Source organism: Olea europaea, unplaced genomic scaffold, assembly GCF_002742605.1.
Source record: "Olea europaea var. sylvestris unplaced genomic scaffold, O_europaea_v1 scaffold1861, whole genome shotgun sequence".
Lineage (NCBI taxonomy): Eukaryota > Viridiplantae > Streptophyta > Magnoliopsida > Lamiales > Oleaceae > Olea > Olea europaea.
The window spans coordinates 1-68,938 of NW_019236397.1; the positions used below are offsets into that span (position 1 = coordinate 1).

General features: G+C 32.6%; 1 protein-coding gene, 1 long non-coding RNA gene and 1 pseudogene across 3 annotated transcripts; 1 reads left to right on the top strand and 2 right to left on the bottom strand.

Moving 5' to 3' along the window:
• Positions 1-29,447: 29,447 nt before the first annotated feature.
• LOC111378730 lies at positions 29,448-30,708 on the bottom strand. Its single transcript, XR_002699905.1, has 2 exons — positions 30,546-30,708; positions 29,448-29,862 (listed from the first exon to the last, which is right to left on the bottom strand). It is a non-coding gene; the product is annotated as an uncharacterized LOC111378730 (long non-coding RNA).
• Positions 29,871-32,277, top strand: LOC111378729 (annotated as a pseudogene).
• Positions 32,278-38,481: 6,204 nt separating this feature from the next.
• LOC111378731 (putative late blight resistance protein homolog R1A-3) lies at positions 38,482-42,625 on the bottom strand. Of its 2 annotated transcripts, XM_023001964.1 has the most exons (3): positions 40,435-42,625; positions 39,247-40,280; positions 38,482-38,704 (listed from the first exon to the last, which is right to left on the bottom strand). In XM_023001964.1, the coding sequence occupies exons 1-2, from the start codon at positions 42,606-42,608 to the stop codon at positions 39,272-39,274; spliced, it is 3,183 nt and encodes a 1,060-aa protein (XP_022857732.1). In that variant the 5' UTR covers positions 42,609-42,625; the 3' UTR covers positions 38,482-38,704; positions 39,247-39,271. The 2 variants fall into 2 exon arrangements, with proteins under 2 accessions (XP_022857732.1, XP_022857731.1); XM_023001963.1 differs by lacking the exon at positions 38,482-38,704 and having other exon boundaries at positions 39,145-40,280.
• Positions 42,626-68,938: the final 26,313 nt, after the last annotated feature.

Sequence of the window (68,938 nt, forward strand, 5' to 3'; positions counted from 1 at the left end):
ATGAGTATCGAGTTTGGCGGGTTTTTTGTTCGTTCAAATGCAACGACTAAACACTCTTGATGTAGTGACTTTTTACTTGACAACGTTCACTCTTGATGTAGTGACTTTTTACTTGACAATGTTCACTCTTGATGTAGTGACTGTTCTTTTAAAAGGTACCTTATGCAGGCTACTAGTGAAATTGGTCCAATTCGCAACAAGTAGTTGGACCCTTTAAGATACCACTTTGGTTAAAATATTGGATCACATGGTGATCTAGGGGAACATAAAAGGGGGGATTTTGGTCTTGATAAAAGACTAATTCCTTAACATGGAATCACTATTTCGTCCTAATCATGGAGCCATGTTTGGAAATTGAACTAATTCAATTCTTGGTGACAAGTATATTGCATTGTTGTACAATGTAGGTTCATCCTTTGAATATAATTTTCCATCCACAAAACTTTAGAGTTGTAGCCATTGCATGAGGTTTCTGCATCCGGTTACAAAGGTTATTTGAGGAACACATAATACACACGAATGTCGAAAGATTTTGATGGCTATGCCACCAATATCATGTGTTATATATCTATATATGACTTTGAGGCTATTGTGCCAATACCTAACATTAACATACTAAAGTTCGTTAGATTGCAATACATAATGGGATGTAATTTCTTTAAAAATGAAATGAAAGTGACTTTTCATTTATACATTTTGTGAGTTGGTAAGTTGTAAATATAAAAGTGCATGGACTTTCACTAGACATTATCATTCCCGATCATTTTATACGTTTGATGAAATGGATACTGTCTTATCTAGTAGATAGACTTAATTCAATTCTAGAACCAAAATTTAAAATAGTCGATGAACTCTAAGTTGATTCTAACCCAAGAGTTGTGGAAATAATGTTATTATTTGCAGATGCATTCCTAATTGAGGAATTGTGGGGTAGCCTATTTTCAAGTTACATTCTTTATACTTTATAAGTCATAGAAATTTTTTCTATAAAGATGAAAAGGTAGAACATCCTTATACTAATTCTAGAAGAGTGGGATGGTTCACATAGGATGATTCACAGGGGTAAAGTGCCCTAAATAAAAAATGGATAATATGACAAAAATCGATTATTGTTTTTGATATGCAATAACAATATTAAAATATGAGTTCATAATGGTTTATCATTAATTCAAAAATCCATTAGTAAATTTATTTTATTGTGACTAGTGTAGTGATATGTTAGAAATCCTCGAAACAAATTGTGAATTGAAATCTGGTATAGTTTTATCATATAGCTTTAGATAAAGCTAGATAGAAGCATGTGGTTTCATATATTTATGGAAGGATTTCTTAGTTGGTAAGTAACTGTCACAATGGTAAGTTTGGACATATACAACTTAAACATACCGTATAGCAGTTGATCTCAGATGGTACATGGATCCACTAAGAAAATGTTCACTAAGAGATCAAGTATATTATATATCGAGGGAAATGTGCTTAAAAGCCTACTACGTAAAGATCATAGTAATGGGAACCCAATTACTAGCACAATTGCTTGTGATTAACAAGTTACTAAACTTAAATCTACGAACTCTAATTAATTTAATTTGTTAGAATAATAATTCAATAAAATAATAGACCTATCATAAATAAAATATATTAATCATATTAAAATTGTTTACACCCAAAATCTATTGAATTTAGAGCATCACACTTACAAGAAGAATGTGATGTTAGGTGATTCCTTCATGATACCAACACTTACAAAATCGATTTGAATATTTATATAAATTCGAATATACTTTTTATCTCTAAATATATAATTAGTGTTCGGTTAAGATAAAAATTAGATTTTAAGTAAATTTTGATAAAAGTTGAGGAGTGTGGTAGAAAAGTTATGGATCCTTTGAAATGGGTGGTAAAAGTTAATTTTAAATTTTAAATTAAATTTTTAATCTACATTTTTTTTAACCAAACAATGATGTATTGAGTAACTCATTTGAAGTAAGGAAAACAAATTATTTTTCTAAAATTTATTAAGCCCCGATTTGATTTAGAAAGATTTTTAGTGATTTTTAGTGGATTTTTATAAAAATTGATAAAACGTGTGGTTGAAAAGTTATGGATACCGTGAAATATGTAATTAAAATAAATTGTTAACTATAACTTAAGATTTTTAATTTGATTTTAATTTCTTTCAAATGAGGGCTAAGTAAATAATTTTGGAGGAGTCAAAGCCTAACCTTCATTTATCACCTCTTAGATGAAAAAATAAAATAAAATCATTTATCATCTCTTTTTCTCAATAAGGTGAAAGCAATGTTATTTTAATTTTTCTTCTGATATGTGTCAAAATCATGATTTCCCTAAAGATCTCGTACTCTAACCACTTCCATACCAGATCTAAAGAATGAAGCCTCATTCGACACAAGATCTCAAGACCTCCATCCCTTGCAATAGTAAAGCTCCTACTACTAGTTTTCTACACCACCAAAGCTGTATCATTTGCTTAAATGGTATTTCAATTTTTCGAAGAATCCAACCAGTACACCTGTGTCCTTGGTCAATCGATTTACGGTAGACCACGCTATTCCTACTTATTTTTTTAGACGATTTTTGATCTATGACCAACCGATTTTGTGTCAATTCGAGATTTGTTAGACTGAATTGGTCGATTCGATCTGATTTTCAGAACATTAGTTATTAAACACTAAATATGTAATCAAAATAAATATTATAATTGTTCATGCGAAATCCACAAGCGTATGAGATCGTTGACAAGCAATATATTTAGTGAGTTAACAGTATCGTCCCATGATGAATAAAACTTAATTTAGTACACTAGTATTTAATTAGATTCAAAGTAAACAAAATAAGAGTTTTTGTGATTCTTAATTAATCAAATGCGAATTTAATACGTGTATGGGAAGAGTGTATTGGATTACGAGTTCACCTATTATTATCTATTTCAATTCTTGACTACGTAGCTAATTTCGTTCTTACATTTTTGGCAATCGATAATTTGATTGTAATTAATTTTCTTTCCCAAGACAAATTAAATCTATCATATTCATGACTCGAATCTATTCCTAGTCCGAATTTGAATGAATAGAACGCATTCAATTTCACAATTATCTCAAAGACTGCACACACGATAAATTTTATTCCTAAAATTTATTGCACACATTTTAATCAAGCAGTGTTCTACACCTATTGTGAGCCTCCCAGCATTACGACAAGCAACAATATATTTAATTGGTGATCAAACAATCAGATAATAANGATTCTCGGCTCTAGACTCAGCACTGAATAAGAACTGAATCTTCCTAATTTTTTTTATATTGAATAAATCAAATTATTTTAATGTTTTCTAAACAAATTAATTAATTAGGTAATTGATTGTTACTCTATCTCCCATGCCCTAGTCTAGCTAGTTTGACCTAACCCAACTAATTTCTAAATCGAATTTTTTGGCCCAATTGACGATTAAATCAAATGGTTGGTAAGTATTAGTAATACTTAAAAATATTAGTTAATTTATATGTTGGTAAATTAATCTTATTGGACAACTTGTTATTTATATGTTTTAAAATTGAACTTTGTTAATTTGTAAAAGTTATGATTGAATATGTTATTAGTTATATTTATATAGTTTTGTTGTAAAGTAATTATGGTACGGAACCGAACCGAACCGAACTTGAACGGTTCCATAATTATATTTGGAGCATACGGCTCCACTTACTAAATATCCAAAATTTTAGGTTTGGTTCTAAAGAGAATTGAACAGAACTAAACCATACCCAGCTCTATTCTCAACTACCGTTTATTGATGCGTGTGTATATAAATTTGAAGTCCCTACCAGCTGCCGCCTCTCTTTCACTCCAATTCTTTAGAACCAAACCGACCTGGACCATACCCAACTCTATTTTCAACTACCGTTTATTGATGCGTGTGTATATAAATTTGAAGTCCCTACCAGCTGCCGCCTCTCTTTCACTCCAATTTGAAGTCCTCTCTTTTATTTCAGCCCGCCGTCTGTTGTACATATACATAACCCCTTAACCCCAATCAGTTTTTGGTCTAGTTTGGAGTCTAATTCCTTGGATAAATTACAAAAAACTAGAGTCCAGCCCATGTCTCTTTTCTAATCCAGCAATTTGGTTCGATTTATTCCCATTAAAATCCAATTGCTTTTAATTTTCATTCCAGATACAAGTCCAAACTTGATGCCCATGTAATGTATACTTTTCTTCAAATAAGCCCTTCACTTTTCAAAGTATGAAATTTGATCCCCCAAACTTTGCATCAAATAGCTAATTAATCCTCCATCCTTTTCCAAATGCTTCAAATGAGTCCATCACTAAAAGCACAATGATAATTAACCTAAGTTAAATATAAATTAATAAACTGACGACATAAAAGTTTAATAAAATTGTCTAAATAACGCACAAATTGTACCTATTAATAATCAATTATAAAACAAAAAAAAAAGGAAAAAAAAAACTTTTTTTTCACCTTCTGATTAAAAGGAATGGCTAATGTATGACACTATGATTGGCTATAATCATTTATGATACGTTTGAGGAATTGAGGACGAGGTCCCTCTCCTTACTCTATTCATCATTTGGGACGAAAAAAATGTGGTATAGTTGCCATCCCTATATGACACAACCCGAATTTCTTGGCATGACACAGTAAAACGAAGGGCCAACTGTGTTAATTATCAATCATGGGTCTTATCCTTAATGTTAGCCGTGCATATTTTTAATTTCAGATAAGTATAAAACAATCAATATAAAAGTGCAACATAATATTTGGCCCCCCATTTCAGACCAAGCTAATGGAATATTTGAACATAAGCCTTTAAAAGTGACCAAATATGCTAATTAATGGAAAAATTGGAGATGAAAGTGATAAAGAACTTATAGGAACATAAATGCGACAATAAGAAAAATTAGAAGCATGTACTGCAATTAAAAAGTGATGCACTAGAAGAAACACATTCATGGTAATGTAACCATCCTCGTCATAAACCTCAAATAAAATGATTAATTTTTTAAAGTAATTTACCCCATTTTAAGGTGATTGTATTCTATGAAAAGCTTAATACTTATTGCACTTACAAGTAAAATCATGATTTAATCCTATTTTTGCACACTTAATAAATATTCTAACCAATCAATCGAGATAAGGATAAAATTCTAGTTCATTAAATCTATAAACGCTACCATCGCAATGGTTAACATAAATGGCATAATGATGAACTCATAATGTCCGTAACGCATTCTCAATGGTGATAACTGATAACTTGACATTAAATCGCCTTTAGAGTATACATTTGTACCTCTCAGTTGATCAAATAAATCATCTATTTCTAAAAATGGGGCAATTTTTCTTAATAGTAAAGTAATTTAATTTTCTATAATTGATGCATATCATCATTGATTCGTAATTTTTGTTGTCAAAAGGCATTGCACTCCTAAAGGAGACACTATGGTCGAATAAACCTTCTAGTCCAGCAACTCCAACAATTTTATTTTCAACTCCTGCAGCTCTTAGTAGCCATTCTCTATTATGCTTTGGATAGCCATTCTATATGGTGTTTCAGATACCGTTGCACTATGTGGAATAATTAAGTCAATCGAGAACTCCATTTGCCCATTTGCCAGTGCGCCATAGAAATCAGTAAAAGTATGAGTTTATTTTCTAATATAAATAATTGCACGGTCTCATGAAAATAATGGAAAGGAATTGCAAGAAAACTCTCCCCCGTACTAATGAGTCTTAAGATTGGCTATCAGTTTAAACTTACATCTTGGTATTTTTTGTTAATCAAGTTAAGTTACACCTTCGATGACTTTTAAATGATTTATGGGCTAACTTTTAACGATTTCTAGGCTTTAAATACATTCTCCTTTACGTCTCCCTATTCATGCATTTGGTAAGTGAATCCACAATATTATCTCTTAACTTTACATAATCAATCGATATTGTAGGATTTTTGATACCTAATAAATCCCGAGCTATTATGTGAATGTAGGTTAATATATTTCATAGGCATAGGCTGATAAATGAAATAAGTCTAACAAACAAGTCCATAAGCTCCACCAGTCCAATTATATTCCCTCTTGGATGGCTTGAATCTTGGCTTGTTTACCTCTTTCTTGGTCCCATTAAAAGCCTGACCCTAGCATGCTTATAAGGAATAAAACCTAGCTATTCCTAGCATGATTTGTGTGGTTTTGTCTGTAAGAAAAGGAGAATCCCGGCTGTCCGTTGAAGTGTGTGAAAAATGGCCTCTAGAAGTGTCCAAAACGCTTGTTTACTTTATGTAATTGGTGGTTCCTTCATAGCCTATCTTTGTGGTGTTTTCTCCTTGCCTTTGTGGTCACAAATCATCTTCGTTTTTTGCCCTTTGCGGGTAAGAATAAATAGCAACTGAGGTGAATTATATTATTTGTGGATCGAAGCCAGTTGGATTGGTTGTTGGTAGAGAAAGGTACGTTGGACTTAGCCCCGAAAACACTGATTTGAAGATCATTGAAGAGAGTTTCCGCAACATTTGACGTATTAGAGCTTCAAGGTGGTGGTTTGGCTTGTGAAATATACCAGAAAATGACTTAAAAATTGGTAGAAATGCAGCAGAAATCAGATTGAAGAAGATGTCTAGAAAACCGTGCAAAATTCGAACATATTTGTGCAATTTTCGGACAATCCAGAAGGAGTTTGGTGAAATGGAGTCCACTGGTGTGACGTGTAGATGAAGCTCCCTGTAGGTGCATGTTGCGATGCGTGAGGCCCACGTGCAGAGACTTTGGATGGCGGTGTGGGCACATCCTGCATTTTTTACGACGAGGTCTTAAGGTAGTTTGTACCTCACATTTTGGTGTTGATAGTTTTCTATTTTAGGTTGTGCAGTAGAGTTTGGATGGAGCTGTTCTTTGGACGTTCGGGATTCGATCATGGTTTGTTGGTTGCTGCAGTTTCTCGAGACTTTAGGACGAATAGTGATGGTCCTAAAGTGGTAAATTCACGTCTCTCAAATTTATGAACTCAGATTGATCCGCTCTGGTATATTGGCTTATCTCAATTTAAATTTCAACATTAGTGCATCATCGTGTGGGTGACATTAGGTTTGTGGTTACCGTGAAGGGTAACATTGCTTGTGCTAAAAATTTAGGAGTTATTTGCCATATTTGAAGTATTGAGTTTTGATTGCATGTTGGTAGTTGATTTTGTGCTTTAATTGTCATATAGTTATTGTGTGAAACTGTGTTGCATGAAAATTCAAACTTTTGTTTGCATACCTTAGTGTTACATTGATTATCTTGTTAGAACACTCGGACTTTACCCGTTTAAACATTCCCTTGATCTAAGATCGTGAATATTACGAAACTTTGAGAATCTAGAACGGTGAATATTATGATCTTAGGATTACTTTGTGTGACCTATCTGTGCATTGGTTGTTCTATTTTTTTAAAAATGTCTTCACACTTTGAAGTTGAAATTTTTAATGGGAAATGAGATTTTTCAATTCAGTAACAAAAGATAAAGGATATTTTGTTTCAACAAAAAGTTTCAAAAGCCATAGATGGTGAATTTCCTGCAAACTTAATAGAAGCACAAAAAGAAGAGTATGATGAACTTGCATACACTTCAATTATTTACACCTGTCTGAAGCTGTTTTGAGAAAAGTTGAAAAACTCGATTTTACCAAAGAATTTTGGGAAAAGTTGGAAGACTTTATATGCTTAAATCTACTCCTAATAAATTGTACTTGCTTGAACGATTTTTTAGTTTTAAAATGGATCCTTCAAAGGATCTTGACGACAATCTGGATGCATTTAACAAATTAGTTCAAGACATTGTTAATTGTGATGAAAAGTTCTCTGAAACATATAAGACTATTATCATGCTTAATTCCATGCCTGATTCATATAGAGAGGTTAAGAGTGCAATTAAGTATGGTGGGGGCACTTTAATACCCGAAATTGTCATAGACTCACTTAAGAGTAAAGAGATGGAGATTAAGGCTGAAAAAGAGGGTAAGAGGAGTGGCGAGTTACATATGATGAGTAGGATGAAGTTAAACAAATAAATTTGGGTAAAATTTAAGACAGTAGTGATTTGAGTAGTGACTCAAGTGATAAGGGTAGTAAGAAGAAGGGCAAGTGATGGGACAAGTCTAGTGGTAGACGGTGTTACAGTTGTGGTAAGTCTGGACACTTTATTAGGGACTATCTCAAGAAAAAGGGTAAGATAAGAGGTGAGACGAATTTGACTTTAAGGTCGAGTGATAACCCTAGTGAGGTTTATTGAGATTAAACCAAGTAACTAAATGTGCATTTGTGTGTGATCTTTTCTGCACGACTGTGATAGCCTAATTCTTGTTGCATGATTATGTTCTACATTTTAAAGTGTTTGATATGTGCATTTGAATGAATTCGAGGTAATATGATTACTTAGTGTAATTGTTTACATACATAGTGGGTTAAGATGCATCTGCAATATAGTGTATGTCTTTTGGTGAGGTGGAGTATAGATGCTAGAGGTATATTGTGGTTTGTACTGAGGATGTGGAGGTTAACATTTGGATCGCGAGTGAAGATGTGATTAAATGTATGGAATCCTTTATCTGTAAAGAGACACTGATCAGATGGAGTGTGTGAGAGATATTTCTATCACTGCTGTTAGGTAGAGACCCATTATCTAAGTAGGTTAGAAGAAGTATTGTGGTGATAGAGGATTATCCCGTGGATCGAGGATCTATTGTGACCTATCAGTTAGACATGAGTTTCGTGATCAGTCTAGTGAGCATGGTAGGCAATGAGAGGAGATATGTGTTCTCAAGAAGTGAGAAACATGGAATGGGATAGGATAAGTGTGTTGAGATCTTTTCGTGGAGTCATTTATGCATTTATTACATATGTAGTTGATCGTGTGTTTGATTAACTTAGTGTTAATCTGTGGTTCTATATGAACGTGTTTCTGAAAAGATCTATGTGTAATATCCTATAATATATCGTCATCACATGTATATTTGCTCTTGATTGTTTACTGTTGAATATTTGCTTCTATTTCGGTGTTCTGACCTTAGCCCAGGTGAGTACATGGAGCAGGTATGGTACGTGTTTCAGGTTGAAAACACGAGGTAAGGTCTGCAATCCAATTTTATTGACTACATTGATTATGCAAGTGCTAACTATGTGTTTTCATTGCTTGCAGATTTATTGAGCATCAAAGTGAAGATTTGTTAGGCTTTTTATACCCAATAAATCCAGGGATGTGATGTTAAATCTATGGAGGGAATAGTCTATTTCCAAGGAGGACGAGGAGAAAATTGTTCATGGAATAATTAATTAATTTTAACTAAGTATTTTATGTCCAATCATACATTGCAACCATAATTTTTCAACGACACATTTCATATAATGTTATCAATGTATGCTAAAAATCTTATTTTAATTCCCGGGCTATACTTATAAATTGGTATGACACTTCAAAAAAAGTTGCCTAAATTTTTTTAATTTGACATTGAGAAAACTTTAGGAAAAATCTAATCATTATATTTGGAAACTTGAATTAAGAACTGAATATTATTGTGAACTTTCTGAAGGCTTGGCTTTAGGAAACAATTTACATAATTTCAGACTTAGTTCTTACATTGAAATAAAATTACTAAACAGTGTCAAACATTTTTTTATAATTAAAAATTAAATATTCAAAAATAAATTACAATTTTTTGAGATTCATTATACCAGCGTATTCATGGTTTTCGTTTTCCATTCTTTAACCTAAGTTTAGGGGGAAAAAAAATTATTTCGTCACAAATTTGTTTTTGATTATCTTAAAAATAAAGGTATTTATTGTATTGATGACTGAAGTCTGGATCATTTGTTTATGATGAAGAATACGACAAATCTCAAGGGAGTGAAGTGAAGGAGAAGGAAAGAGCTCGAAACCAGAACAAAGTTGAATCGTAAAGATAAAAGACCATTTCGGTTTAATTCAAGGCCAAAATTACATTGATTTCCTTTTATTCTTTTTTCCCCCCCTTTAATCAGAATGATGGGCATTTTTAGGGTAAAGTTTAATTTCTTATAGTATAATGAATAAGAGGATTTTGGACATCTAATTTCCACTTGCCCTTGGTTCTGATTGGACACATTCATTTGTATCGTTTTATTTATTTATTTATTATTTTAAATTCTTTAAGAATGCTTGACATCTGCTTTACAAGTGGTTATATTACATTGGTATATGTTAAAATATTTAACCTAGTTAATTGCATTTTTGGCATATTATAGTTTATTGTAACACACAATCAAAAGTTTTTTTAAGAGTTTAGTAAGAACTATATGTATAATTTTACATCAGATTTTGGGAAGTAACAAATTGCTGTTAGTTTCTTAATGATCTATAATTAAAATACTGAATTTTACCTTATATTGATTATTTCTTTTCTACTGTGTAGTCTATGTTTTGGTTTCATAATTGTACTCCCAACGATGACGATAATCACAAGTAAAATAAATATCAATTTTAATAATTGTGTACACATACATTAATAATTCATTCATTTATTTATTTTGTTTATAAAAGTTTAAGTTAAATTTGAAATATATAGTTTTTTTTGGGAAAATGTTTTCAAAGTATTAATTTATTTTTGTAGCTAGTTATATGTGATCCACGAATTTATAGGCACAGAGTGATGCGAGAGGAAAGAGAGCATGTCAGCATGTATCTTTTCTTGTTTAATCAGAATGACGAGGTTTCTTCACGCATTTCTAGGGTAAAGCCTCTTAGTAATAAAAAGATTGTAATGAATAAAAATGTTTTTGGACGTCAAATTTCCACTTGCCACTTGGTACAGAAGGGACACATTCATTTGTGTGTGTATATAGTTCTTTGAATGCATAACATTAATATAAATGATTTCTTGAAATATAAGTTCTTAACAAGTCGTTAATATTACATTTGTATATGTTGAAATATTTAACATAGCTAATTGCATTTTTGCTTGTTACACTATTTATTGTTCCTGAAGAACGTGATATCATTTTCAATATTCTAAAAGAAGAATATTGATTTTTTGCTTTTGACTAAGCAATAATAAAATATAACATGCTCAAGAAATAGCACATATCCTGAATAATGTATATTTTATTGTGTTCTTCAAGAAACTCAAATTAAACAATTCAATACTAGTTTGTAATTTTAAAGAAAGTTAATTTTCTGTATTATTAAAATTGAAGAAGAATATTAATTTATCGTTCTTGAATAGCATGAACTATAATTTTTAATATTTTCAAAAAATATTGACATATTACTCTTAAAGAAAGACAATATACTTTCGAAGTGGCACATTTTCGAAATATATATCTTTTTGAATTCTTGTTTATCTTTGAAGGAAAACATATAAGTAATTGTATGAGGACATTGATTAGTTTAACTAATTGAATGATATATGATTAAATGAGCTTTAATTGTATTCTTTGAAATTAAATCGAATTATATCTTATATTTAATGAAGAACCAAATGATTCTTCAATTCAATCATCTATGATGGTTTTTCATGAATTTTTTCTTTAACCATCACCAGCTAAAATAGGGATTGAATCCCCTACATTTCTTCAAATTAATTAGGGTGATAAATGGGGGCCTATCATTCTCCACGTTAATCATCTAAATATTAATTGTATCTAATAGATTTGATACATATACTAGATGATTATATGGTGTTCGTAACATAAGATATGCAAAATTACTGCTCAAATTTTAAATTATGAGCATAATTTTCAGATTGTATAATCAAGACTGGGTTTTCGTGTTAATGCTAGTGGGAATAAATCTCAACATTTTAATAAATGTAGTTGGGATGTTGATAAATGGTGTAACACTATTGTTTGTTAAACGTCTCCAATTTATTTAATTGAGAACAAAGTATTTTCATTTTTGTTTAGGGAATTCTATTACATATTATGTCAAAATCATAGTTTTTCCTCTTATAATTAGTTTATAGTCAGAGCCTAATTTTTCCACATAATTATTTTGATAATGCAATATATGTAAAATTGAACCACCACAATGCATTAAGATGGAAAACAAAGAATGCTGAGAATAAATGCGTATTTTGAACCCTTATTCCAAATGGATAATATTTTATAACAGTAGAAAAATAATTGTTAATTTGAATGGGCAATTCTCTCAGCATTACGGGAGGAATTAAGAAGTTGAAAATAATGTAGAAATGTATCATCGTCTAAATCCTCGCAAAATATCGTTTGAACTAGAAGGTCCAAAGATAATTTACTTAGATACATTTACTGATCAAAGAGATAAACAATATCTCATGCATCAGTTTAAAATGTTCCAACATGAATTGATGTTTTATGAAGATAATTTGCTTGTATTATATTTGATATATCTATGACACGTCCGAAACGTGATAATATTCAATTCTAATACAAAAAATCTTCAAACGAAATTGGAGTAATTAGCAAAGATAGTCTCATTAAGGAGGCATATACTCATAATGAGTATTTAGACATAAAAAATTATAAAATTTCATATGATATTTAGTTATCTAAAATAATAAAACTTGAGATATATCTTCATAAATTATATCATTACTATATATTAACCAAATAAAATCGACGCATGTGGTATCATAGACTTAGCGATAATTTGTTGAAAGAAGGCTATATAAATGACGATATTTGCCCATGTGTCTTCATAAAAGAAAATAAGTATTGGTTTTGCAATTGTGGTTGTTTATATCGATGATTAAAATTTAATTAGAACTCTTGAAGAGTTCAACAAACTGCTGATTATTTGAAAAATGAATTTGAAGTGAAAGATTTGGAAAAATCAAATTTCGTCTTGGGTTGCAGATTGAACACTTACTAAGAGGATTATTTATTCATCAACCTATATATAAATAAAAAGTTTTAAAATATTTCTATATGAATAATGCACATTCACTGGTATAACCTATAGCTGTTCGATTACTTGATGTGAAAAAAATCCATTTCGTTTACTTGAAGATAGAGAAAAGGTCATTGGTCCATAAATACCATACCTTAGTGCAATTGGAACATTAACTTATCTTACATAAATTTCAAACATAAACTTAGAATCTCCATCTTTTAGTTGAAAATACAAGCTATAAAGTACCAATTCACTACTTCTCAACTGTATCTATAAATTTCGTGGTTAAAATATATTATTAATTGAATGAAATGACGTCAGGCGATTGATTAACTAAACCTACATATCTGTAAGGGAGAGTCATATTGTATTTGATAGCATTACAAAAGAGAACGAAACTAAAGTCTTTACCTCGCAATGTTCACTAATGTGTACCAAACACATTAGTGCAATTGGTACTTAATAGCTTCCTTGATTTATTCTCACAAACACTAAATATCCAATTAATATCGGTAAATCCTTCTAATATTGTCGAAAACATAGAATATTGAAGACCTAAATCCTTGGTTTTCTTCAAATAACCAAAAACCCTCCCGATAGCCTTCCAATGGTCTTTACTTGGATTGCTAGTAAATTGGCTAAGTTTACTAATTGCAAATACTACGTCGGGTCTTGTGCATTGTACAGTATGCATTAGATTCTCGATGGCACTCTCATACTCAAGTTGTGCTATTACTCTTCCTTCATATTTATGAGTTTCAAACTTGGTTCCAATGTAGTATTAGCCTCTTTAATGTTTTAGTGTTTAAACTTATTAATCACATTTTCAACATAATGTGATTGACTTAATATATAACCCTCACTAGTATTGGTGATTTTCATACCTAGTATGATATCCACTCAACCAAGATCTTTCAATCTAAATGTGGAAGATAGAAACCTCTTTGTTTATTGTATACCTTACATTTGATTGCTTACAATCAACACGTCATCCACGTATGAAAATTTGCACAACATGGTTAACATGGACTTTTGAATATAAGCTTTAAAAACACTGTTATGCTTAAATTCAAAAGACATTATTGCTAAGTTAAACTTTTTGTGCCATTCTTTTGGTGCTTATTTTAATCTACATAAGGATTTTATCAGCTTGCGTACTTTATCTTCATTTTTGATAGAACAGATCATTCTGGTTGTTCCATATAGACTTCCTCATTGAGATCCCCATTTAAGAACGTCGTTTTAACATGCATTTGATGTTTATGCAAATCATATATTGAAGCTAAAGCGGATATAATCCTGATTAATGTTATTCGTACAAATGTGCATACGTGTCAAAGTAATCTTTTCCTTCTTTTTGTCAATATTATTTAGCCACTAACCTAGCTTTAAAAGTATTTAGAGTACCGTCTGCATTGTACTTCCTCCAAAATACCTATTTGCTGCTATAGGCTTTGATCCAAGTGGTACATCAACTAATTTTCAAGTGTTCTTTGACATTATTAACTCAATTTCATCATTTGAACCATCCTTTCAAAAGATGCTATCCCTAGATGACATTGCTTCTTGATAAGTTTTCGAATCAATTTTCACTTGAAAAACATATGGAATAGTTCTTGTGACATTTTTCACGTTTCTCTCAACTAAATAACAAGAAATAAGCTGAGAATCAAATTCATCTGGTCCTAGTACTTTCCCCTTTCAAGGTCTTTTGCTCTAGGAAGTTCACTTATTCCAACATCTTCGGAAGGCATTTCTACTTGTGATCTTGTAGAGCTAGGAATCTCCACTTGAGATTCTCTTAGAGAATTATTATTTGAAGATAACATATTCTCAAATAACGCCGCTTCACTAGATTCGATAATAACATTGGTTTCCAAGTTTAATAAATGATATGCCATATTATTTTGGGCATATCCTACAAAAGTATATTTGAACCCTCTAGGACTCAACTTAATTCTTTTATGATTCATGTTTTTACTATTAGCAAGACACCCCTACACTTTGAAATAAGCAATATTCATTTTTCTCCCTTTCCACAATTTATATGGAGAAACCTTAATCTTTTAGAAAGAATCTTATTAACCATGTGACCTACACTTAATAAAGCTTTACTACATAAGTTAGATGGCAACTTAGCATTTATAAATAGCACTTATCATTTTAACTAGTACCCTATTCTTTCTCTCAGCCAAATTATTTTGTTTGGGTGTTTTAGGTGCACTGCATTCATATTATGCCTTGTTGTTCACAAAAAAGATTAAATTTGCTAGAGAAATATTCGCCTCCCTTGTCGCTTCCATGAATTTTAATCTTTCTATCTAATTTGTTTTCACCTTTGGCTTTGTATATTTTAAATATGTTGAAGGCTTTATCTTTATGTTTTATCAAGTAGATTTAGCAAAATCTAGAATGATTATCTATGAAAGTTATCTATAGCCTCATCTAATTATCATTCCATTAAATTTACATATATCGAAATGAATGAAGTCAAGCAGCACTATGAAAATGTTTCTTAATCATTTAGACTTAACACATAATTCACATTTGTTATATCCTATGTTTTCGCATGAAATCATTTCGATTTTAATAATTCTTTTTAAAGTAGAAATGCTAGCACATCATAGTCTATCATACCATAAAGAAACAAACTCAACAACATAATTTATATTTATAGTTTTATTGATATTATTTTCAATAGTACAGAAATTGACTATTCCATCACTTTCCAACAAATACTCCATTTCAGGAAAGTATAAGTTTGCCTGACTCATATTTCGACTTTATTCTTAATTTTTCCAACAAATCATCATTTACAAGATTTCTATTCATATCCGGTACATGTCATACATTTATTAATGTGATCTTCTTGCTGGATGTAAATTCTAAGTATACGCTTTCTTTGCCAATAATCTTTGATTGAACTTCATTCCTCATTTGAATGTCATCTATTTCTTGATAAATTTTGAAAATGGGATCTCTCATATCACACATGTATGGTGGCACAAGTGTTATACCACCATCCTTGAACCTTTCCTTTGACCAAATTTAAAGTGCTCATGGTAACAATGATGTATCAATGGAGTTTACTTTACCTTCTTGCATTAGTTGTTTGCAATGTCTACAATCCTCAGCATAATGTCCAAATTTTCTACACACATTACACATAATAAGAAATTCTATATTTCTTCTTGTTCTTGTTATCCTTGTTGGGATTTGTGGATTTCATCTTCTTGGAATCTTAATTGTATTTGTTTGGTTGATCCATGGCATGGGCTTTGGAAATGCCCTCATGAGAATGCTCATTTCCATCTCATGCCCTTGACTCTTTCTCAATTTAAAGATGTTTTTGAATTTCTTTCAAAAAATAATAATTAGAATTGTGAAGGATTTTCTTCATGTAACATTTCCATAAAGATGACAATTTTAATTTGACTGCACCAACTTGGAAAGTTTAAGGAAGATCTGTCTTCACGACATTTATTTTATTGACAATGATTTGCAACACATGTACTTGTCCTAACATAGGCAAGTTATCCAAAAACTTGAAATCAAAATACATAGAAATAAAAAACATTTTGTACCTTCCTCCTCGGCCTTGCATTTGGTTTCCAACAATTCACATGTCTCGTTTATCAAGGTCTCTCTACTTATTCCTTTTCACCCTTGTTTCATCGATGTCATTTTGGGTTGGTTCTGATAATGGCGCTAAGTTTTGATCCAAGATATAAAAGACTTGTAAGGTTGTAAGAAGAAACTTCAACTTGTCATTCCATCTTGTGAAGTTTGACCCGTCGAATCTGTCAAGTCTTATAAGGTCTTGATTCATCATCTTTATCATAGCCATCATTGTCTCATTCTCTATACTGAAAATATCATTTGAGATTATTGAACAAAGTTGACGAAGAACATAAATAAAACTAGCAACAAGAAATTGCCAAAATGTAATGTTTGAACACGATTATGAATCGCTGCCCTTAAACGAACAAAATTATAAAAATACTTGGTTTGATCTTAGATTTTGAATGTAATGGAATCAATTTGATGTTTGTGATATGTTTTTATTATGAAAACCACTAATACATACATACATACATACATACATACATACATACATATATATATATATATATATATATATATATATATATATATATGGAATTACAATCACCATGTGTGAAAAAATGCAAAAACCAAGCTAAAATGGTGTAAAACTCTTCAAAACGACACCGGAATGCGAAATTCCAATGGACAAATTTTTGTTCTGGAGGCCCGCCTAGTTCAGCAAAATGACCACTATAACTGCAACACAAGCCATCCATATGTTGGCCATCATTGGTTTTTGTTCTCCTTTTATTTTTACTTGTTTTTCTCATGGTTAATCATTTCCATCACTTCCAAATCACTCATCATTGTTAATTTGAACAATATTCAACAACTATTTAACAAAACCTACCAAACAAGGCTTGCCTGATTTATCCCATTAAAATAGATTATGTGGCATTGTTTAAAAAAAAAATGGAGGCCGTGGCTTGTGGTTTACTATTGAAGATGAAGATCATTTTGGTGAAATATAAAAGCAATTTGAGATTGAGTGGGTCCTTTAGGTGTTGCTTTTTACATAGAAAAGAAGCAAATTAAGGTTTAATTAGGGGTTAAAAGTAATTTATCTTATATAAATGGTTTCTTTTATAAATGTAGTTATTAAAATCAGTCTAGCTCAACCGGGTAGATCAAAAAATCGTTATATCGAGTGCAGTGACAACCCAATTTTCATATTTTGATGGGGAGAAATTAGGTCAACTATTCTTAATAAGTAAAACTTTAGATTAATACTACTAAAATTGAGTAGAACTAAAAATTCCCGTAATTATTACGTCCAAATTGATTTTATCAATTTCTGAAATTTTGCTACTTTTGGAGCTTTTTTTGAGTTTTTGTAACTTTTTTGAATAATCACTTTTTTTTAAATTCTTGTCACTTTTAATTTAATAAATAGTATTTCTTTTCATTTTTTCTTTTTAGGATTAGGATTTAATTATAATGAAGGAATATTAAATGGACATGATATGTTACTTTTATATACTTTTTAGCAGGGATATACCTTTATGGTTTGAACTTCATAAAATTGTCCAATTTTGCTTATATGTAATATAAAGATACGTCATGGAATTGCATATCAGTGACAATGATGCCAACTCAATTTCTTTGTAACAATGTAAACATTCAACTTCTTTAAAAAAGTGACATTTCATAAAAATTGTTGTCAAATTTAGCTTCTATGCAATATGAAAATACGTCATGAAATTGCATATCAATGACAATAATGCCAACTTAATTTCTTTTTAACAGTGTCAAAAGTTTTCTTCTTGAAAAAAGTGACATAATCACGTCACTTTCGTTAAGAGAAAAAAGAATAAAAAGATTGGACATATGGGGCCATTGAGAAGATTACGTAGGCTGCTCAAAGGATAAAAAAGAATGAAAAAACAATAAAACGTAATCCTTACCTTTTCAAATTCTTCTTCATATATTGTTATGTATGTATGTATGTATTTTCTCTAATGGTATCTCTTCCATTGTTGTTTTGGTTTCAGTTGAAGAGGGTATTTTATAATTATTAGGGTTTTATGATTTAGTTGAAGAAGATATTTTATGATTATTAGGATTTTTCAAACTATCCCTCATTTTAAAGGTATTTTTGTAAGTTGCCCAAGGGGAAATTAGGTCAACTATACTGAAATAAGTAAAACTTTAGATTAATACTAATAAAATTGATTAGAACTATAAATTTCTGTAATTATTACGTCCAAATTGATTTTATCAATTTTTGAAATTTTGCTACTTTTGGAGCTTTTTTGAGTTTTTGTAACTTTTTTGAATAATCATTTTTTTTAATTCTTGTCACTTTTAATTAATAAATAGAATTTCTTTTCATTTTTTCTTTTATAGGATTAAGAGTTAATTATAATGAAGGAGTATTGATTTAAATGGACATGATATGTTGCTTTCATATACTTTGTAGCAGGGATATAGCTTTACAATTTGAACTTCATAAAAATTGTTGTCAAATTTAGCTTATATGTAATATAAAGATATGTCATGGAATTGCATATCAGAGACGACGATGCCAACTTAACTTCTTTGTAACATTGTCAAAATTCAACTTCTTAAAAAAAGTGACATTTCATAAAAATTGTTGTCAAATTCAGCTTATATGTAATATAAAAATACGTCATGAAATTGCATATCAATGACAATAATGCCGATTTAATTTTCTTTTAATAGTGTCAAAATTGAACTTCGTGAAAAAAGTGAGATAATCATGTCACTTTTGTTAAGAAGAAAAATGACATTTTCGTTTTACCCAAAGTTGTTGTATGTGCAATATATTGAAAAGACAATTTCAGTCATTTTGTTACTTATAGATTCATTATCTTGTCTCCATAATAAATTTATTCATATTTGCAAAACGAACACAAATGAAATAGTGTGATTTTATTTTAATTTTTTTACAAAAAAAAAAATAATAGTGTATATTCTTTCGATCAAATTCATGACCACCTGGAAAACGGTCGACCTAGCCATCTGGACACGAAGAAGAGTTGGCCTAGCCATCTGGGCAGGCTCTACCCAGTCAGGCCAAATATTTTTTTTGTTATTATTATCTATTTTTTAAAATTCTATCTCATAATGCAAATACGGATTATCGATAGTCCCAATTGGTTACTTTAGTGAATTTGAAGGGAATAAAAATGAATGATGTGCATAAAAATTGAAAAGTGAAAGATGCGGTGTTATTGAAATTGTGATAACATCGAGTGCATTATATGGAGAGATGTACCATGATTTACAGAACAAGCTCGACCTCGATCCTATTCAGTACGCTCTGGAATTAGGATTTCTATTCAACGAGCATATATCCATTTGAATTTTACCTATAAAGTTTACTTCTAAAGTTGAAATGAAGGTTCTAATTGAATTGAACAAAAATCGCACGACTCTAATTTGCATAACTTTAGTAAGGAAGAATATCCTCGAGAGTGAGCACAAAAATTTCAATTGAGAGGATCGTAATGTGAATGATTTTTGGGACACTATGGAAATAGCTCCTGAAGATGATTTGGTTATTCTTGAAATAGTTGTTTCTCACCATGATCTCACAGTTACGTGTAGAATTCCTTAGATAGTTTAAGACAAGGAAGATTTATTTATTTCGTCGGTGACATACGTAGGGTGGGAACTTACAAATTGGATAGAGTGCACGATATCTATATGTTTGCATATGATTCCCAATGAAGAATTACATATCAAGTAGCTATTTGAAAAAAGAAAGATTTGCAAGAAGCTGTACACCGTATTACATTGAAACATAACGTTGAATTTAAAGTAAAGAAATTAAACAAATCGACCTACACAATTATATGCATTGATGATAGTTATCTTTGGCACGAGCGATAAAAATGTACACGAATGAGTTCTTTATAGTTTGCAAGTATGTATGAGAACATATTTACGATGTGTGTATTTATAAAAAATGATCATAGTTTATTGGTCGACAGATAATGTACAAATTTTAGGACCTACAAATGATCTAAGACCTTCAAATATCATTAACGACATGTGCCAAGAGTTCGAGGTGATCATAAGCTACCAGAAGACCTAGAAGGCCAAATAATGCTTATTAAAGGATATAATGGGTTTGACCAATGAGAGTTGGCTAGTTTATTGCAATAATATGGGGATAACTAATCACGCCTCAACATTTTTTATTGAGACGGAGCTTAGGAATCGCTTCAAGTATTTCTTCATGACTTTTGGACAATGTATTCAGGGAGTTCGAAATGCGATGCGATCCCCAATTTATTCGACAATACAACCATGAAATCTAGTTATGAAGGCAAGTTAATTATTATTATTATATGTCATGACACCAACATCTAAATTTACCCTCTTCCATTCGCATAACCTATAGTAAGAAACATAATTAGCCACCTACACAACATCCTACTACAAATTTCAGCTCAAAAACACAATTAGCCACCTTTTTTATTTTTTATTTTCTCTCTGTAAACAAGAATTTGAGGAACCCAGATTAGTCTTACAATCTTGAATGGAAGGATCCAAATCTAAACAACTTCCCAATTCTCTCCTATGTCATGGCCAAGATTCCCATCTTTAAACGCACTTTCTTCACTACTTGGATGTGCTCGGATCACCCTTAGGGTGTGTTTGGATCACGAGACTATTAGATTCATTAACACCGTAAATATTACGGTGTTTGATGAAGGATATGTACTTTTCATGACTTTTCAAAATACCCCCACACGTAAGGGCATTTATGTAAGTACCCCTATTTTAATTGGATACTCAAAAATCAATGGAAGAGGTCGGTTTCAATAAAAATTTGTATGATCAGCTAAACCCAAATTGACCCATCATTCTTTATAAATTTAAAATATAAATTGTATGGTGATACGAAATTGAGATTATGTAATGTAATTTATTGTTTAATACTACTGTTAGGGTTTATATTAATTGGCTATTCTTTAGACAAAATTAAAGCTATAAAAGAGATATAAAAGTCAAAGTGTTATTTGGGGGGTTGCATAAGTCAATTAGGAGTCATTGGGTTTGAGTATGGAACAAGGAGAAAGTGTAACAGGAATAATGCTAGTTGGCCACCCCTTCAACACTTGCGTACCACCTTAGAGAAATCAATAGAACATCTGTCGCCTGCTTGTTACTCGAGCGATGAGCCAATTGGTTCCCTAGCACTCGAGCAATGATGTTATCTGAAGAATTTATATTTCATGATTTAAACAACTTTTTGAGTCCTAAACAACCCCAAACATCTTCCAGGGTATATACTCAAGTACTATTTCATCCATGTTGATGGTTGATCATTATATTCTTTCCAGAGAAGCATTTGGAGATCTTACATCAATTTTATACTTTGAGATCAATCAATCACACTTTGAAAAACATCAATTTCGTATAATCGTTAAGAGTTCTGAAGCTTCAGAAAGGAAACGGGAGTTTTGATAGGACAAGATCAAGGAGTTCTTGTCATCCACGAGAGATAAACGATTCCAGAAGGTTGGGAGCTAGTGCAGGAGCACACATTTAAGGGGGCCCTGGTGATTAAGGAAGTAGGTCAGAGAATAGTAGAAGTTAGTCGAGTTTGGACCGTAATATAAGTTAATTTTCTATAAGAAATTTCACTGGCTCGAGCTCAAAGTTTTTTTTATCCTTTGCGAACGATTTTTCTCCTTAATTAATTATTTGTGTTGTTTACATGTTATCTAGATTAATTATTATTTGTGATTTGCTGCTTATAATAATTGATAAATTTAAATTTCGCATTAATCAACTAGTCACCCATTCTCTAGGTGTTAGTTAGGTCGAACTTTGTTATTTTAATTTGCATCAAAGCTTAAATTTGATCTTAGACTCACTTTATATAGATCAGTCACTGCACATTTCTCCATATTTGGATGGAAGCAATTATGTTTATTGAAAAGTGAGATGGGAGATTTCTTAAAATCTATAGACGAGAGAATTTGGGTTTCTGTAGAAAAGGGATGGACTGCCCAACTACAACTGTTGCAGGTGTAGCTACCCTGCTGAGGTTGCCAATTGGTTTAAAGCTGATCTAGATGAGTATAATTGGCATAGTAAAGGACTTCATGCACTATCCCTCGAAACGTTTAGAAGAGTGTCTATGTATGAGATTGTCAATGAGGTTTGGGATATCTCAAAGGCCATACATAAGAGAACCAAGAATGTTAAGAACTCCAAAATGTAGATGTTGACAATTGGGTTTGAAGAAATTAGAAGGAAGGTTGATGAATCATTTGATGATTTCTATACGAATTTGAACAATATAGTTAACTCTAGCTTCAACCTAGGTGAGAAAATTTTCAAAACTAAGATTGTTTGAAAAGCTTTTAGATCCTTACTTGAGAGGTTTAGACCTAAGACCACTGCTATTGAGGAGACCAAAGACTTAGATGCGATTAAGATGGAGGAACTTGTTGGATCCCTCTAAGCCTATTAACTCACCATATCTCAACCTAAAAAGAATAAGTCTATGGCCTTGAACACTATTAGGGAAGAAGAGTATGATTCTACTGATATTGAGATCATTAATGATAACGATATAGCTTATTTTGTTAGAAATTTTGAAAAAAAAAATTATGAATAAGAAGAAACCTCAAGAGAGATATATAGAGGTGCCGCTAGTGAGCTTAAAAAAGATGATCATGAGAAGACCAATACTAGGATGTTTAGAAAGAAATCTTTGTCTGTTAGATGCCATAAATGTCAAGGTTTTGGCCGTTTTAGGAATGAATGGACCAATGATAAGAAAACCATAGGTAAAGCTATGAATTCTACTTTTACTGATGAAAAGTCTAATTTAGACAATCAAAGAGAGAAGTCCAAATCTGAGAGTTTTGACTATATGACTTTTACTTCTAGGGCTAGGAGTGAATCTGATAAGGAGAGTTAGAAGGTTGATGACATCAAATGATATCAACACTCTAAGGAAGATTACGAAAATAAAGATGATATTCGTAAGGATTATGAACAACTGTTCTACTAGAGTCTTAAGGTGAAGAAAATTGATAGATTCTTCTTTAAGGAGGTTAATGAACTTGAGCTAGAGTGAGAGACTTACATCTGATCTTCAGGAGTCTATTAAATGCCTTAGTAAGTTGAATGCTGCAAATGAATCCTTAAAGACTAAGGTTAAGACCCTTATAAGTGATCTTGAGAAGTCTACCAAAAGCCTTAGTGAGTTAAGATTAGTTAATGAGAACTTAAAGGCTCTAACGAGTGACCTTGAGAAATCGAAACTAAATTTCATTCCTTCTTGAATGGATCTCACAGACTTGATATTTTTTATTTTTTATTTTTTTCTATGCATGTGCTAGTTCACTATGTTCATTTATTTTTGTATGCATCTCATTCTTTGTATATTCTTTTTGATTTGTTTAAAAAAATAAAAAAAATACAAAATAATAAAGGGGAGAATTTTCGAACTACAACACATTATTTGATTTACTTGAACATGCTAGTTGCGATCAAGTATGAGTAAAACTAATGATATGTAGCGTAGTTTCCATTACTTTGCTTAGGTTTTACACAGAGTACATAGTGTAGGTTTATTCCTGTACCATATAAAATGCACACACTAAAATCTTGTGAGTGAGTCTTAACCGTGTGTGTGAGACTTAGGATGACAGTCATCTATATGGTGAAGTAAACTTGAGCATGATTTGACTTTTAACTAGTTGACCTAAACTTTTTTATGTTCCCTAAAAAGAAAAGTTGATTAATCTTATACTATTCTTTGGAGTCTATTTGACTCGAGAAATTAAATCTGAAGGGTTTCTCAAAACCTGAAGCTCTATGGCCATCTGACTTTGAGCTATCAGTCCAAATCTCATTATAAGGATTACTTTAGTTATTTAATGGAGAAAAGTCTGCACATAATATGTGAAAAAAATTACATATGCTTAAACTTAGGGAGAGTAAAGGAAAATCTATAAATGAAAAATGAATTTCATTGTTTAAAAGGTTGTAGTTGTTATGGGTTTGACTTTTACTATTAGAGGAATAAACTCATTCATTAGTGATTTTTCAGCAAATCCTTTCTCACAAATTTGGTTTTGAGTCCTGCTCACAAGGAATTAGTGGCACTTCACGCACATGGATCATTCATATAATTTACTCCATTTAGACTTGAACTAAGTGTGTGGAAAATTTTATAGTTTTAATAGGTTCATTGAAAAAGTGCTAAGAGTCTATTTTTATTTGTTATTATGTTTTTTTTATTTTTTTATTTTGCTAATAACGAGGAGATTGATTATATGGTAAGTTTTCCTGTGTCATTTATGAAACAAATGGGGAGAGAGAGTGTTTTGACTATGTTTTTGAGACATTACATTGGTTTTTCATATCATTTTGGACTCCACATATTTGCTTTGCTATCTTAAGTTTTGATGTCTTGTGAAATTAATGTTGTTGGTGTTTTGACTAACATTGATATTGCATCTTAACCTAGCTAGCATGATCATGATATTATGTCTTAATTGCTATATTTCCTTAATTTTTTTATGTGCTTTTAGACTTGGTATTTAAGTTGTTGATTTCAGGAAATATGTTTAACAAAGAAAGCAACTTACCAAGTTACAGCCGAGTCAGTTGGATTTTAGGTAGATTAGTTTTGTTTACTTTGACATGTAATACTTAGTTTTGTTACATAATGTCAAAGGTGGAGTTTGTTAGATGTTACTGTATTTCTCTATTCTTTAGACAAACTTGAAGTTATAAAAGAGTTATAAAGTCAAAGAGTTATCTAGTGTTGGGAATTTACTTATCATGCACAGCAAAAATAAAAATAGATTTCAATTCCTACTAAGGACCTGCTTTGTGTTTAGATAGAAACTGTGGCAGAATTTGTATCTTTCTTGAATTTTGCAAACTTTTTTGCTATTCTTTCTTTGATTCTACAAATTCCTTTGCTAATTTTGTTGATTTTGCAAACTCCTTTGCTATTATTTCGCTCGAACAATCTTGATTTTTCACCCACAGCTGTCCAATTATCCAGCCTCCAATGAAATTCCATATAGAGAACAAGATTGTAGAGAGAACTAAGGCTTACTTTTCTTGCGTTAGCAAGAGGAATGAAAATTTTCTACAATTTTCTAACACTAACTGCTTATTTAAATAAGTCCAAACAGACTTGGCCTGTCTACTAACTTGACCCAATATTTAATTAACCTATTTAATTAAATTTGATCCATGATCTACTTAATTAATTCGAGCCTATATATAAGCAACCTAATTAACTAATTTACCTAACACTCGTTAAATTAATTAATTGATAAATTACAATATTCTAGTTCTTCTTTTCTGTGTGACCCATCAGGTTCCCAATGAAAATGCCTAACGACGTTAAGTATTGTTTTGATTTAATCAAAATTGATAAATTAAAATACCCTTTTAATTTATCACTAATTCACATTCGCCGTCCCAGATTAATATCTAGTAATGTGTTAGGGCAATATATGTAACGAAAAATGTCACGTGGTATGACAAAACAAAATTCGTTCGTTTACTATGAAACTATAATCCCTTCTCAATATGATTAATTGCGAGATATGAAAGTGTGTCAATCTCGATTATCGATCATATCTTTCATTCCACTATTAAGTCAATATAAGTCAAAAACTCCTTTTTGACTTCTGAGTACACCTTGGCCAAGAATTTCATAATCAACTTAATTGAATAAAATGTAGATCATAATCTCTTACTATCTAAGAGTAACGAAGTCTCTATTGGCCATTCACAACCTTCATATACGATTCTTGATATACTCGAACGATGCCATATTAGCAGCCCTTGGTAGAGCAACATCCAACACCGCGAAAGTATGACTGTCCTCATATAAGGCACTATGATGACCTCAAGTCAAAGGATCAATTCCACTACCGAATGTTAGAGATTAACCACTGACACTCAGATAGTTATCCATGTGGAATCTTCCAGCGGGTCTCCGATGTTTTGTTCTATAATAAAACATCCACGTATTCATTCAAGTGTCACCATACTTCAGCTTGTGAGATCAGCTACTTACTTCACAAGTAAGAAATACCACACATGATGGTCTATTTGTAATAACGTTATCCGTATCTCGTCATTACTTATGATCGCGGATGATTTAATATTCAATCGTATATAATTTATATCTCACAATCACACTCATGATTAACAAATTATCAAGATTTGAATCTACGGAATCTATTATTTAATTTAATTGAATATTAATTAAATAATAGATCTACCATAAAATTGCATCAATTATATGTTAAAAGTATTTATGTTTGGACTTAGGGCATAACACTTACATTTGGGAGGTTGTATAAGTCAACTATTGTCTTTGTGTTCAACTATTGAACAAAGAGAAAAAGTAACTGGAATAATGCTAGTTGCCTGCTCCTTCAGGGCTTGAGCATCACCTTAGAGAAATCAACTAAACATCTGCCGTTAGCCTGCTGCCCACTTTGCCCTTGAGCTAGCAATAATATCTAGGAAAATTATGTTTTGCGATTTAAATAGCTTTTTGAGTCCTAAACAATCCCAAACACCTTCTACTATATATATCCCAGTCCTATTTCATCTATATTGGTAGTTGACCATTATATTCTTCCTAGAGAACACCTTTTAGAGATTCTACATCAATTTTATACTTTGAGATCAATCAATCACACTTTCTAAAACATCAATCCAAATTTTCAAAACACCAAATCACCCATTTCTATATAATCCCTCAAAATTCTGAATATTGAGAAAGAAAATCGGAGTTTCGATAGGACAAGAATAAGGAGTTCTTTGTGATCCATAGGAGATGGACGATTCCAAAAGGTTGGGAGCTAGCACATGAGCACGTAGTCTAAGATAGCCTTAGAGGTTAGTCAAGTCTGGATTGTATTGCAAGTCATTTTGTCTATGGTCAATTTATTGGCTTGGCCTGAAGTTTTTTGATCATTTACGAAGATTTTTTTTTCCATGATCAATTATTGTTTTTTTTTCTTTTATGCAAATTATAAACTTTGGCAATTCAACATATGATAGACTTGCATGTGAATTCATATAGATTAATAAATTTTTGTGAGTTGTTGCTTATAATAATTGGTAAATTTAAATTTCGTATTAATCACCTATTCACCCTTTTCTAGATGTTAGTTGGGTCGAATTTAATCATTTCAACTATTTTACTTGAACTTCTCTTTATTTAAGAAATTAATAAAACAAAATTTCAAACTATAGAATTTTAGTATCACTTATTTTAGGCATTTACAACTTTTACTTAACCTTTGTTTTGTTGAACAAAAAAAAGTTTATTAAGATCTAATCCAAAGTCAACAATTAATGTTAATCATAAGTTTCATGGATGACAAATGATGGAAATGTAAATGATAAGAAAAATGTTTTGTTCGCATGAACGGATGTTGCTCGAATTTTGCTCAGATGGATGTGGAAGAAATATTGACCTTCACCAATTAACGAAAAATTTGTAATATAGTGATCAAAACATATGTAGGATTTTCAAACCCTTAACACATATTTATAGAGTTATAACGAATCGTAATCAAAGAAAAATCCTAATATGTAGATAAATTTAAATAAAACAAAAAAAATGTTAAAATGGCAAGAATATCCTTAAATTGATTTAAAACAGAAAATTACTTGAACAGACCCATACACGATGAAATTTATTCTAAAAGTTTGACAACATCATCTGAAAATTTTGTAGAATTAAAAAATGCTTCGGAATGTAATCCGTCGCATAAATGTGACACCCAAGCTGAATGTTGTGTGTGTTTCGTAGCTCGTTATTTTTCCTCTTCTTTTATTAGTTTAGTATTTTCTCTTCTAATTGGTCCACACTATTTCCTTCCACCTTAGAACAATTCAACCCTAAGTTGTCATCAAGATATGAAGATTATCATTATTTGAAATACACTCATAAAGATCTGCAACATTAAACGTTTTAGAAATCATCATGTGCTTAGTAAGATTAAGGATTTTTTTGCAAAATTTGAAAAGGCCCGTACTTCTTCTAACTTCCATCACGTTCTTTCCTTGCAAACACCATAACCATATTATCCCCCTAAAACATTTTTTGGTGCCTATCTGTATCAATAGTGGCCTTATACATTGGAGCTTCCGACTTTTTCTTCTCCTGTTGAATCACCTCCATATGTTGTTCAGCTAGTTATTCAGTTGTTGCACTCTTTGTCATAGTTGTTCCACCAAGGTCCTTCATATTTTCGGAAAACTTACTGACTAAATTTGTAACAGTCGTAAAATTTTCCCTTCCACTTTAAAAGTTTTCTAGTACGTCCTATCTTTTTATCATTCCATTTTAACATTTAGGTGTTCTCTACACTCAAATGTATGACTCCACATCAAAATGTCATGATTTGCCCAATAGAACATAACATGCATCAATCTCAATAATGTCGCAAATAATTTTCGATTTGTAAAGTTCCCCATGAACAAAGATAACCTAGAAATTCAAATCGTCTTAATAGATAGGCCCTTCTAAATCCAACCAATGTGATAAAATTTTGATGTTGTTCAGTTGCCACCTTTAGATGATCTACTAGCTTCTTTGTGATCACATTCTCACAACTAAACTATCTTTGATCAGACTACCAAAAAAGAAATTAAATTAAAAATCACAAACACACTTGGCCTAAAAGATCTTCCTATGTTGAGTCAACTATTCCTACTTGGGTGAGCATAAGATTTTTTGCACTATATACACAAAATCTCCTTGTTCTTTTTCACATACTTCATCGGAGTATTCTTTCTCTGGCGCGCAGGATGAAAACATGAACAACAACAACAACAACAACAACAACAACAATAATAATAATAATACTCATTCTTATTCATAATACACAAAGAAGTGTTGCTCAAATTTTGTTCGAACGGACGTAGAAATATTGGAATCTACCAATTAACGAAATAAATTATGATATTATTAATCAAAATATTTGTAGGTTGTTCAATCCCTTTAACACAAATTTAAAGAGTTAAAACGAACTCTAATCAATGCAAAATTCTAATTCTGTAGATAAATCTAAATAAAATTAAAAACTATAAAAATGACAAAAATATCCTTAAATTCGCTCAAAACAGAAAATTGCTAAAATGAACTCCTAAATATTGCATGCCATCCACGTGTATGCTATCCACATATATGCTTTTTGTTTGATGACATCCACAATTGCTAAAATGATCCACCATTTGACTCGTTCAAATATTGCATGCCATCTTCGTGTATGCTCTTTGTAGTATCCACTGCCACGAGTAAAATCCATACATCTCCAATCCAATGTATAAAGATACGACCATTGCAATTGAAAGTTAACCTAGAAAAGAAAAGAAAAATGGTGTCAAATCTGAAACCAAAGTATGCATACACACAGTGCGGGTTCTATGATTTTGGAGGCCCGAGGCGAACTTCATAGAGTAGGCCCCCTCCAAAAAAAAAATAATAATTGTGTTATGCATGCATAATAGGTGACTAGGTGAGCAGCTTTTCAATGTTTTCATTGGTTCAAATTCCTAAATAATGCTCTATTGAAGACCTCTCTCTTTGGCCTTTGCTCCCATTCAAACTCTTGTTCACTGTATTTCCAAATAGTTTATTGTTCCATGAAGATTACCTATCAGCATAAAAGGAGAGGAATGAACTCACAACTAAGATTCCTACACATCATAGAGCTCATTACAATGCACAAATTCTAGAAATTTAATTCAACAACCTAGTCGCAATGCTTAAAAATAAATCAAGGAAAAGACAACTTATATNTGTAAAAGGAATCACATTGAAATAAAAGGTAAACAAACATATTCTGTACAAAAAATAGAAGTTTTTGATTTCTTAAATATACACGAATGTTCACTGGCCAATGGAAGGGGGAAAAAACAAACCATATATGCTTGAATTATAAAGACAAATTTCAATTAACAGCCCTATTCAATCTACTTCATCTGAGAAATTCTTCAATGCAAAAAAGAAGAAGGAATACATACGAATCAGATTTTATACCGGTAATAGGCAGGCAGTCGCGTGGAGCGGTGCAGCGGACGGTTGAGAGAGAAGACGGCGTCGCCAAGCGTCAAGGTCAGTGCCGAATCCTTGGTGGTTTTGCCTTTCTCTGGTTGTTTCTCGCCGCTCACAATTGGGACAGAGGGAAGGGAAGATGGGTTACGCGTAGGAAATCGCAATTAGGGATTTGGTATATTTTTAAAAATAAAAATATGAGGCCCTTAAATTTTTGGGCCTGAGGCAAGGGCCTCACTTGCCTCGGCCCAAAACCTGCCCTGCATACACAGTGGTTTATGTTAGAGATGTAGCCAAATTTGTTGCATTTTACGCCAAAGCATTTGGTTATCAAGTGCGCCGCTTAGATCATTCTAACAGGTAAATGACATTGAAATATTATTGCGATCAATGACACTAAAATCACGTGATTATTGTTAAGTTAGAATCTTGAAATCTTAGTACATGTTTAGGAACGCTTGTCCAGTTTTATGAACTGTCAGATGTCATTTTTATCTACACATTTTATATGATTCACGATTTATAATATACTACTATGCTTTTATCATAATTACATGCAAATGAGTCCAGCATCATAGAAGTGGATTGATGTCAAATAGAAAACGCTTTGGACGAGGATGGTCTTGTGGGGTTCTGTGTGATTTGAGCGAATTTAACCCTTCTTTTGTCTAATTGAAATTAGATTTTGGAAATTTTGATAAAAATTGATGAAATGAATGGTAGAGAAATTATGAGTCTAATGAAATGGGTTATTTATTGATTTTAACTCAAAATTCATATCAACTTAAAATTTTATCAAGCTTTCAATCTAAATCAAGCAGGGTATTAAATTCTTTTGACATACAATAAAAAAGAATACTGAGGATATCAACGGCCATGGTTGAATTGGAAGGTGTTTTCTTCTCTTTTTCTAATTTTACGTGGATTAATGCTACTTGGCCTTACTGAGGTTAAATAACACTAATGCAGTTATTAAATGATATCTTAAATAAAAGGTGGAATTATCATTCAACCATTATTTTATCCACATAGACTTGGGTTGTGGCCAAAATTGCATTACTCTTTTGTGGATCTCTCTCGAGATCACTATCAATCTCAATTGGTCTTTTGAAGTCGTGAAACTTTTACTTAAAAATCTACCTTGATTTTGCGGATTGGGTCCATTAAAAAAGAAAATATAACCATATAATCTAATGTTTTGTACGTGAAAATATTTGAATCCTGTTCTAATTTCTTGGGATTTGCATATGTTGAAAGAAAATACCTTTATTAATTTTGTTGATTGGATTGGTGTAGATTGGGTGAGCTAGAGAGTGGGGAGACCACAATAGCATTAACACCTGCGCACCAACACGAGACAGATGATTTGAGTGGCGAGGTTCGATGCCACAATCTAGCCATGAGAGGAACCCTATCGAGGTCTGTTTTGATTATTCAGATGTGGGCTCCGCCTACAAGGTATGGTATAAACCTAACTTCCCTGTGAAGATTTTCTTGCAAGTTTGGCACACTGTGATTTTTTGAGATTGTTATTTGTAGGTGGATCAAAATGCTGTAGAGAACGGTGTCGTACCAGTTAGTGAGCCTAAGGAGAAGGAATGGGGACAAAAAGTAGGGTACGTTCGAGATATTGACGGGATTGTGTTGAGGATGGGGAGCTACATGAATTCGTCCAAAGCCCATCACTGAACATCGCCATGTATTCTAGATTTATCTTGTCTCATGGCTTTCATTCCCTTCCTTAATGTTTGTACCAATTAAAGATCATTTACTTTTGGACGTCTCAACGTATGAATTGTAGATTTATTATAGTTAGAGAATCTCGTACATATGGAGTTGTCTCAATTGATCATGTAAAAGTTAAGATAATTTTGCCGTTTCACTTATACAACATGAGCATTACTTAATGAACACCTTGATCAATCAATTATAATTTTTATTGATGACATTTCGGTATCCTCAAAGGATAAGGAACAACATTAAAGGCAATTGAGGGTTGTGTTGGAGATGCTTCAAAGAGATGAATTACATGTCAAATTTAAGAAATGTGAATTTTAGTTGGACCTATAAATTTTTTCGACAAGTACATCATTGCACAAGGAATTGAAGTGAATCAGACTGAGGTTGAAGCCATTGCTAATTGGTCTAGACCATTTAATGTCAATGAGGTCTATAGTTTCTTGTGATGGATCAGTTAAATCAGAGATTACTAACAGATTTTTTAAAATAAGGGACAAAATAACTCTACTATCCAGGAATATTGAAATTTCTGAATTATTATATGATGATTTTTGAACTTTTCAAATAGAAAAGAAATAGAAAGAGATAGATTCGAAACATCTATTATAACTGGTCTCTCCAAACTTTACATTTACAATTAAGCTGGTTGTATAGGGCCACATGGGTACAACGAGGATAACCATTATATTTAAGTCCCATTAAGAGATTCAAGATATCATACACGTTATTATTTTTGGTAGTTTGACATTTTTCACGGATTCAGGGTATAAAGTAACATCAGTGTGAAAAATAGGTTAACTTAATAAGCTTTTTGTACAACGCAATCAATTTAAAATGGGGCAAATTGCATAAAATAAAATAAAAATGAGTAGCTTTATATGAGATTTATGATGAGGATGGTTGTGTGACTTGTATAGAGTAACACCAGTGTACAAAAACAGTTTTAAATTAATAAGCTTTGTGTACAACGCATAACTTTAAAATGGGGCAAATTGCATAAAATAAAATAAAAATGAGTAGCTTTATATGAGATTTATGATGAGGATGGTTAAGTCACTTGTATAAAGTAACACCAGTGAGCAAAAATAGGTTTAAATTAATAAGCTTTTTTGTACACTGCAATCACTTTAAAATGGGGCAAATTGCATAAAATAAAATAAAAATGAGTAGCTTTATATGAGATTTATGATGAGGATGGTTATATATTCACAATTATATCTCTTTTACTATACAAATTTTTAATTATATTACAAGAGTCTAATTTTTTCTTTTGTTGCATTTATGTTCCTATCATTTCTTTATCACGCATCTTCAATTTTTCATTAATTAGCATTTGTCCCTTTTATTGGTTTACGTTCAAATATTATATTCGCTTGGTTTGAAATGGGAGACAAATGCTATGTTGTGCTTTTATATTGGTGAAGGATTGACCCATGCTTGACGATTAACAAGGTTGGCACTTCGTTTTAGTGTCGTGCCAAGAAAATATGGGTTGAGTCATAAACGGATGGTAACTCCGTCGCATTTTTCGGTTCCAAATGACGAACGGGACAAGGATGAGTAACATGTTCACATCCCCAATTCCTTGAACATGTCCCGAGTCATTTTAGCTAATAATGGTGTTATACGTTACTCATACCTTCAAATTATAAAGTGAAAAAATGAGGCAAAAAAAAAGTTCATTTAACTTTTTGTTTTAGTTTTGTAATTGATTAATAATATTTATTTAAGATATTTATTGTGTAATAATAATGTTTTCAAAATCAGATCCGATTGATTTGTTCAATCCAAAAATCTTGAACTGGTTCCAAAATCGATCGGCTACAAGTCAAAAACTGTCTAAAAAAAGGTAGGAAAAGTGGTCAAAAATCGATTGACAGCCGACATGACATGGGTTTACTGGTTGGATTCCTTAAAAGAGTGACATTTCTTTTATGGTAAATGATTCTATTTTTGCATTTAAGCGATGATAAATGAAGATTAGGCTTGAAGATGATAAAATAATAAAAGAAAAAAGAAAAGTGGCTCTGCCGAAAGCTTTACCATATTTCATGGATGAGGACTCACAAAAGTATGGCTGGATTCACGAGCTAGACTTGCAATAGAGTAAATGGATTAAAAATGCACATTTTGAATTAAATAATTAGCACGTTTGACTCAGCTAAAATTGTTCCATTAATAAATTTTAGAAAAAAAAAATGTTTACTTCAATGTTCAAAGGTATAGTTTTTCTTGACCAACTACTGTGGTCATCCTAATATGGTCCCCGATTTAAATTGTTTGGTTGGCAAAGGTATAGTTTTTCCAACTTCAATTCTTTGGTTGGCAAAGGTAAATTTTTCCCGACCAAAAAAAAGTAGTCAACCTATATTTTACTAACTTTGTTTTAAACCTTCACCGGCCCAAATTATGGTAAAAAAACCACTATTATTCCCGGCCAAATTCTTGTTGGCTAGTAAAAGCCTATATATTTCCCGACTAATATGTATTGTGTAAAAACCTATATATTTCCCGACTAAAATGTATTATGGTCAGTAAAAGCTTTTGTTGGCTGGCTTTTGACGACCAACTACCGAACAAGATTTTGTAGTCGGGAATTGAAAATACCGACTAATATTTGACATTTAGTGACCAGTCTTTGGGTCAGCAAAAATCATATTTCTTGTAGTGTGAGTTGCTCATTATATCTTTAGAGATAAAAAAAAAATGTAGTTGATATTATTTAAATTTTCAATTTACATTAGAAAATTTATTCCTTTAAATTTTTTGTTGATGTCAAAAAATGACTAGATTAATTTTATCAACTTAATTGATGATTTGTGAGAGGAAATTTGAGCCGAAATAGTATAATTATGCTGGATGAGTGGAATTGAGCTGAAATTGTAATAAAAATAAAGTGTTTGTATTACGTAGAGAAATTTGGGAGTATATACAATGTGTGTTTAGCATGTTTTCTCCGGGGACCACTACAATCCTTTTCATAGACAAAGATGGGCAAATTGCATGGCTTTACGTCAAATTAGCTACAATGCTGACCTTAATGTGTGTGTCACTGACCAAGTTTTATTATCTATTGAGGTCGGTCTTCATATGTCATGATGAAGTTGAGGTGGAAAGTAATCATTGCGATGGCAGGTCACAATTTTGGTGCCTCTTTGATGAAAATGGAGGGGTTAATTATTCATTCTGATTACTTGTGAAGAAAGATCATGCTGAGAATGTGATAGAATCACCGTCAGTCATTAATTAGAAAATGAGTAATTAGATTTTTCATGACCATTAGTTTGCACCTATACATTTACTAATTGTTGTTTGTATTTATGATCCATTATATGACATCCAAATAAGTTAATCTATTTGGTGTCTATTCAATTAAAAACACATTTGACTTAGCCTTCTGATATTTCATGAATTCTGTGAATTAAATATGGATTACATATGTGATTTAATTTCAGTAAATAATATTCACATTTATAGAATTCCGTTTTCTTTTTCGGCTAATTTACAATGGTAAATATTAATTCTTTCCTTTTAGATTCCTTGTGTTGGATTTGATTTACTTAAATGGCATTTTTCCACTTTTATCCACTAACAAGTGCATGTGGTTAGGTGTTTGTTCAATTCGTTTCTGATTTGGCATCCCCGAAATTGTTTTTTTATTTTTTATTTTATAATGTCTCGGCCATAACTGAGTCGTAAGGAAAATTGTTGATATTGCAATATTATTAAACGGATGCCAGCAATTTCCATCAAAGTATGTCAACTTTCTTATGAAGAAGCGTTTAAGGGCATTTCTGTCTTTAATTACCCATTCGTTGCCTATACTAGAAATTGATTAAAATGAGAGACTGGGTCACTGGGATACTGATTTATAGTAGGTGGAGCCGAATGGCTCCCATTAGGAAATAGTCTCTATATGGCAATTCAATCTTGGCTGCAATTGGTATAAAATACATTAGATTAATTAAATGCAATAATTAATCATGAATTTATTTGATATTCACTAATTGGTGCCTGCAAATCTCTATTTTATTTGAAAATGCAAGTGTTTTCTTAAGGCAGCTTATATGATGGCGCCTCTTCATTTTCTAAATATATTATCAAAATCAATTGTAGTGCAAGAATAATGCATCTTGTACATTAAAAAAAAAATTATATATATAATAATTTAGATACAGATGATGTGTTAAAAAGAGAATTGCGGAGTTGATTTTTCTTTCTTTTTTTTTTTTTATTGAAAAAATTCTAACACAATGATATTTCACCATATCATGTATATGTAAACAATTATTTACATATAGCACAACTGGTGGTGCAAATGTCGGTGGTGCAACGATGCCAAAGGCGCACTTGGGGTGTTCTCGTAATTCCTACGGGGTGGAGATGATGGGCTGGCAGCATTACTGAATGGTGACATTGTTCATTCTTGATGTAGAGATTGTTCTTTTAAAAGGCACCTTGTGCATTTCAGTACGTGAACTTGGCCCGATTCGCAACAAGTAGTTGGACCCTTTGAGACCCCAATTTGGTCCAAAGCCAAAATTAAAATACTAGATCACGTGGTGCACTTTGGTCTTGATAAAAGACTAATTCCTTAATATGGAATTACTATTTCGTCTGATTATGGAACCATGGCAGGAAATTGAACTAATTCAATTCTTTGTGAAAAGTATATTGCATTGTTGCTGACAAAGTAGATTCATCCTTTAAATAAAAAATGTTCCATCCATAAAACTTTCAGAGTGGCAGCCATAGCATGAGGTTTCTACATCCGGTTACAAAGGTTATTTGAGGAACACAAAATACCCATGAATGTCGATAGAAGATGATGGCTATGCCACCAATATCATGTGTTATATATTTATATGTCTTTGAGGCCATTGTTCCAGTTCCTAAAGTTGGTTAGATTGCAATACACAATGTTAAACTGGTATGAGTAGTTTTCATTCAAAGAGGGGCAATTTTTCTGTAATCAACCAACTTATGATTTTATTTCATTTTAATTATCCAACTTTGATTTGTTACAATTTAATCATCCTACTTACATTGAAGGTTCAATATGATAATTTTGTCCATAATTATATCCAAAACTATCCATTATTACAATAACCAACAAAATGCACAACTCTGTTCTTTCTTATTCTTAATCAGCGGTTAGTTGAGATTGCATGAAGTCAAATTTAAATTTCTTAAATTCACTCATTTGAACTTTTTTTATGACCAAAAATTTTCAATTTCCATATTCAAGTAGTATTAATCATTATCTCTGAGCACAATTACAAAAAAATCTGAAGTTGAATTACAGGATGAAAATTGAAGTGAGGAACCAAGATGAACTTCCTCTAAATAAATTAAGGATCTAATTCCATTATATAATATAAATGTCCACTGGTTTATAAATTTTCATCATCCTTCTAAAATAACTAGACATCCCTCGCGTTAATCTCAGGAACTCCATACTTCTCTCTCTAACTTCGCGTCCGAACTAATTTTTCATGTATATCTAGAGGTAATTTTTTTTATTTAATATTTCAATTCATATATTTTGAATTATGTTTGCTGGTTATTAATGTATATATTATGTTTTTTAATTTTTTTTTATTTTTGAGTTGTAAATGTTTGTATAATGAAAGCAGCTTTTGATAATATGATTTAAATTTGTGGAACAAGGATACGAGTAATTAAGCGTTGCTACAAATTTATTTATTTATTTTATGATCTGATCTCAAGATTTAGCATTCAAACCTTTTCGATCCAGTGGAAAATTTCAATTATTTAATGTAATTGTCTACCTTCTTGATTAAAAATGGTATTTTTGAGAATGGAGAATTCAATTATTATTATTATTATTATTATTATTATTATTATTATTATTATTATTATTATTATTATTATTTTTGAATTGAAGTACTAAATTGAAATATGTTTTTAAGATAATGTAAATTAGGGAGCAAGAAGTGACTAGATAATATTTGAAAAAAAGGCTTATTGGAGTACAAAGAAAAAGTGATTTAGACAATGAAGATTGGACGTTTAAAGTACTAAATTTTTAATGACAAAACAAAAGCTCATAATAACTTTATCGAGAGAAAGATGAAATAATTCGGTAAGCACTGATTGGAAGAAAAAGAAATGTTAGAACTCAATAATATTACAAGCTATCCACCTCACATAAAGTAACCAACCTAATGCATGTATAAATGAGGAAAAAGAAAAAGGGCACAATAATAAGAAATCACAATTAAAAAAGGTAATAATAATAAAAAATGTAAAGGTGGAAGATGCATATAGTCTACTGTACCAAGGTAATTGGTGAGGAATCGGCCATCGTTCCACAAGTTTTCTGAGAAAGGTGGTACGATATGGTTCCTTCAGAGAGTTTGCTAAAAACTTCATAGCATTCCCTGTGTCACAATTAATTTAAAGAGTATGAAAACCAAAGAAGATGGAAGTATGCCCAAATCAATCGATCAAATACTTCTTGATTCCATCGAATTTTTAAAACTGATTTAAAATTACAATCTAGTTGATTCTATACAAATACCGTGTTTTGTTGATTCCAAAAAATATCGATATGGGATCCAAAAGAACTGGACAAATCCAACCTCTTTACAATGACTCACATTTTCTTCATTTAAACAAATTTTCAGGAAGTTCAAAGGGAAATGTCAACAAAATGAAGGACATCACAATTCCCAAACTAAATTAAAAGGCACAATTCATAAATAAACTAAAAGATAACGTTTGAACCCGTGAGTAATTGAATGTACCGAGTTCTCATAACTCGTGGCTGCTTCACAAGTTCATAAATATAGTTGGCATCTAAAATCAAGAAAAGATGAAATAGCATTAAAAGTCTTTCGACACTTCTTTTTATTCCATGCACAATAAACGAGTTACAAAGACTTAGCAGATCGAAGGAAAGAGACAAAGGGTTGTAGTATACCAGCAAAACTCGTGCTTTGTTTACTCTATTTGAACCGCCGATGGGAGATGATAACTTTAAGCTCTTCATTTCCCATTTCTTGTTGTTCTTCCCGAATTTCCACAGCATATTTTGCGATAGATTCTGCGCATCCATATACCTCAATCTTCTGTAAGGTTAAAATATAACCTAAACTGGAAGGGATCTTATTCAAACAGTAGCAATTTCGCAACACTAATCGTTCTAGTTTGGGGTAATCATCACTTGTGGGATTCCATTTTGCACAGGCATAGTTTGCAATTCTCACCTTATTTAGCTCGAAGAATTTGAGTTTTGGGAATTCACCTTCTTCTGTGTCCCATTGCTTTTCCTTGAAGGAACCATCACGTAATTTTAGAACCTCTAAGTTCGGCAATCTCCCAATCATCCTAATTTTTTCCCACGACAAATCAAACTTCAATAGGGTCAATTTTTTGAGATTCAAGGGAAAATCACAACCTGAATCTCTCATGAAACTGATATTGAGCGATTCAAGTTGATTGGGGAATTGGAAAGGACATTGAGATGCGAACTTGCATTTCAATTTGCGGAGGTTGGGAGCACATCCCAAAACTTTTGCATCCATTTCATTATGAATAAAAAGTAGAGAAATAGACTGTAGGTTATTTATTTGGAAGCTCCCATCCATAGTTGCTCTTAAATGAGAAGATTCACTGAAGCGTGCACCACCTTCAAAATGCAGATGTTTCAAATTCTTCATGTTAAGAACGAACTCAGGTATTTCAACTTCTTTTTCATTCTTCAAGCGAAGATATTCTAGTCTGTGGAGTTTTTCTATTGATTGCAGTTTAACTTTTCGTTGAACTGCCAAGTACCTCAAGTGAACCATGTTTTCAATTCCTCCACTTATATCTTCAAATGAATACCATTCTGCTCCCGACAAAGCCATGACCCTGCAGCCTAACTGAGATTGAACATGTGGATCAAATTGTCTTGGGAAACAAAGACGGTGCCTATCCAATATACTCATAGCTTTCTTATACTTCGAATATACGCTGAAGAACCAATGTGGTGACAACAAAATCACATCCAATCATCATCAGAAACAAAAGCATCGTTAGTGTGACCATCAAAGATAGTTGCATTATCAATAATCTAGATTGAAATAGAAGAAAGTGAACGAGGAAAGAAGAGAGACAAAGAACTTACTTTTCGATCTCTCCCATAAAGTTTTCTTCTTTAGCCATCCTCAGGCATAAATCGTGCAATAGATCATGAATAATGCAAGTTTTGACTCCACCATTTGATCTTTCTTCAGTAACTAGTACCAGACCCCTATTAATTAGATCCATTAGATAATCGTGTGCCACATCCTCTGAGCTCCTGTGGTTTTCTTTGTTTATAAACCCTTCGGCAACCCATAGAGATATCAACTTCCGTACTGGGATTGCTTCGTCTTCTTCAAATGCTCCAAAGTATAGAAAACAAGGTTTCAAATGAACTGATAAATGCTGGTAACTAAGTTTCAGTATGTGGAGGCAATTATTTGTGCTGTCAAATATGTGTGCATTTAAATGTCCAGCTATTTTTGCCCATGAGCTCTTTTTCTTCTGCATATTTGCAAGAATGGAAGATATCATAATGACTGACAGAGGTAGACCACGACATCTTGAGGCAATATGCTGACCAATCCAAAGCAATTCTGGAGGGCAAGGTTCTGTTTGGAAGACTTTCCACCGTAATAATTCCCAACATTCAGCATTTGATAGGAAAGGAAGTTCATTAACAACATCACTGAAACCCAAATCTTTGTTCCGAGATGTGAATAAGATTCTACTTCCTGTTTTATCATCTGGAAAAAAATTTTTCAAATCGTCCCACGATTCCTTGTCCCATACATCATCCATGACGATAAGGTATCTCATTCCTTTTAAACTTTTGTAAAGCAGTTCAGCCAAATCTTCTTCCTCCATCTCCTTGATTGTTTGTCTATTATGGTTTCTTGTCGATGTCAAAATGTCAATCAATACATTTTTCTTCTTATATGTTTGAGAAACCACACACCAAGCACATATGTCAAAATAATGGACAATGAAAGGATCATCGAACAATTTCTTTGCTAAAAAAGTCTTACCAAGTCCAGGCATTCCAACAATGGAAATAATTTGTTGCTTTAGTGGTCCACTGGTGAGTTGATCAGTAATTTTGATTTTCTCATCCTTGAAACCCACGAAATCGACTTCCAAATTGTCAAGTTCTTTAGCTTGAGGCGGTACTTGCTCACATGGATATTCTTCTTCTGGTATTCCAGCGTCAATACTACTGCTCTTCTTTCCTTGTATTGCCATCTTAACAAGATGAATCTTCTCCAGAAGTTGAGAGAGCCTGAGGGTGAGATACCAGACAGGAGTAACCGAGTTGATAACATATGAAATTTCATATGCTAAGTCTCTGGTTTTCATCGCAAGTTCCTCAAGTCGTAAGTGCCGTGCCACAACTATATAATTGAGGGTGGATCTCAACAACGATAGCTCCTCGTAGAGCATTATGAGTTGATCCTTCACGGGGACAATCCTTTCAGCCTTATAATTGATCAGGTCCTCGAGATCATCGAGGAGAGTATCCACAGTGAAGAACGAAATCACACTACTCTTTGTAGCGACACAACCTGGCAACTTTGGGACTGTGATGCAGTGCTCCTTGATCTTTGTTTTCAAGGGCTCAAACTCTTGTAAGAAATCAGAAAGAGAAAGACTCAATCTTCCAGTCGTCAGGACTCTTTCATCACTTGCTGAGAATATTGAATATAAGAAACTTCCAACCTGATTGACAACAACTATGATATCTGACAATATATTCTTGGTTACGTCCACCTCAGTGCGCAACGGTGCATCTCCAACAAAGTTGATAAGAATTCCAAGTTCTGTGTGGAGGTTTTTGATTGAACCCTTGACTGGAACAATGAAATCTGGTTCAAGGCGCATTATTTCTTCTAAAAGTTGGTGGAGAAAGTCGATAAACACCATAACAGCTTCATTAGGATCGGGAGTAGGAGTAATCTTTAACATTCGCTGCTCAGGGATTGTGAAGAATACCCTCAGATCTTGCACAAATGACATCAGTAACTCAAAGAATTTTCTGTATGCTCGAGGAGTCCTATAAGCCTTGCAACGGAGTGCTGAATCCCCGAGATCATCCAGCAAATCAGTTTCTTGATCATAACGGAAGCATAGTTTTCCAATATACTCAATGGCAATTGGAACAAGTCTTCTCTGTCCAACAAATGTTTCAAATTTTTCATCTCCTTCGAGTGAATTTTCGATGAGTTTACTGTATTTTCCATCTTCCAGAAATTCTCTGAGAATTTTTCGATAGGGAGACATCTATCTTCCTCACTTTCCACCTTTTCTTCAATTTTTTAGGTCTCTTTTTGGAAAATACGGTGGATGGACGAATTGCAGGGGAAGATGTATGCATGTATTCTACTCCAGAAAATATATTTATAACAAAAGTCCAATCTTCATTTACAAACTCTAAAATACTAAGTCAGTCATCCATTTTTTCTCATTCTTTTTTTATATTACTCATTTGTAATCATACATTTTTTCATTAAAATAATATTACACTCGAATCAAAAAAAAAATTCTTCTTTTTTAATCACACATTCTCTATCAACCATTATTCCATTATATATATATTTTTTTCAAATTAATGGGGGCACATACAGAACCTAAATATTGAATTATTATTATTATTATTATTATTATTATTTATTTATTTTGGGCAATGTTATGCGGATTGCAATGTGACCAGCACGTTGAATCTTCTTTTTAATACGTTAACTTTAACTTGGAGTTGTTATCTTTCTGACAAAATCCATGTGATGGTGGAGTGTTCTTTCTTATTATTTAAGATTCCCCACCCCTCCCCGCCCACCCTAATGCAAAAGCCCTGACCTGACTTCCAAGCATCACTGTACATATTCATGCACCCCTCAAAAGTATCCTATACCATAAAATATTGCATAAAGTGCACATCTATCCAGCATTTCCGTGAATAGAGAAAAAAAATGCAGATCATGTCGGTTTTTGTTTTTTATAGACCGTTCACATCGTGAACAGTAACATGGGGTACTGTTCACGCGTGGAACGGTAACATGGGCACCAATAACATGGGTACTGCGCAAGTGTGAACAGTAACATGGGGCAACGTTAACAGTAAATTTATTATTATTATTATTATTATTATTATTATTATTATTATTATTATTATTATTATTATTTTTTACCTCCTAAATCACATAAAATCATAATGGGTCTACAAAAAAATAAATCTAAGCTTTGATACCAAACTATAACAACCAAAATTTTAAAGATTTGAATGGCTACCAAAATTTTTAAAATATATATTTTTTTTTATGCAAATCCTTTAATTACTTATGAATGAATAATAATTATCAGTAAATAAAAGTTTGTTTCCACTAATGTAAAATAACACTTAAGGGAAATCAAACAAATTAATTCAAACCTTTAAATAAAAGAGCAACTTAAAATATTCATGTAACAAATAACATATACGATAATTCAATAAAAATAAGTGTCTACGTCAACAAAATTAAAAGAAATAAACTTCCATGCTAAATTTTTTAAATTTTTGTTCAATAAAACGAGACACAACCACTCAATCAAATCGCCAGACTCTGACACGATGCATTCTAATCTGTGAGGAGTAGGGAAAAGGGTGGAAATACTCAGTAGGATATAAAAATTTATGTTGCAATCCCGAGTAAAAATTTTTAAAACATATATCAAAAAATCATACTATCTCATATCTTTAAAAACCGGTAAAAGTTCATATTATATCATTTGTACCGAAATGGCCATATCATTCATATCATAGCATATTATATCATATTTTTAGCTTTCATGAATACAATAATTCGTCAACATGAAAAAAAAAAATTAAACGGGATAGAATGCACTGCACCTCGATATCCTACACTGTTAACTTGCTTTAATTTTTGGAAGGCAAAACAAAATTCACGTTCCAAAAGTTTTCCAAATTTTCCAATTATAGCTGTGAACAATTGTCACAGCACGTACAAAATTAATCTTATAGTGTTCTGCCGTGTGAGTATATATATTCTAGGGATTACTCCAATTTCTTGCGGTAATATATTTATCCCAAAAAAAATTTGACAGATTAAGTTGATTTGAAATTGAATCATCTCAATCATGTACCACAATTTAGATAAGGATTGGGTAAGAGTTTATGAGGGATTTGCCAATCTTAATCTAAAAAAACTAACTATAGTTTTAATTGAATTACAACTCCTAATTAAGTAAAAAGATTAGCTTATGTTGATTTAGTCATACGCGTGCCGCCCACTGCCATGTCTAAAATCAATAAACCACATAACAAATTACCCATAAATAAATAAATAAATACTTAGAACTACAATATTTTGGGCCTAATTCATCAAAAATAATTTTTTCTCGAACCTAGTATAGATGATTAATTACAAGTCATTCAACGAGTACAATATTGATATATATATCATTACTCTATCAATATTTAAATATTTGACCCCATTTAAAAATTGAATTTAATATATTCACCACTTCAGTCCCCAACTTTTTCAAATTTAGAATATAGTATATAAAATAAATAAATTCTAGTATGTGGAAATTTTTGGGACTTTACAAATGTGGGAAAAGCTACACATGACTCTGACCGATAATGTTAAAAATATACAGGCTTTCCTATTGCATTAATTGGTTTAATAACTAATCTTATCTAATACAGGGATAGCATTATCCAGTTCTTCCTAAAATCCAATCTAAATATATGAAAATTAAAATGGACTTTCAATTAATTATGCAAAGTTTCATTTAATTGTGCAAAATTTTCACTAGCATATCATTTAATATAGGTATGATAAAGAACTCTTGCAAGCCAATATGGATCATTTTGTGGATGATGGTAAAAAATGTTATTTCTAGAGTACAAGTTTCTCCTTCAAATAATCCGAATATACAAATACTGATAGAATTAACTTAACGTAATTTGCACAGCCTAACAATACGATCAACGGGATTTAAAAATTAATTCGAGTCCACCTACGAGTGCTAAAAGTGTTCAACAATCAATTCTTATGATTTAACAAATTTCGTCTCTTATAAAAGCAGCACACCAATCTGCAGGAGTTCCAACAAACTCAGGTAAGTGTTTTACACTTCGAGAATAATATCGAAATGAGAGAGTGAGAATGAGATTCAAAGCAATGAACATTTACAATGAAAATTGGTGTTATTATTCTGGCAATAGGATGGGCTATTTAAAGACATATTCATAGACATTCAAACATACTCCAAGCTTTTTTAGAACAGTCATCACTATTTAGACAACCTCCAAACTCGAAAATACAGCTTAGTTCATTAATGCGTCTGTTAAATTGATTAATGGTTGACTGTTTAGTTGGTTAACAGATCATCCAAATTAAAAAATTACTCGAAAATAAGTCAACCAAAATAAATTTCATTAAGTACCCAAAATTTTGATTACTTATAATTTGGTCCAAAAAGTCGAATAAATTTTGTCCAAAAGTTAATCTCTAACATGTGCTCATGCCGTGCCGATCGGACGGGCGACAACAGTGCATGCATGTGGGCTTATGACCGAACCTGATAGGATATAGGTCTCCCCCCATCAAAGACTATTAGTATCTCTTGGGGGCACAAATCCAATTTCCAAACTTCCGAATCACACCAAAGTTTCCTAACTTTCCTAAGTAACAGAAGTGTTTAGTAAATTTTTAATAAATCAAAATTTTCACTAATTCATAGTTTCATGTAGGTTAATTTGAAATCAAATACTTTATTCAATTCTAATGGTTTTTCTAGCTTATGCATGTGACCAAATTTTTATTAAGATGGTGCAGGCTGTTTTGTGGTACACTGATACTTTGAATCCAAAACGTACAGTTGAACACTGAATGATTTATTACTGGTGGTTGCTTCAGTCCAAGCTTGGCCTGCCTTACAATGTTATCATTTGACAAAACTAAGTTTGGGATGCAAGAGATAATTTTATTTTACTATTATTTTTATGTAATTGCAATTTTGTTCTCTTTTTTGATCTTCCATTTCCTATATTAATTGAAAAAAAAAATCGTATAGATTTACCACTAGCATCCGTATTATGCACGAATGGTTCACAAAACTAGTTATTTCTGAAACATTTTGAAACGGGGAGAAAAATGTCCCTTTAGCCACGCTATGAATGAATAATGACAACTCATTGTTTTTGAAACATTTTACAGTGAGAAGAAAGCGCAGCATCCATTTTATGTATTATCCAGGAGGATGCACAAAGCTCATTACTTAAATATTTTGAAATCGTTAAATTTGTTTCTGTTTTGCACGTAACTGATGCAATCATTCTCAAATCCCTCTATTATATTCAAGAGTTTCTTTGTAATATAGACTGAACCCACCTAAAAATCAACAAATTTTCCCATATGATCTAAATATATGATAATCAAAATAAAGTACAAGCAAAACAATATCAATGGTCTTTCCAAGAAAAAGTCCTCAAATACACAAAATATGAAAAGAAAAATAAATATGTAGCCAGCCTATTAGACTAATACATATAACTCAAAATGGCTTATTTAATTTGATAAGCAAGTACCCAACAAGAAATAAAAACTAAATGAAAAAACAGAATAAGCCACACAATTTATTATTATACGTGGCTTGACTCAGTGGATTAATAGGCTCCAAATGCTGTTCAACTCAACAACTATTTGATAAGAAAAAATTGTGAAAAAATAGATGAGCTTTTAACTCATATTTCGCAAAAATGTACTTATTTTTCACTTACATATATTTACTGAAAAGTATTATTTATTCTATTTCAACTTTAAGAAATTCTAAAATCCGATAATTGCAAATAAGGTGGATTCATAAAATCTCTTATTCTTTATTCTAAATATAAGCAAACATAAATTAAATTCATTATAAGTAATTTTGACATCAATGAAAATTTATATAAAAGCATCATATCATAATACTATATGTAACGCCTCGAAAATTTTATAGGATAGAATTATTTGTTCTGTCTGCTACACTTAATATTTTTGAAAATTGGGGGTTGAAGTGATACATGTATTAATTTCTATTTTATTCGGGTCAAATATTTATATATTAATAGAGTAGTGATAAGTTTATCAATATTGTACTTGTTAGATAGCTCGTATTTAATAATTTATTTTAGAATTGAGAAAAAGTTGATTTGAATAAATTAGCACCAAGATATTACAATTTGAAAAGACTATTAAAAACTAGTATTTCAATTGAATTCAAAATTTGGATGTAAAAGGAGATGCTGTCCCGTGTTGGAAATGTTATATTGTTTATTTTTGAGTTGAATGATAGGTTGACCAGTAGGTTAGGTAGATAAGGTAGATTATATATATATATATATATATATATATATTTTTTTTTTTTTTATTATTATTTTTTTTTTTTCAATTGCTTTGATTTTGGGTTTTATAGGGATGCCAACCACATGAGATTAAATAGGGATAAGACAAAGTAATTGCTTTCGTTAATTGTAGGACTGATATTATATATTATATTACGGATCTTTCTTGGCATTATACACAGCACATGATTTTTATGCAACCAAGAAAGTCAATTGTCTTTGACTAGAAATAATTAAGTTACCATTTTTTTAATGATTGAGAGGCATACGCGAGTAATTGTAAAACCATTTATAACTTATAAGGAAATAGTATGATGGAAGGATTATATAGGGTCACACGAGATGATTGATGTATTCCTTGCTCAAATCGGGAATAAAGGAGGGATGATATGCTTTTGTACCAGTTGGTACACGATTTTACGCAGAGCAAGGGAGAAAAAATTTTGGGAACATGAACTACTTGTTTTTCTTCCAACAATTCTCTTTCTCGACCAAGGTAATATACTATGTGCAAGTTGATCTATCCTTGCAATATTATAATTTTTTTAAGTAATTTTATTTCATGAAATGCTAATTGATCCGTGGGTTTTAATGAAATGTGAGGTCTCCTTCAAGTATTCTCAATTATTTGCGCATAAATGTGTTAGAGCATTTGATTGATCTCCAATTGTGCGCTCTTGATGAAATGATGGTATCAAATGTTATAAATTTATGTTTAAAAAGTTATTATACTGTTTTGGATGCACATATCCTACTGAATTTAAATTACTCATTCCATCAAATTTTAACATTTCGGGTTAGATCAGTCAAACATGAATGGTGGTTAAGAGGTGTGCGTTTGCCAAATATAATTTTCAAGAAAACATTCAACAATAAATTTGTAGGATATTTTTTGTTTTTCCTTATTTTCATTAAATTTTCTTAATTTTGTGACACTGCAAAATTTAATTTAGTACATTAATGTTCAAATACACTACGTTTATTTAATTCAGTACATTAATGTTCAAATAAATTAATGGTTCAAATTTCCAATAAATATTTCCACTTCAAATATGCTTATGAAATAATATCGATAACACCCCAAAATTTTTAGGTCAATAACGTTTGAGGCGTTATAGTATGGTATCAGAGCATGATTCTCCTTTCCTGTAGACTTTAAAAAAAAAATAATGAATAAAATCAGCATATAACAAAATTAAAAAAATTTTAATTTTGAAGTTTGATATTAAATGTCTGGGTGTTTTAATTAGTAAATTGATTTAAATAATACTTTTAAAATGATGACAGCTTAGAATTAAATTCTTATATTGTCATTGCCCATGTTTTACACTATACATATTTACTTGTTTAGCTCTGCTCTTGAGTGATATTTTGTGTTTAAAAAAAAAAAAAAAGAAGAAGAAAAAAAGAACGTTAACAGTGTTTGAACAATGACTGCGTGTCACTTTTCACATGCTGTCACTATTCCCATGAACAATCACCAGAAGACGAAAAAAAATTGATTTTATATACATATGGCAGAGATTTCTAGGTTTTCCCTAATTGAATGTGATGGGACAAATCAAAAAAATCAACAAAAAATTTTTATCAACAAAATTTATTTATTTTTAACTGTGAACGTATCGTGAAAAGTGGAAAATTATCATGTAGGATGGGTCCATGTGCATTATATGATATATTTTATCAACAAAAAAAAATAAAAATGAGGAGGTTAGTCAGTGTCATACGCACATTCACGTATTCTTTAAATTTTAAATTCCGCAAGTTAATTTATAATATGTTAAACTTTCCGAGTTGCCGCTTGTATGATCCATTATCCATGCATATAAATCAAAGTACAAAGCTTTAGCAAATTTTGTATTCACATATCGGCAAGCCCATTAGTGAGAAATTAAAATTTCAATAAATATTTTAAGAAAACAAGTATTATAACAAGGTTCTTGGTACCTAACATTTACCAATCAACTACCATCTAACGGACCGAAGGTATCATATAATATGTTTTATTTAAATTTAATTTTGAGCTTGAGATATACATTCTTATATTTAACACGAGAAATGTTCGAAATGGAATGAAATGTTGCATTCTAGTATAAATAGTGAGCATGATGTGAAATATGTTTGCTTCCATTTATGAATTATTTTTCTCCCTTACTTTTAATCAACTTTCGATAGAAGTATAAATTTTATGCTATAGGTGTAATGAATTATGAGAGCATAAAAGACAATATGTTATCACTAATAAAATATTAAGCATAACTGGACTAGCCATGTATGTGACAGACATAGTTAGAACAAGAGAGACCACTAGGAAGGCAACGGCTTACAGGGTTGTTCTAAACCATAGGGCAACAGTTAACCAAGCCTATGAAAATTATGAAGTAGACCCAACTCACACACTTATTGAACATGTGGCGGAAGTCTTCACTTGGTGGGCTTCAACAAGAGGTGTAGGACATGAGATTACACCCCTCCAAGTTGTTAACAACCTTATCCATACACTAGCACCTCAGTAGAGAGACATGGGCATTGTGGTTAGCAACGAAATACTGGAGGGTAACCCTATAGAGTACCAAGAAAGAATTAAGTTCGAGTTGTACTGTGAAACTTTCCTAGATAGGTGGATTTCTACTCTCGAGCCCGAACCCGAGCTAGAGGAAGACCCAGAAGAGGAGCGGATTATGAATCTATGTCGGAGCCAGAGAACGAACCAAAGTATGTACCAGGACTAAAGCTAGAACCAGAACCAGAGCATGAGCTAGGGTTCGAACTAGACCCTAAGCTAGAGGTTGACCTAGAATCTGAGCTTGAGTCATGTATATCGTTAGATGATGAAGCCCCTCCATCTAAGCTTAGTAGGATTCAAAATGGTTGGAAAGTGAAGACAAAGGGGATGTAATTAGCATTTGGAATAATCCATAGGTTTTTCGTCATCGTCTATGATTTAATTCTTTCAATTATTACTCATGTATTCTAGGATTTAAAATTTTATGAAACTGAGTTATTCATTCGAATATATTCAGATGTTGTTAATTATTTCTAAAACGAAATTTATTTGATTGATTTAAAGAAAAATGACACGTCAATCAACACAAGTTGCTATGTTTAAGGATTTGTTGAAAGCTGTGCAAGACCTTGGTAGGCAGTAAAGACAAGCACCCCTTCAGAATGCATAGACTAACTCCAACACCACTAGCTCAGTCATGAAACATGTTTGTCATTATAAGCCCTACCTTTAATGGGATGGCTGGCCCTTTGGCAGTCGACGAATAGAGAAGGGGTTTAGAACGGATCTTCAAGCATCTCAGCTACACTGATGCCTAAAAGTTTTTATTGCGGAGTTCATCCTAGTCGATGCAGCAGGCCACTGGTGAGAGTCCGTTTCATGCACTAGGACTGAGGCACAACAAAGCAACCATACTTAGGCAAGTTTCAAAGAGGAGGTGATGGGAAAATATTTCCCACGAGCTTTGAAAGATCGTAAGGAGACGGAATTTTTACAACTTAAGCAAGGAAAGATGGCATTGATCTATTATGAGGGGAGGTTTGAACCACTTTCTAGGTATGCGATGCATCTAGTAGTTATAGAGCAAAAGAAAGCTAGAAAGTTCGAACTTAGACTTCGTCCAGAAATTGAAGAAATCATGGCAACTCATGAATTTACCATGTATAGTTAGGTTCGACAACAAGCTCAAGCAATTTCAAATTGACTAGAAATTGATCAGACAATTCAAGAAAGCAGTGGATTTTTAGGAAAGAGGAAATGGAATGGGCAAAGCGAAAATAAAGCAATGGACAAAACGAGAAGACTAGCTTTGAAATGTGGTCAGGATCAAGCAAGCTGAATATTGTTCTTACTCTGTGTTTTAAGTGCAATAAGACCCATAGAGGTGAGTGTTTGTAAAGAAAGAATGCGTGCTATCGATGTGGAAAGCATGGTCCTATTGCTACCAATTGCCATGAACCCCCACCAAAACGGGACAACGAACAAAGTAAAAAGAGAACAACTAGAGTGTTTAACTTAACCTAATAGTAGACAACTGACAATTAGGACATAATGGCAGGTACCCTATCAATATTTGCATTGATGTTCTATAAGTTACTACCACATTAGACAATATGCTTAACACCAATCGATGAATAGGACAGTCAAGATGAATGGACATGAATTTGTAGCTAATATATGACTTTTAGAGATGAAGTATTTTTTTACGCCATCTTAGGAATAGATTTGTTGGGAAACAGTTATGCGACAATATGAAACTTCGAGAAGAAGGTAAATTTTTAGAAGTCTGGAGAAAAAAATGAGATCAAGGTCCTAGGACTTTTCACCTAGAGAAAATAATTTCGTGGATGAAATTAATTTAAGAAGGGGAGATTGTAACGCCCTAAAATTTTGTAGGAGAAAACTATTTGTTCTACATTTTATATTTGGGAAAATTGGGGGTTGAAGTGATACAAGTATTTTAATTTCTATTTTATTTTGGTCAAATATTTCGATATTGATAGAGTAATAATAAGTATATCAATATTGTACTTGTTAGATAGCTCGTATTTAACTAGGGCTGGACAAAACTCCCAAATCGAACCGAACCCGACGATTCTTCTCAAGTTAAATACCCGAACGGGTATTTGAATCAAGAGCCGACGGATATGGTTCGATTCTCAGTTCTAGGCCAAGACCCGTAGAACTGAATAAGAACCGAATCTCCGTAATTTTTTTAATTAATTTATTTTAAATAAGTAAAATTATTTTATTTTTTTCTAAATAAATTTGTTAACTAGTTAATTTAGTTCAAACCACAAAATATGATTTTCCTATTTCTATTTTTCAGTTCAAAATCAATTTAATGAAATTGACCTCAATTTTATCCAAATCTGTTATTCTATTGTAGTGTCGTTTCTACTGGAAAAAATCGAATTGAAGCTCTACAACATCTCTCTTAATTATTTTGAACTTGTTATTTTCTTTTTCTGTGATTTTAATAATCAAATTTATGAAGAATTCAACAATTAGAGACGTGAAACACATAAAATTAAATTACGTTATTTTGTAAGAGCTAATATTGAACATATCATTAATTAAATTAATGTAACTTTGTATCTATTAAAAAATTTAATTATAATACGGAATCGAATGGAACCGAACCCGAACGGTTCCGTAATTAAATTTGGACCCGACGGTTCTATTTACTAAATACCCGAAAATTTCAGGTCAAGTCGGGTCGGGTCGGTTCTCGTTAGAACCGAACCGGACCATGTCCAACCCTATATTTAACAATTTATTTTAGGCTCGTGAAAGGATGATTTGAGTAAATCATCATCAAAATATTATAGTTTGAAAAAGTTGTTAAAAGCTAGTATCTCAATTGAATTCGAAATTTGGATGTAAAGGGAGATGCTGTCCTATGTAGGATATGTTGTATTGTTTATTTTTGAGTTGAATGATAGGTTTATCTGCAGCTTAGGTAGATAAGGTAGGTTTTCTTTTTTCATTTGCTTTGATTTTGGGATCTATAGGGATGCCAACCATACGTAGATTAAAATAGGGATAAGACAAAGTAGTTTCTTTCTTTAATTGTAGGAATGATTTTATATATTATATTACGGACCTTTCTCGGCATCATACACGGCACATCACGATTTTTATGCCACCAAGAGAGTCAATCGTCTTTGACTAGAATTAATTAAGTTACCATTTTTTTAATGATTGATAGGCATATGTGAGTAATTGTAAAACTAGTTATCTGGAAAATAGTGTGATAGAAGGATTATATATGGTTACATGAGAATGATTGATGTATACCTTAAATAAGTGCTCAAATTGGGAATAAAGGAGGGATGATATGTTTTTGTACCAATTGGTACACAATTTTATAGAAGGCAGAGAAATTTTTTTGGAAACGTGTATTACTTACTTTTCTTCCAACAATTCTCTATATCAATTAAAGTAGGATACTATATGCAAGTTGATATGTCCTTATAATATTATAATTTTTTTTTTACATAATTTTATTTCATGAAATGCTAATTGACCTACAAGTCTTAATGAAATGAAATGTGAGATCTTCTTCGAGTTTTCTCAATTGTTTGCACAGAAATGCGTTAGAATATTCAATTGATCTCCAATTACTCTTGATAAAATGATGGTATGGAATGTTATAAATTTATATTTAAAAGTTATTATATTGTTTTGGATGCAGGTATTCTACTGAGTTTAAATTACTCATTCCTTCAAATTTTAACATTTCATGTTAGATCGGTTGGACGTGGATGGTGGCTAAGCGGTGTGCGGGTTGTCGGATAAAATTTTCAAGCAAACATTCAACAATAAATTTGTTAGGATATTTTGTGTTTTTCCTTATTTTTATTAAATGTTCTTAGTTTCGTGGCACTGCATTTATTTAATTCAATACATTAATGTTCAAATAAATTAAGGGTTTAAATTGTCAAATAAATATTTCTACTTCAAGTATGTTTATGAAATGATATCGGTAGTACCCCAAAATTTAATTTAATAAAGTCTGGGGCATTACACCAAGCTAAATTTTTTATTCTGTAAACTAAATAAGTTATAATATAAAGAAAAGTCACACCAAAATGATACCACCGAATGACTTTTTACGTTCATCGATAAATCTCGAAAAACATTGCAAGCTATTTATAATCTAATGACTAATGAAATTCAGGTCATACGTGTCCATAGTTGCTCAAAGGCTGTATTTTGGTCATACACTATGGAAATTACAAAGCGAGTAAAACCACCATTCATGATCTCATATAGTGGAAACACATTCATAACAGTACAGAACATGTAATGTCACCATATCATGATCTTACATTGTAGAAATTCTCACACCAATTCAAAGAAAGTAAATTCATGTGGATATTTTCTGGCGATTTTAAAAGTAATTTACATACATGGGAGCCAATAAAATGATTTAATTAATTTAATTTAATTTAACTTTAAAGAGAACAGCTTCGTTATGAATATCTATTTTATTTTAAAAGAATGCTTTTCTAAACCATCTAAAATAATTAATTATTGCAACTTATTTGATTTACATATGATTGAGAAAAAGACTACGACTCTTCCACGATATAAATGATTGATGGCTACATTGTCTGCTTTACTTTTGGAGGCTTGGTTGCTTCTGCTAATCATAACAAAATGTGTGAACTTCGAAAGTGATAATATTTTACCTTGACGTCCATGCAACTTATGGTTTAGAACAAAATTTTCTTGTTCCTATGATTTTCTTATTCAAGTTTTACGTAATCTAAAAGGAAATATCAACTAACTCTTGACTCTTATTTTTGTAGATATTAGTAAGGCATCTCCAATGAGGGACACCAAAATCGATTGGACCTAGGGCACAATACTTACAGTCTGAAGATGCGTGTTGCCGCTGAATTGTAATTATGTCCCAAACATTTTCCACAAAGTCGACTAAAAATGAGCATAGAGCTTCGAATCTCGATCATTATATATCTAGGGACCCCATGTAGCCTAACAATTTCCTCGAAGAACAACTTCGCCACATATGGTACATCTCCAGTGTTAAGACACAGAATAAAATGTGCAACTCTCTTATTAATCTCTCACACAAGGAGGTACACAGAAATACATAATCGATCACCTTTAAATAAAGACTCATCATGCATAAAAAAATCGCCAATTAATTGCTTTGCTAAATGTTTCACCCACTACGACCCAAAGTCTTCATCTCCTTCATAAAGCTTCTGCAGGAATTCTAGTCCAACCACCTCAGTACTTACAATAATCAGCAATGTAGCTCTCCTGCTCAAAACATCAACCCACAAAAATCCAAGTCTTTGTCTTCTTCATAAAGCTCCTGTGAGAATTCTAATACACCCACCTCATTACTTAAAATAATTAGCAAAGTAGCTCTGCTACTCAAAACATAATCAACATACTTGGTGGCCTCGAATTTGTGCTTCATCACATAATTAAACACCCCAAAATACGTAGCCCCATAGACATGCATCTTATTGTTCAAATCTCTTTGGTTTTTAAAGTGTACCAAAGACTAGTGATCCAAATAGATCACGAATTCTCGTGGAAGTAGATAATGTTCCCAATTCTTAAACGCTCAGAATACCATATACAACTCTTACTCATAGATTGCCCACTTTTGTCTGGTCTCATTGAATTTTTCAATGAAATATGCTATCAATTTGTGCTCTTGAGAAAGTACTCGTCCAATTTCAGTCCCACGTGCATTACATTCAATCTCAAATTTTTTCTCAAAATCTGTAATGCCAGGACAAGTACGGAAGTTAGTTTCTGCTTGATCTTCTTGAAGTTCTTGGCATACGTTTTGGTCCACTAAAAAATTCCCTTACTTCAAGCAGTTCGTTATAGGAGCCAAAATACTGTTGAAATTTTGAATAAAATGTCTATAGAAAGTAGTAAGTTCATTGAAATTTTATACTTCGGTAAGGAAACTCGGTGTTAGCCAACCTCTAATTGCATGTATTTTCTGCTCAGCCACATGTATCGTTTTAGAACTTACAACATATCCTAGAAATAGAACTCTAGTCACCATAAAACTTCAATTTTCTGATTGATGAATAATTCTTTATCCTGTAACACTTCCAACTATTTCCTCAAGTCTTCTTCTTGATCAACTTCAGTTCAAATAAAAAAGATTATCTTAAAAAGGTTTCAAAACCTAGTTCGTCAGCCGCATGAAAGTATTGGTGATTTGGAAGGGCCGAAAGGTATAACTAGCCACTCAAACAGGAACTCCTTTATTTTGAAAGCTGTTTTCTACTCATCTTCAAGCCTGATCTTTGAAATCAAACTTAAAAAACACAAAAGATCAAGTCAAATGATCCTACATATCATCCAACCTGTGTAGGAAACTTGTACTATACAGTAATCTTGTTGATAGGTTGACTATCAATACACATCCACCATGACCCATTGTTTTTTGGTGCTAGTAAGGTTGATGTTGCACATGGACTTATACACGTCGACGTGAACCTTTTGTAACAACTTTTCAGCATTCGCTTGCAAAATCTGACTATTCTCGCATTTACTCGATAATGGAACAGATTTTGCAGGGAAGCCCTAGGGACAAAATCAATCCGATGTTTAATTCTAGAACGGATTGTAAATCTTCTGGTTCTGCAATGAAACTCCTTCAATAATTTCCTAGCAAATCCAAAAATTTCCTTGACGACTTCATTTGCATTGGCTACCAAAGAAATTTTTTTCCCAAACTCCTTTAGATCGGAGGAAAACTCACTGGCTGAATTTGCAATAGATAGGAAAGCTTTCCGTCCACATTAAAATCTTTTGTACACTCCGTATTCGTGGAACTATAATTTTTTTTCATTTCTACTGAAACATGCAAGTGTTCTCCCACCTTATAGGATATGACAAAGCATCCATCTCAAAAACATCACAAATAACTTGATTTGTAAAAGGTTCCCCGAGAGGTACTTTACAAATTCGAGTTGCCTGAATAGATAATTGACTCTTCTTTATCTAAACAATCTGATAAGAAGCTGAATATGGTTCGATTGGGAGCTCCAAATAATTTACCAACTTCTTGGCAATCAAATTTTCCCAACTACAACTTTTTATGGATAATAAACACCATCACTGACTCGACACTTGACTTAAAAGATCTTCCTATGCTAAATCAACTCTTCTTGCTAGGGCGAGCATAAGAATTTTTGTACAATGCACACAAAATCCCCTTGTTCTTCTCCACACTCTCCATCAGTGCATTCTTCATCTCTAACATATTCCTGATCATCATCCTTTTCATTATATATATCTACCACATGTACCGGTCTTCATTTAAGACAGTGAGAAATCAGAAATGAATTGATTGAAAGTTGCATTGATCTTTTACATTTCTCCTGCCTTATATACACAAAGAATCTATACAAGCATTTAGATACAAAAAGAATATTCTGATCTAACAGAATTTGCCATGTGCTCTAACTGCATTTATTCCACCGTGCACCAGCAATTCTGTTAGGCTGCTGATTGTTGCTCCTTCTTGTTATGTTGGTTCGAATATTCTAACTCCCCCTTTCAAGGTGGAGTGTGTCTTTAGCACTCCAAGCTTGTCTTTAAGAAACAAAAATCTTGAATGACTCAGTGGCTTTGTCAGCAAGTCTACTGTTTGGTCAGATGTTGGTACATAGTTGATTTCTAATTCTCCTCTTAGAACCTTGTCTCTTACAAAATGAACATCAAGCTCTATATGCTTGGTGCGTGCATGGCAAACTGGGTTCGAAGCCAATGTGCTTGCACTTAGGTTATCACACCATATCTTTGGCACCATCCTCTGTGGTATCTTTAGCTCCTTCATCAGGAATTGTATCCATGTAATTTCTGATGCACAATGAGCTAATGCCCTATATTTAGCCTCCGTGCTTGACCTTGCCACAACATGTTTTTTCGAGCACCAGGACACCAAATTATTTCCAAGATATACACAATAACCTGCTGTGGATCTTTTATCATCTGGGCAAGATGCCAGTCTGCAAACGCAATTATGTCAAGGTTGTCATTTTTTCGAATGACAAGTCCATGTTTTAGAGTTCCTTTCAGGTATCTAAACACTCTTTTGAGTGCCTTCCAGTGAGCATCAGTTGGTGTTTGGAGGAATTGGCTCATTTTTTTCACAGAATATGTGATATCCGGTCTTGTATAGGCCAAGTACTGGAGACCACCGATAGCACTTCTATACAATGTTGGGTTTCTCAAGACCTGTCCCTCAGCCTTAGATATTAACTTTTCAGTTGCCATAGGTGTCAAGCTTGGTTTCAAATTTTCGTACCCAAATTTCTTCAGTAGACCAGTAGCATATTTGGCTTGATTTAAGTACAATCCTGTTGTGTTTCTATATACTTCTATACCCAAGAACTGGCCGAGGTTTCCCATATCCTTGAGAGCAAAGCTTGTGCTCAAATTGTCAATGAACTGCTGCAGCTGCTGATTGTTGCTTCCTGTTATCACTATATCATCCACATAGACAAGTGCAAACACTATATCCTTCCCACTTTCCAGGTAAAATAGTGAATTATCTGCCTTGGACTGTCTAAAATTCCATTTTAACAGAGTAATTTTCAGCATTTCATACCATGCTCTTGGTGCCTGCCTTAATCCATACAATGCCTTTTCTAATTTGCACACAAAACCAGGTTTTCTTTCATCCACAAATCCTTCTGGCTGATACATGTATACAACCTCATTTAGCTTGCCATTCAAGAAGGCATTGTTCACATCTACCTGCCTAATGTTCCAGTCTCTTGATACAGCCAGTGTTAGAATGATTTTTAGTGTTGAAGCCTTGGTAACGGGGCTAAATGTTTCACCAAAGTCAACTCCAGGAGTCTGAAGGAATCCCTTAGCCACCAGCCTTGCTTTATGCCTCTGCACCTCCCCTTTTGAGTTATACTTCAACTCGAATACCCACTTGTTTCCAATTATCTTCATTCCAGGTTCTTGAAGTACCAATGTCCAAGTTTTATTTTTTAATAGTGCATCATATTCCTCCTTCATGGCATTTTTCTAGTAGTCATTCTGCATTGCATCATTAACAGTCAAAGGTTTAATTTCTGCTGATTTGTCAGCTCTTTGGCTTGTGTAAATTTTTGGTTTGAAAATTCCAGCCTTGCTTCTAGTAACCATATGGTGTCCAGCAGCTTCTGTTGCAGTTTGATGATCACTGTTAGCTTCATTTTCAATGTGTTGAAATTCACATACATCCTGTTGAATACCACTTTCCACCTGGTCACCTGATTGATCCTGATTTATCTCAGCATTATTGTCTACTGCTCCTGCCTCACCTTCTACTTCAGGGTCTAATTCTTTACTAGAGGAACCTGCTGTAGGTGATGCATTAGGATAGATCATATCAGATGTGTCTTGAGAGGTTGTTTTATGACTGGACTCAAAGTTAAGTGGAAGGAAACTTATGACAGGTTCAGATGTTAGTGGTTGAGCTGGTTTGTTCAGGAAACCTGACTTGAAGGGAAAATCTAGCTCATTAAATACTACATGTTTGGAAATATAAATTCTACCACTAGAGCTTAGACACTTATATCCTTTGTATGAATCATCATAGCCAAGGAAGGTGCACCTTTGTGAGTGGAAGTCAAGTTTGTGTTTTTGGTATGGTCTAAGGCAAGGATAACAAGTACAACCAAAGGTTTTGAGTGTTTTGTAATCAAAGATCCTCCTATAAAGCATTTGAAAAGGAGATTTTTGTTGTAAAATAGGTGTAGGTAATCTGTTGATTAAAAATGTTGCTGTTTTGAATGCTTCCCACCAATAATGTAAGGACATTTGAGCCTGTGCTAAAAGTGATAGGCAGGTCTCGGTGATGTGTCTATGCTTCCTCTCTGCCCTACCATTTTGTACAGAAGTATAAGGACAACAGTGTCGGAATTCAATCCCAGAATCCAAGGTAATTTGGTTAAATGTTCTAAACTCTCCTCCCCAATCAGATTGTAATGTTTTGATCTTCCTTTCGAACTTATTTCAGCCATTCTTTTGAACTGATTAAAGATGTTTAGTGCCTCAGATTTATGTTTCATGGGGTAGATCCAAGTAAACCGGCTATGATCATCAACAAAAATGATATAGTATCTAAACCCTGAGGTGGAATTCTTAGGTGCTGGTCCCCAGACATCCGTATAGACCAAGTCCAAGGGGTTTGAAGCATGAGATGAAGACATATTGAAGGGTAGTGCATGAGATTTGCCAAATTGACATGGTTCACAGAAAGCTGTTTTTCATTAATTTTGATGGAATTATTACATGTCTTTAGAACTTGACCTAACACAAGACTTGATGGATGACCTAGCCTTCTATGCCATACATCAACTTCTGACTCTAACTTGACTCTTTTGGTTCACTCATCACAGCTAGAACCTACTGTGAAACAGCTGGTATTATTTTGATGGTCTGACTCTTGATTTGTAGGTTTAGACTTTGAGTTTGGGGGCTCCAGTCGATACAATCCATCCTTAAGCATTCCCTGCAGCAGAGTCTTCCTGGTTTTCAAGTCCTTCATAGCACAATGATCAGGAAAGAATTCAATAAACACATTGTTATCATATGTAAGCTGAGATATACTGATCAAGTTCTTTTTGATTTCAGGCACATGCAGTAACTTATTAAGAGTAAGAGGTTTGTCTAAAGTAGGGATGCTTCCTTTACCAATAGGTGCAATTTTTAGTGAATTTCCATCACCAACTAGCAATTTCTCCTTACCATCATATTTCTTACCAGTATTCAAGTTACCTTTGTTTGTTGTCACATGGTTGCTGGCACCAGAATCAGCAAACCAGGCCGGATCTTCAAGTATTCTTAGTCCAGCAGCATATGCAGAGGGGTTTGAGGTACTACCTTGATGGTTTTGATTATTAGGTCTGTTACCCATGTATCTGTTATCATATCTGTTGAAGCACCAGCTAGCCAGGTGATTGTTGAGTCCACAAATCTGACAAGGTCCCCTGCTTTCATTTGGTCTGTTTGCTCTACCTCTTCCCCTTGATCTACCTCTGAAATTCAGGGTCCTTCCTCTAAAGCTTCTGCCACTTCCTGCCCCTGCACTTTGGGCTAGTTGAACACTTGAGTGCTCAACGTTCAGTGATGCAAAGTTGTTCTTCACTTGATTCAAATACTCAAGCCTATTCTCAAAAGTAATTAGTATAGAGGATAGATCATGCCATGATATATCATCCCTGCTATTGATTTGTACAACGATAGGTGTATATTCATCATCCAAACCTGATAGTACTTGTGTTATGAGATCACTATGATCAACTACCTTCCCAACTATCTGAAGTTTGTCAGCCAATTGTTTGACTGTAGTGAGATATTGATCCATGGTCATGGACCATTTTCTTGTTCTCTACAATTCTCCAGTAAGGAACATCACTCTTGATTTGTTCAATATGCCGAAACTTTCTTCTACTGCTGTCCACAGCGTGTTTGAGCTGATGCACCCCATGACTCTCATTGCTATTTCTGGAGTTATGGACGAGTATAACCAACCCATTAGTAGCTGATCTGTTGAAACCCATTTGTTGTATTCTGGGTTCTGAACCATCTCTACTACCTCTCCTCCAGCAGTGGTGGTTTGTGTGGCTAAGAACTCTGGTGGACACTTTTTTGTTCCAAGTAGGTAACCTTCTAAGTTATGCCCTTTGATTATAGGCATAACCATGTTTTTCCACAGCAAGAAGTTGTTCCTATCGAGTTTTACTGATGGGGTTTGAGTAAGGCTCATTCCAAAGGCTGAGATCTGGTTTGTACCAATTTGGGAGGATGGTGTGGTGACTGATTCCGATGGGGCAACTTGATCACTAGTATTGGTGTTAGCCATTTTGGCTCTGATACAAAGTGAGAAATCAGAAATGAATTGATTGAAAGTTGCATTGATCTTTTACATTTCTACTGCCTTATATACACAAAGAATTCATACAAGCATTTAGATACAAAAAGAATATTCTGATCTAACAGAATTTGCCATGTGCTCTAACTGCATTTATTCCACCGTGCACCACCAATTCTATTAGGCTGCTGATTGTTGCTCTTTCTTGTTATGTTGGTTCGAATATTCTAACTAAGACGTTCATTGGATTTATGTCTGAGTTTTCCACACTTGTAACACTTTCAAACATACAATTTTGCATATGAATTGTTTGCTTCCTTGCCATTCAATTGTTCTCTAGTTGCAGCGTATTTTTGTTTTGATTCATTACTCATCAGAGGTCGTTTAGTCATGGTCGAGGGTGAAGCTACCCTTCTAGTGCCCTTGGAATAATATCAGTTGAATATCTTTGGAAAAGCAAAGGGCACCATGAATACTGTGCAAGCAATGATTCGATTCGAAACATCTTGTCACTGGTGTCAATCAATGAATAAACAGGCTTAACCTCCATATTGTTCTAAATCTCATATATAAAATTCTTTTACAAACCAACAATCTTATGATCTCCCTTTGATCACAATGAAGATTACTTCCTCAAGAACTCCTCAGTATACGCAGCTACCCAATGATTTCTTTGCCTACAGTCTAAAAACTAAAGGTACAAGACCTATATATAGTCCCTACGAAGAAATTACATCTGCAATAAGTATTTCATCATGATCCAGTTCCTTATGGAAGGTTATCTTAACTTTTAACATTCTTCATATATACTTTGCCACTAGGCTCCTGCTTCTCGTTCAAGTTAGTATGCAATAATTTTAACCTAATGGTCTTCGTCAACCTCCATGATTTTAGAAAATCTTTCTCCTTTATTCAACCTGTAAAGAATGACTCTTAATCTAGACTCTCATTGAAAACATAAAATGTCGCCTTGACTTTGTAATCGGAATTGTCATTTCGGTGATCATGATAACGAACTGTGGCCGGAACTAAGGTTGGATTTACTAGGGTAGAAATCTAAACAAGGTCGATGGATGGTGGTTGCCTAGGATTGCCACCTCCAAGATTTAAGGTAGACAGCATATCCTTGAGTTGATTGCCTATTTCTTGTAAGTTGGTCTCAAATGGCTTAGACCTCACCTCAAAAGCCTTAATCTGAGCATCAATCGTAGCTTTGATACCGCTGACATAGGTAGAAAACATGAATACAAATAATAAAAATTGTCCGTAAGAAACGAACGGTTACTGTTCGAATGGATGTGAGAATTATTGAAATCCACCAAATAACAAGAAAACTGAATCAATATTAATCAAAAAATGAATGTATGTTTAAAAGTTAAAACGAATCCTAATCAAATCAAAATCCTATTTCTGTGTATACAAATCTGAACAAAACAAAAAAAACTGCCAAAATAATGAAAACACTCTTAAATTAACTCAAAATGGGAAATTGCTAAATTGGATATCTAAACGATGCAATTTAATTCAGCAAGTTAAAGGCCATCATCTTCACCCAAAAAAAAAAAAAAGTGCAAAATCAATAAACGCTTCTGAATTGTACTCGCTCATGAAAATCTGTCACTAGAACTAAAAGTTACGTGCATTTTCATAGATCCTTCTTATTTCTTTTCCTTTTCAATTAGTTTATGATTTTCTATATTTTATGTGATTTGCAACAAATACAACTAACACCCACACCAACACTTAATCTTGTTCAGATTAATTCTGTTATAAAAATTCATCTCAAATTAACCTCTTCCAATTAATTCTCATGGAAAGCTCAGCTTACTTCTCTACTCTATGGCTTGGATTCAAATTAATTTGAAGATGGATCCTCCACTCCTACACCAAAAACAGTCTTCCAGAATAAAATCGTCTCCCCTAATTCGGCGTATACTTTATGGAAGTGTCAACACCATCTCATTTTGTATGCTGTTCTTGCTTTGCTATCAGGGCAATAATTTCCCTGTTGTAATTCACTCTGCTTGGTCTCGTCTTCACTGTAATTTTGGCTAGAAGTCGCAGTCCCACATCACTCATCTAAAAATAAATTGTCGCAAATGACAAGAGGGACTCAATATGTGGCTAATTTTCTTCTGAAAATCAAAGTTTTAGTCAACGAATTGAGTGAGCTCGGCGCCCCTCTACTTTGGTTTAGATCTCAAACATAACACAATGTTATTAGTTATAGAAAGAGAAAATAAACAATTTATAGAATGGATAAAAGTAGTTTCGTGAAAGCAATTATGATTAGGGCACATACTATTCTTTAATTTTTAGTTAAAAGAATGTCAATTGCATTCTAATTATAGTATATCTGACTAGTATAGCATGAATAAAGAAACAAAATTAATGCTAATAACAACCATAACAATCCTTATGGTACTTAGCATACTAATTTTTTACTTTACAACCATGAATTCAATAATACATAAATAACAACCTTAAACACTTTTGATCACGTGTACTTTGCTCTTCAACTCATGAGAAGTCCCAAAAATTTGTGTTGACAATTTCTCATTTGCAGCCACAGACCCAACCAGTTGAGAAAATCTTCCTGCCTAGATCTCAATTATGGACACGTGTACTTTGCTCTTCAACTCGTGAGAAGTCCCAAAATTTTCTATTAGCAAGTGTCACATGTAGTTTACTCATCAGTTCACCCAAGAAGTCCCATAAAAACTATAGATACCTATATCTTGCTGGCACACTCAAAATCTGTACATATATATGCATTATATATGTCATATATAAAATAAATGCATAGGATCCCATAAAACATGACATTTCTAGCTTTTGGTATTATATGTCACATTTGCCTCACTCTCTTTTCCAGTAAAAACTGAAAGCCTTTCTTTTACTCTTCTTTTATACAGTCGACTTGTTTCTTATTCTCCCTATTCCTTATTAGCGTCAATCTCTCTCTCTCTCTCTCTCTCTCTCTCTCTCTATATATATATATACACACACACACACACACACACACACACACACACATGCATAGCAATATGAAGAAACACTGCAAAAAATGACTGATTAAGATGCAAAAAAATATTTTTGGAAAAATCGAGATTTTGTTGTATAAGTAATTTAGCAACAACAAGATGTTTGTTGTGAGCATTGTCGCACTATATGAGTCACGGAATATGTTCTGCGATAATTTTTATTCATTCATAGCATTAATAAACTTGCAACACTATTTATTTGACGCAAAAAGTACAAAATAGCAACAAAATATTTGTCACTACAATGTCATCGCAATGCATATTTGTTGCAAAAAATTAAAAGCGCGACAAGTCAATTTGTCGCAATGATTATTCCGATAAAGTTTTGGAAAAATATTTGTTGCAAATATTATTTTAAAGGTATTACTTTTGTTACCTATTCTACTTTGCTATATGTCGTTAATAACAAATCATGTTTGTCGGACTGTATTTGATATGCTGCATAATATATCTTAACATATTCAACATTTGTAGTACACTTTATTGTATAACAAGTGATATATGTAATTAAATTTATTTCACAACACAGTTTGTTGCATAATTATTTTGAGGCAATGGAAATTTTGCAACACAGAGTTTGTTGCATCATTATTTGTTGCCTAATTTATTTTGTCTTTATTTATATATATGATGTGTATTCTAATTTAGAACACGAAAAATCTTTACAAATATTATTTTGCATGTGACATGCTATGTTTAAGAGGCACTCTTGTTCTTGTTTGAGAGGTAGACCCCAGTCGTCATGCACAGCCTGCAAAAAGAAGATATGCGCAACTCATTACTAAAATCTTATGAATGCTAGGTATACGGACATGCATTGATATGATACATACAAAACATAAAAAAATCAGGGTGCTGGAAAAGAAAAGTTTAAATGATTGAACCAACTCTAAGTATGACCTTTCAGGTGCTACCTAAGTGAGAGAGATAATTAATTACATCAAGTTCTCACCAAAAAATGTTGAACTTGTATACAGAGGCAGTACATACAACTATATACATCGGATTAAGTATCTTAGTTATAGAGCAATGAGGTCATCCCTTGGTCGCCAAATGACTTTAACAACTAGCTGACTAGATCCAAATCACTAAACAAAAATAAAAAATAGAAAATAAAAATTGGGGGTATTCATTTCCACATTTATTGTGTTTTATAAACTACTACATTTACACTAGCCTATTTTTGCTGTCATCCAAAGGGCCGAGAATTTTGTATCCTGATCATCTAAAATAAATAGTGCTAACACATTTATGTTCATTTCCCTCTTTTTGTTTTGGATACAAAGCATGATGTTCTCAGTTACCTAAAAAAGTAGTATTTGTAAGCTCCTTTTAGTTTTCTAAACTGGAGGATGTTTTATCATTTTGTTCGTGACAGGCTACATGGTTTATATCACTAGAAGTTCATGTAGAAGTTAACAAATGAGTAAATTACAGAATATGACGAGAGCTCATGTTGACCAATTTTCCAGTATAGGGAGTTGAAATCCAAAAGAGGAATAGGCATAATTAGTTGAAAGAGAATTTTATTACCTATTCCATCTACATGAATGCTTCTACCTTCAAGAATCAAGGAGTGGGGAAACCTAGGAAGCTTTTCAATTGTTAGAACCTACAAAAGAAAAAGTTAAGGATCTAATAGGAGAATATAAGCAATAGACGCAGGGCACATTAAACTCACAAAGCTTAAAACATTGCCAACCTTTCTAGTGATAAGAAGATCCAGGCTCCAATCTTTGAAACAATCTTCAACTATGCCTATGAAAATAGGTTATGACAACATCAAAATTTTGTCCAGATAAGACATGATGAGAATATTGTATAGACCAATACCAGCCATACTTATAATATAGCTGTAAAAGAGCACTTTGTGTTAAAGCAAAGAGCATTCAATTTCTTGATATGTGGCGTTTGTTAATAGAAAGGCAGAAAGTGAAGCGCATGCAATCAGAAATAAGACCATGTCCAAAAATAAATAGTAAAGTCATGTTGGAGGAAAGATGGGTTTACGAATTTGGATTGGCTAAAACTTTTAAGAGGACAACACTAATAGGAAGAAGGAAGTGAAAAAGGAAACTTGTATTTCTCAAATTCAAGACTTTACACACTTTTTAGCTTGTTACAAAATCGAGGGCACTACCCCTTTATATAGTGTTTACAAGAAGATTTTAGTCCACACATTTTCTAGAGATACCTAGATCACATATCAAGATATTTTCCTAGAATTCTCTAGATATTCTTTATAAAACTACATATCCTACTTAGATATTTATATAGATTTTTCTAGTAGATATTTATATAGATTTTTCTAGATAATGCTTCTAGAAATGCTATGCATGTTGGGCCTTTTAATTGATTTGGGCCTATAAGCAAAATCCTTAAGCTCATATTATTTAGTCCAAAAATCAAGGTTACTACTCAACATCCCCCCTTAAACTTGATTTTGCTACTCCAAGTAGAGTTCTTAACTTGCGGAACGCATCATGCTTGAGTGGCTTAGTGAGAATGTCGGCGATCTGCTCCTGGGAGGTTACATATTTCAGCTGCACTTCTTTCTTTGCAATGCTTTCTCTTATGAAGTGATATCTTGTATCAATGTGCTTACTTCTATCATGGAATACTGGGTTCTTTGCCAATGCCAATGCTGATTTGTTATCAACATGGATTTCGATTGACTCTTCTTGTGATACTTCAAGCGTCTTCAACAAGTTTCTAAGCCAAATCGCATGGCAGACACTTGATGTAGCTGCAACATATTCAGCTTCACATGTAAATAGTGCTACGATCGATTGCTTCTTTGAGCTCCAAGTGAAAGCTGTGTCGCCCAAGTAAAACACGTACCCAGACGTACTCTTTCTATCATCACTATCTCCGCCCCAATCCCTGTCACTATATCCAACAAGTTTGAACTCATTAGATGATGAATAGACTAAGCCATAATCAAGCGTACCTTTGATGTAGCGAAGAATTCTCTTTGCAGTTTTCATATGGGTCATGGTAGGTGTCTCCATATAGCGACTAATGAGCCCAACTCCAAAAAGGATATCTGGTCTTGTGCACGTCAAATATCTTAGACTTCCAACAAGACTCTTAAAAAGTGTTGGATTTACCTTTTCACCTTCATCATTCTTCGACAACTTGATTTCGCATTCGACGGGGGTGCATACAGGCTTACAGTCCTCCATATTGAATTTCTTTAGAATTTTTTTCGCATATCCTTCTTGTGAGATGAAAATGCAGTCCTCCATTTGCTTTACCTCTATCCCAAGATAGTAGGCCATGTGGCCGATATCCGTCATCTCAAATTCTTGAGCCATGACCTTCTTAAACTCAGTGATCATACTTTGATTATTTCCTGTAAATATAAGATCATCTACATACAAACAAACAAGCAAAATATCTCCTTTCTCATTTACCTGTGTATAAAGGGCATACTCGTGAGGGCATTTTGTGAAGTTATTTTCTAGAAAATACTTGTCAATTCTACTATTCCATGCCCTTGGAGCCTGTTTCAACCCATATAAAGCCTTTTTAGTTTCAAGACTTTACCTTCATGTCCTTTTACTTTATAACCCATTAGTTGCTCCACATAGATTTCTTCTTCGAGATAACCATTTAGAAAAACTGATTTCACATCCATTTGGAATATCTTCCACTTATTTTACGCTGCAAGAGAGATAATTAATCTTATGGTTTCTAAACGAGCAACAGGAGCAAATACCTCTTCATAATCAATTCCCGACCGTTGGTTGTAACCTTTGGCAACCAATCTTGCTTTGTATCTTTCTA

Coding starts and splice junctions, on each gene's coding strand:
- LOC111378731 (XM_023001964.1), bottom strand. CDS start 42,608: ATGTCTCCCTATCGAAAAATTCTCAGAGAATTTCTGGAAGATGGAAAA. Junction 40,281..40,434: donor TTTATGGGAGAGATCGAAAA/GTAAGTTCTTTG, acceptor TTGGTTCTTCAG/CGTATATTCGAAGTATAAGA.